Consider the following 69,461-nt stretch of genomic DNA (forward strand, 5'->3'; position numbering starts at 1 on the left):
GTGGGAAGCGGTCACTCTCTCTGTGCGGGCAGTGGGAAGCGGTCACTCTCTCTGTGCGGGCAGTGGGAAGCGGTCACTCTCTCTGTGCGGGCAGTGGGAAACGGTCACTCTCTCTGTGCGGGCAGTGGGAAGTGGTCACTCTCTCTGTGCGGGCAGTGGGAAACGGTCACTCTCTCTGTGCGGCCAGTGGGAAGCAGTCACTCTCTCTGTGCGGCCAGTGGGAAGCGGTCACTCTCTCTGTGCGGCCAGTGGGAAGCGGTTACTCTCTCTGTGTGGGCCGTGGGAAGCGGTCACTCTCTCTGTGCGGGCAGTGGCAAACGGTCACTCTCTCTTTGCGGCCAGTGGGAAGCGGTCACTCTCTCTGTGCGGCCAGTGGGAAGCGGTCACTCTCTCTGTGCGGCCAGTGGGAAGCGGTCACTCTCTCTGTGCGGCCAGTGGGAAGCGGTCACTCTCTGTGCAGGCAGTGTTAAGCGGTCACTCTCTGTGCGGGCAGTGTGAAACGGTCACTCTCTGTGCGGGTAGTGGGAAGCGGTCACTCTCTGTGCGGGCAGTGGGAAGCGGTCACTCTCTCTGTGCGGGCAGTGGGAAGCGGTCACTCTCTCTGTGCGGGCAGTGGGAAGCGGTCACTCTCTCTGTGCGGGCAGTGGGAAACGGTCACTCTCTCTGTGCGGGCAGTGGGAAGTGGTCACTCTCTCTGTGCGGGCAGTGGGAAACGGTCACTCTCTCTGTGCGGCCAGTGGGAAGCAGTCACTCTCTCTGTGCGGCCAGTGGGAAGCGGTCACTCTCTCTGTGCGGCCAGTGGGAAGCGGTTACTCTCTCTGTGTGGGCCGTGGGAAGCGGTCACTCTCTCTGTGCGGGCAGTGGCAAACGGTCACTCTCTCTGTGCGGGCAGTGGCAAGCGGTCACTCTCTCTGTGCGGGCAGTGGCAAGCGGTCACTCTCTCTGTGCGGGCAGTGGCAAGCGGTCACTCTCTCTGTGCGGCCAGTGGGAAGCGGTCACTCTCTCTGTGCGGCCAGTGGGAAGCGGTCACTCTCTCTGTGCGGCCAGTGGGAAACGGTCACTCTCTCTGTGCGGCCAGTGGGAAGCGGTCACTCTCTCTGTGCGGCCAGTGGGAAGCGGTCACTCTCTCTGTGCGGCCAGTGGGAAGCGGTCACTCTCTCTGTGTGGGCCGTGGGAAGCGGTCACTCTCTCTGTGCGGCCAGTGGGAAGCGGTCACTCTCTCTGTGCGGGCAGTGGGAAGCGGTCACTCTCTCTGTGCGGCCAGTGGGAAACGGTCACTCTCTCTGTGCGGCCAGTGGGAAGCGTTCACTCTCTCTGTGCGGCCAGTGGGAAGCGGTCACTCTCTCTGTGCGGGCAGTGGGAAGCGGTCACTCTCTCTGTGCGGGCAGTGGGAAACGGTCACTCTCTCTGTGCGGGCAGTGGGAAGCGGTCACTCTCTCTGTGCGGCCAGTGGGAAGCGGTCACTCTCTCTGTGCGGGCAGTGGGAAACGGTCACTCTCTCTGTGCGGCCAGTGGGAAGCGGTCACTCTCTCTGTGCGGCCAGTGGGAAGCGGTCACTCTCTCTGTGCGGCCAGTGGGAAGCGGTCACTCTCTCTGTGCGGGCCGTGGGAACCGGTCACTCTCTCTGTGCGGCCAGTGGGAAGCGGTCACTCTCTCTGTGCGGGCAGTGGCAAACGGTCACTCTCTCTGTGCGGGCAGTGGCAAGCGGTCACTCTCTCTGTGCGGCCAGTGGCAAGCGGTCACTCTCTCTGTGCGGCCAGTGGGAAGCGGTCACTCTCTCTGTGCGGCCAGTGGGAAGCGGTCACTCTCTCTGTGCGGCCAGTGGGAAGCGGTCACTCTCTGTGCGGGCAGTGTGAAGCGGTCACTCTCTGTGCGGGCAGTGTGAAGCGGTCACTCTCTGTGCGGGTAGTGGGAAGCGGTCACTCTCTGTGCGGGCAGTGGGAAGCGGTCACTCTCTCTGTGCGGGCAGTGGGAAGTGGTCACTCTCTCTGTGCGGGCAGTGGGAAGCGGTCACTCTCTCTGTGCGGGCAGTGGAAAGCGGTCACTCTCTCTGTGCGGCCAGTGGGAAACGGTCACTCTCTCTGTGCGGCCAGTGGGAAGCGTTCACTCTCTCTGTAAGGCCAGTGGGAAGCGGTCACTCTCTCTGTGCGGCCAGTGGGAAGCGGTCACTCTCTCTGTGTGGGCCGTGGAAGCGGTCACTCTCTCTGTGCGGCCAGTGGGAAGCGGTCACTCTCTCTGTGCGGGCAGTGCCAAGCGGTCACTCTCTCTGTGCGGGCAGTGGCAAGCGGTCACTCTCTCTGTGCTGGCAGTGCCAAGCGGTCACTCTCTATGTGCGGCCAGTGGCAAGCGGTCACTCTCTCTGTGCGGCCAGTGGCAAGCGGTCACTCTCTCTGTGCGGCCAGTGGGAAGCGGTCACTCTCTCTGTGCGGCCAGTGGGAAGCGGTCACTCTCTCTGTGCGGCCAGTGGGAAGCGGTCACTCTCTCTGTGCGGCCAGTGGGAAGCGGTCACTCTCTCTGTGCGGCCAGTGGGAAGGGGTCACTCTCTCTGTGCGGCCAGTGGGAAGCGGTCACTCTCTCTGTGCGGGCAGTGGGAAGCGGTCACTCTCTCTGTGCGGGCAGTGGGAAGCGGTCACTCTCTCTGTGCGGGCCGTGGGAAGCGGTCACTCTCTGTGCGGGCAGTGGGAAGCGGTCACTCTCTCTGTGCGGGCCGTGGGAAGCGGTCACTCTCTCTGTGCGGCCAGTGGGAAGCGGTCACTCTCTCTGTGCGGCCAGTGGGAAGCGGTCACTCTCTCTGTGCGGCCAGTGGGAAGCGGTCTCTCTGTGTGGGTCGTGGGAAGCGGTCACTCTCTCTGTGCGGGCAGTGGCAAGCGGTCACTCTCTCTGTGCGGGCAGTGGCAAGCGGTCACTCTCTCTGTGCGGCCAGTGGGAAACGGTCACTCTCTCTGTGCGGCCAGTGGGAAGCGGTCACTCTCTCTGTGCGGCCAGTGGGAAGCGGTCACTCTCTCTTTGCGGCCAGTGGGAAGCGGTCACTCTCTCTGTGCGGCCAGTGGGAAGCGGTCACTCTCTGTGCGGCCAGTGGGAAGCGGTCACTCTCTCTGTGCGGCCAGTGGGAAGCGGTCACTCTCTCTGTGCGGCCAGTGGGAAGCGGTCACTCTCTGTGCAGGCAGTGTTAAGCGGTCACTCTCTGTGCGGGCAGTGTGAAACGGTCACTCTCTGTGCGGGTAGTGGGAAGCGGTCACTCTCTGTGCGGGCAGTGGGAAGCGGTCACTCTCTCTGTGCGGGCAGTGGGAAGCGGTCACTCTCTCTGTGCGGGCAGTGGGAAGCGGTCACTCTCTCTGTGCGGGCAGTGGGAAATGGTCACTCTCTCTGTGCGGGCAGTGGGAAGTGGTCACTCTCTCTGTGCGGGCAGTGGGAAGCGGTCACTCTCTCTGTGCGGGCAGTGGGAAGCGGTCACTCTCTCTGTGCGGGCAGTGGGAAACGGTCACTCTCTCTGTGCGGCCAGTGGGAAGCGGTCACTCTCTCTGTGCGGCCAGTGGGAAGCGGTCACTCTCTCTGTGCGGCCAGTGGGAAGCGGTCACTCTCTCTGTGTGGGCCGTGGGAAGCGGTCACTCTCTCTGTGCGGCCAGTGGGAAGCGGTCACTCTCTCTGTGCGGGCAGTGGCAAACGGTCACTCTCTCTGTGCGGGCAGTGGCAAGCGGTCACTCTCTCTGTGCGGGCAGTGGCAAGCGGTCACTCTCTCTGTGCGGCCAGTGGGAAGCGGTCACTCTCTCTGTGCGGCCAGTGGGAAGCGGTCACTCTCTCTGTGCGGCCAGTGGGAAGCGGTCACTCTCTGTGCGGGCAGTGTGAAGCGGTCACTCTCTGTGCGGGCAGTGTGAAGCGGTCACTCTCTGTGCGGGCAGTGGGAAGCGGTCACTCTCTCTGTGCGGGCAGTGGGAAGCGGTCACTCTCTCTGTGCGGCCAGTGGGAAGCGGTCACTCTCTCTGTGCGGCCAGTGGGAAGCGGTCACTCTCTCTGTGCGGCCAGTGGGAAGCGGTCACTCTCTCTGTGCGGCCAGTGGGAAACGGTCACTCTCTCTGTGCGGCCAGTGGGAAGCGTTCACTCTCTCTGTGCGGCCAGTGGGAAGCGGTCACTCTCTCTGTGCGGGCAGTGGGAAGCGGTCACTCTCTCTGTGCGGGCAGTGGGAAACGGTCACTCTCTCTGTGCGGGCAGTGGGAAGCGGTCACTCTCTCTGTGCGGCCAGTGGGAAGCGGTCACTCTCTCTGTGCGGGCAGTGGGAAACGGTCACTCTCTCTGTGCGGCCAGTGGGAAGCGGTCACTCTCTCTGTGCGGCCAGTGGGAAGCGGTCACTCTCTCTGTGCGGCCAGTGGGAAGCGGTCACTCTCTCTGTGCGGGCCGTGGGAACCGGTCACTCTCTCTGTGCGGCCAGTGGGAAGCGGTCACTCTCTCTGTGCGGGCAGTGGCAAACGGTCACTCTCTCTGTGCGGGCAGTGGCAAGCGGTCACTCTCTCTGTGCGGCCAGTGGCAAGCGGTCACTCTCTCTGTGCGGCCAGTGGGAAGCGGTCACTCTCTCTGTGCGGCCAGTGGGAAGCGGTCACTCTCTCTGTGCGGCCAGTGGGAAGCGGTCACTCTCTGTGCGGGCAGTGTGAAGCGGTCACTCTCTGTGCGGGCAGTGTGAAGCGGTCACTCTCTGTGCGGGTAGTGGGAAGCGGTCACTCTCTGTGCGGGCAGTGGGAAGCGGTCACTCTCTCTGTGCGGGCAGTGGGAAGTGGTCACTCTCTCTGTGCGGGCAGTGGGAAGCGGTCACTCTCTCTGTGCGGGCAGTGGAAAGCGGTCACTCTCTCTGTGCGGCCAGTGGGAAACGGTCACTCTCTCTGTGCGGCCAGTGGGAAGCGTTCACTCTCTCTGTGCGGCCAGTGGGAAGCGGTCACTCTCTCTGTGTGGCCAGTGGGAAGCGGTCACTCTCTCTGTGTGGGCCGTGGAAGCGGTCACTCTCTCTGTGCGGCCAGTGGGAAGCGGTCACTCTCTCTGTGCGGGCAGTGCCAAGCGGTCACTCTCTCTGTGCGGGCAGTGGCAAGCGGTCACTCTCTCTGTGCGGCCAGTGGCAAGCGGTCACTCTCTCTGTGCGGCCAGTGGCAAGCGGTCACTCTCTCTGTGCGGCCAGTGGGAAGCGGTCACTCTCTCTGTGCGGCCAGTGGGAAGCGGTCACTCTCTCTGTGCGGCCAGTGGGAAGCGGTCACTCTCTCTGTGCGGCCAGTGGGAAGCGGTCACTCTCTCTGTGCGGCCAGTGGGAAGCGGTCACTCTCTCTGTGCGGCCAGTGGGAAGCGGTCACTCTCTCTGTGGGGCCAGTGGGAAGCGGTCACTCTCTGTGCAGGCAGTGTTAAGCGGTCACTCTCTGTGCGGGCAGTGTGAAACGGTCACTCTCTGTGCGGGCAGTGTGAAACGGTCACTCTCTCTGTGCGGGCAGTGGCAAGCGGTCACTCTCTCTGTGCGGGCAGTGGCAAGCGGTCAGTCTTTGTGTGCGGCCAGTGGGAAGCGGTCACTCTCTCTGTGCGGCCAGTGGGAAGCGGTCACTCTCTCTGTGCGGCCAGTGGGAAGCGGTCACTCTCTGTGCGGGCAGTGTGAAGCTGTCACTCTCTGTGCGGGCAGTGTGAAGCGGTCACTCTCTGTGCGGGTAGTGGGAAGCGGTCACTCTCTGTGCGGGCAGTGGGAAGCGGTCACTCTCTCTGTGCGGGCAGTGGAAAGCGGTCACTCTCTCTGTGCGGCCAGTGGGAAACGGTCACTCTCTCTGTGCGGCCAGTGGGAAGCGTTCACTCTCTCTGTGCGGCCAGTGGGAAGCGGTCACTCTCTCTGTGCGGCCAGTGGGAAGCGGTCACTCTCTCTGTGTGGGCCGTGGAAGCGGTCACTCTCTCTGTGCGGCCAGTGGGAAGCGGTCACTCTCTCTGTGCGGGCAGTGCCAAGCGGTCACTCTCTCTGTGCGGGCAGTGGCAAGCGGTCACTCTCTCTGTGCGGGCAGTGCCAAGCGGTCACTCTCTATGTGCGGCCAGTGGCAAGCGGTCACTCTCTCTGTGCGGCCAGTGGCAAGCGGTCACTCTCTCTGTGCGGCCAGTGGGAAGCGGTCACTCTCTCTGTGCGGCCAGTGGGAAGCGGTCACTCTCTCTGTGCGGCCAGTGGGAAGCGGTCACTCTCTCTGTGCGGCCAGTGGGAAGCGGTCACTCTCTCTGTGCGGCCAGTGGGAAGCGGTCACTCTCTCTGTGCGGCCAGTGGGAAGCGGTCACTCTCTCTGTGTGGGCCGTGGGAAGCGGTCACTCTCTCTGTGCGGCCAGTGGGAAGCGGTCACTCTCTCTGTGCGGGCAGTGGCAAACGGTCACTCTCTCTGTGCGGGCAGTGGCAAGCGGTCACTCTCTCTGTGCGGGCAGTGGCAAGCGGTCACTCTTTGTGTGCGGCCAGTGGGAAGCGGTCACTCTCTCTGTGCGGCCAGTGGGAAGCGGTCACTCTCTGTGCGGGCAGTGTGAAGCTTTCACTCTCTGTGCGGGCAGTGTGAAGCGGTCACTCTCTGTGCGGGTAGTGGGAAGCGGTCACTCTCTGTGCGGGCAGTGGGAAGCGGTCACTCTCTCTGTGCGGGCAGTGGGAAGCGGTCACTCTCTCTGTGCGGCCAGTGGGAAGCGGTCACTCTCTCTGTGCGGCCAGTGGGAAGCGGTCACTCTCTCTGTGTGGGCCGTGGGAAGCGGTCACTCTCTCTGTGCGGCCAGTGGGAAGCGGTCACTCTCTCTGTGCGGGCAGTGGCAAACGGTCACTCTCTCTGTGCGGGCAGTGGCAAGCGGTCACTCTCTCTGTGCGGGCAGTGGCAAGCGGTCACTCTCTCTGTGCGGCCAGTGGGAAGCGGTCACTCTCTCTGTGCGGCCAGTGGGAAGCGGTCACTCTCTCTGTGCGGCCAGTGGGAAGCGGTCACTCTCTGTGCGGGCAGTGTGAAGCGGTCACTCTCTGTGCGGGCAGTGTGAAGCGGTCACTCTCTGTGCGGGTAGTGGGAAGCGGTCACTCTCTGTGCGGGCAGTGGGAAGCGGTCACTCTCTCTGTGCGGGCAGTGGGAAGTGGTCACTCTCTCTGTGCGGGCAGTGGGAAGCGGTCACTCTCTCTGTGCGGGCAGTGGAAAGCGGTCACTCTCTCTGTGCGGCCAGTGGGAAACGGTCACTCTCTCTGTGCGGCCAGTGGGAAGCGTTCACTCTCTCTGTGCGGCCAGTGGGAAGCGGTCACTCTCTCTGTGCGGCCAGTGGGAAGCGGTCACTCTCTCTGTGTGGGCCGTGGAAGCGGTCACTCTCTCTGTGCGGCCAGTGGGAAGCGGTCACTCTCTCTGTGCGGGCAGTGCCAAGCGGTCACTCTCTCTGTGCGGGCAGTGGCAAGCGGTCACTCTCTCTGTGCGGGCAGTGCCAAGCGGTCACTCTCTATGTGCGGCCAGTGGCAAGCGGTCACTCTCTTTGTGCGGCCAGTGGCAAGCGGTCACTCTCTCTGTGCGGCCAGTGGGAAGCGGTCACTCTCTCTGTGCGGCCAGTGGGAAGCGGTCACTCTCTCTGTGCGGCCAGTGGGAAGCGATCACTCTCTCTGTGCGGCCAGTGGGAAGCGGTCACTCTCTCTGTGCGGCCAGTGGGAAGCGGTCACTCTCTCTGTGCGGCCAGTGGGAAGCGGTCACTCTCTCTGTGCGGCCAGTGGGAAGCGGTCACTCTCTCTGTGGGGCCAGTGGGAAGCGGTCACTCTCTGTGCAGGCAGTGTTAAGTGGTCACTCTCTGTGCGGGCAGTGTGAAACGGTCACTCTCTGTGCGGGTAGTGGGAAGCGGTCACTCTCTGTGCGGGCAGTGGGAAGCTGTCACTCTCTCTGTGCGGGCAGTGGGAAGCGGTCACTCTCTCTGTGCGGGCAGTGGGAAACGGTCACTCTCTCTGTGCGGGCAGTGGGAAGTGGTCACTCTCTCTGTGCGGGCAGTGGGAAGCGGTCACTCTCTCTGTGCGGGCAGTGGGAAGCGGTCACTCTCTCTGTGCGGGCAGTGGGAAACGGTCACTCTCTCTGTGCGGCCAGTGGGAAGCGGTCACTCTCTCTGTGCGGCCAGTGGGAAGCGGTCACTCTCTCTGTGCGGCCAGTGGGAAGCGGTCACTCTCTCTGTGTGGGCCGTGGGAAGCGGTCACTCTCTCTGTGCGGCCAGTGGGAAGCGGTCACTCTCTCTGTGCGGGCAGTGGCAAACGGTCACTCTCTCTGTGCGGGCAGTGGCAAGCGGTCACTCTCTCTGTGCGGGCAGTGGCAAGCGATCACTCTTTGTGTGCGGCCAGTGGGAAGCGGTCACTCTCTCTGTGCGGCCAGTGGGAAGCGGTCACTCTCTCTGTGCGGCCAGTGGGAAGCGGTCACTCTCTGTGCGGGCAGTGTGAAGCTGTCACTCTCTGTGCGGGCAGTGTGAAGCGGTCACTCTCTGTGCGGGTAGTGGGAAGCGGTCACTCTCTGTGCGGGCAGTGGGAAGCGGTCACTCTCTCTGTGCGGGCAGTGGGAAGCGGTCACTCTCTCTGTGCGGCCAGTGGGAAGCGGTCACTCTCTCTGTGCGGCCAGTGGGAAGCGGTCACTCTCTCTGTGTGGGCCGTGGGAAGCGGTCACTCTCTCTGTGCGGCCAGTGGGAAGCGGTCACTCTCTCTGTGCGGGCAGTGGCAAACGGTCACTCTCTCTGTGCGGGCAGTGGCAAGCGGTCACTCTCTCTGTGCGGCAGTGGCAAGCGGTCACTCTCTCTGTGCGGCCAGTGGGAAGCGGTCACTCTCTCTGTGCGGCCAGTGGGAAGCGGTCACTCTCTGTGCGGGCAGTGTGAAGCGGTCACTCTCTGTGCGGGTAGTGGGAAGCGGTCACTCTCTGTGCGGGCAGTGGGAAGCGGTCACTCTCTCTGTGCGGGCAGTGGGAAGCGGTCACTCTCTCTGTGCGGCCAGTGGGAAGCGGTCACTCTCTCTGTGCGGCCAGTGGGAAGCGGTCACTCTCTCTGTGCGGGCAGTGGGAAGCGGTCACTCTCTCTGTGCGGCCAGTGGGAAACGGTCACTCTCTCTGTGCGGCCAGTGGGAAGCGTTCACTCTCTCTGTGCGGCCAGTGGGAAGCGGTCACTCTCTCTGTGCGGGCAGTGGGAAGCGGTCACTCTCTCTGTGCGGGCAGTGGGAAACGGTCACTCTCTCTGTGCGGGCAGTGGGAAGCGGTCACTCTCTCTGTGCGGCCAGTGGGAAGCGGTCACTCTCTCTGTGCGGGCAGTGGGAAACGGTCACTATCTCTGTGCGGCCAGTGGGAAGCGGTCACTCTCTCTGTGCGGCCAGTGGGAAGCGGTCACTCTCTCTGTGCGGCCAGTGGGAAGCGGTCACTCTCTCTGTGCGGGCCGTGGGAACCGGTCACTCTCTCTGTGCGGCCAGTGGGAAGCGGTCACTCTCTCTGTGCGGGCAGTGGCAAACGGTCACTCTCTCTGTGCGGGCAGTGGCAAGCGGTCACTCTCTCTGTGCGGCCAGTGGCAAGCGGTCACTCTCTCTGTGCGGCCAGTGGGAAGCGGTCACTCTCTCTGTGCGGCCAGTGGGAAGCGGTCACTCTCTCTGTGCGGCCAGTGGGAAGCGGTCACTCTCTGTGCGGGCAGTGTGAAGCGGTCACTCTCTGTGCGGGCAGTGTGAAGCGGTCACTCTCTGTGCGGGTAGTGGGAAGCGGTCACTCTCTGTGCGGGCAGTGGGAAGCGGTCACTCTCTCTGTGCGGGCAGTGGGAAGTGGTCACTCTCTCTGTGCGGGCAGTGGGAAGCGGTCACTCTCTCTGTGCGGGCAGTGGAAAGCGGTCACTCTCTCTGTGCGGCCAGTGGGAAACGGTCACTCTCTCTGTGCGGCCAGTGGGAAGCGTTCACTCTCTCTGTGCGGCCAGTGGGAAGCGGTCACTCTCTCTGTGCGGCCAGTGGGAAGCGGTCACTCTCTCTGTGTGGGCCGTGGAAGCGGTCACTCTCTCTGTGCGGCCAGTGGGAAGCGGTCACTCTCTCTGTGCGGGCAGTGCCAAGCGGTCACTCTCTCTGTGCGGGCAGTGGCAAGCGGTCACTCTCTCTGTGCGGGCAGTGCCAAGCGGTCACTCTCTATGTGCGGCCAGTGGCAAGCGGTCACTCTCTCTGTGCGGCCAGTGGCAAGCGGTCACTCTCTCTGTGCGGCCAGTGGGAAGCGGTCACTCTCTCTGTGCGGCCAGTGGAAAGCGGTCACTCTCTCTGTGCGGCCAGTGGGAAGCGGTCACTCTCTCTGTGCGGCCAGTGGGAAGCGGTCACTCTCTCTGTGCGGCCAGTGGGAAGCGGTCACTCTCTCTGTGCGGCCAGTGGGAAGCGGTCACTCTCTCTGTGTGGGCCGTGGGAAGCGGTCACTCTCTCTGTGCGGCCAGTGGGAAGCGGTCACTCTCTCTGTGCGGGCAGTGGGAAGCGGTCACTCTCTCTGTGCGGGCCGTGGGAAGCGGTCACTCTCTGTGCGGGCAGTGGGAAGCGGTCACTCTCTCTGTGCGGGCCGTGGGAAGCGGTCACTCTCTCTGTGCGGGCAGTGGAAAGCGGTCACTCTCTCTGTGCGGCCAGTGGGAAACGGTCACTCTCTCTGTGCGGCCAGTGGGAAGCGTTCACTCTCTCTGTGCGGCCAGTGGGAAGCGGTCACTCTCTCTGTGCGGCCAGTGGGAAGCGGTCACTCTCTCTGTGTGGGCCGTGGAAGCGGTCACTCTCTCTGTGCGGCCAGTGGGAAGCGGTCACTCTCTCTGTGCGGGCAGTGCCAAGCGGTCACTCTCTCTGTGCGGGCAGTGGCAAGCGGTCACTCTCTCTGTGCGGGCAGTGCCAAGCGGTCACTCTCTATGTGCGGCCAGTGGCAAGCGGTCACTCTCTCTGTGCGGCCAGTGGCAAGCGGTCACTCTCTCTGTGCGGCCAGTGGGAAGCGGTCACTCTCTCTGTGCGGCCAGTGGGAAGCGGTCACTCTCTCTGTGCGGCCAGTGGGAAGCGGTCACTCTCTCTGTGCGGCCAGTGGGAAGCGGTCACTCTCTCTGTGCGGCCAGTGGGAAGCGGTCACTCTCTCTGTGCGGCCAGTGGGAAGCGGTCACTCTCTCTGTGTGGGCCGTGGGAAGCGGTCACTCTCTCTGTGCGGCCAGTGGGAAGCGGTCACTCTCTCTGTGCGGGCAGTGGCAAACGGTCACTCTCTCTGTGCGGGCAGTGGCAAGCGGTCACTCTCTCTGTGCGGGCAGTGGCAAGCGGTCACTCTTTGTGTGCGGCCAGTGGGAAGCGGTCACTCTCTCTGTGCGGCCAGTGGGAAGCGGTCACTCTCTGTGCGGGCAGTGTGAAGCTTTCACTCTCTGTGCGGGCAGTGTGAAGCGGTCACTCTCTGTGCGGGTAGTGGGAAGCGGTCACTCTCTGTGCGGGCAGTGGGAAGCGGTCACTCTCTCTGTGCGGGCAGTGGGAAGCGGTCACTCTCTCTGTGCGGCCAGTGGGAAGCGGTCACTCTCTCTGTGCGGCCAGTGGGAAGCGGTCACTCTCTCTGTGTGGGCCGTGGGAAGCGGTCACTCTCTCTGTGCGGCCAGTGGGAAGCGGTCACTCTCTCTGTGCGGGCAGTGGCAAACGGTCACTCTCTCTGTGCGGGCAGTGGCAAGCGGTCACTCTCTCTGTGCGGGCAGTGGCAAGCGGTCACTCTCTCTGTGCGGCCAGTGGGAAGCGGTCACTCTCTCTGTGCGGCCAGTGGGAAGCGGTCACTCTCTCTGTGCGGCCAGTGGGAAGCGGTCACTCTCTGTGCGGGCAGTGTGAAGCGGTCACTCTCTGTGCGGGCAGTGTGAAGCGGTCACTCTCTGTGCGGGTAGTGGGAAGCGGTCACTCTCTGTGCGGGCAGTGGGAAGCGGTCACTCTCTCTGTGCGGGCAGTGGGAAGTGGTCACTCTCTCTGTGCGGGCAGTGGGAAGCGGTCACTCTCTCTGTGCGGGCAGTGGAAAGCGGTCACTCTCTCTGTGCGGCCAGTGGGAAACGGTCACTCTCTCTGTGCGGCCAGTGGGAAGCGTTCACTCTCTCTGTGCGGCCAGTGGGAAGCGGTCACTCTCTCTGTGCGGCCAGTGGGAAGCGGTCACTCTCTCTGTGTGGGCCGTGGAAGCGGTCACTCTCTCTGTGCGGCCAGTGGGAAGCGGTCACTCTCTCTGTGCGGGCAGTGCCAAGCGGTCACTCTCTCTGTGCGGGCAGTGGCAAGCGGTCACTCTCTCTGTGCGGGCAGTGCCAAGCGGTCACTCTCTATGTGCGGCCAGTGGCAAGCGGTCACTCTCTTTGTGCGGCCAGTGGCAAGCGGTCACTCTCTCTGTGCGGCCAGTGGGAAGCGGTCACTCTCTCTGTGCGGCCAGTGGGAAGCGGTCACTCTCTCTGTGCGGCCAGTGGGAAGCGATCACTCTCTCTGTGCGGCCAGTGGGAAGCGGTCACTCTCTCTGTGCGGCCAGTGGGAAGCGGTCACTCTCTCTGTGCGGCCAGTGGGAAGCGGTCACTCTCTCTGTGCGGCCAGTGGGAAGCGGTCACTCTCTCTGTGGGGCCAGTGGGAAGCGGTCACTCTCTGTGCAGGCAGTGTTAAGTGGTCACTCTCTGTGCGGGCAGTGTGAAACGGTCACTCTCTGTGCGGGTAGTGGGAAGCGGTCACTCTCTGTGCGGGCAGTGGGAAGCTGTCACTCTCTCTGTGCGGGCAGTGGGAAGCGGTCACTCTCTCTGTGCGGGCAGTGGGAAACGGTCACTCTCTCTGTGCGGGCAGTGGGAAGTGGTCACTCTCTCTGTGCGGGCAGTGGGAAGCGGTCACTCTCTCTGTGCGGGCAGTGGGAAGCGGTCACTCTCTCTGTGCGGGCAGTGGGAAACGGTCACTCTCTCTGTGCGGCCAGTGGGAAGCGGTCACTCTCTCTGTGCGGCCAGTGGGAAGCGGTCACTCTCTCTGTGCGGCCAGTGGGAAGCGGTCACTCTCTCTGTGTGGGCCGTGGGAAGCGGTCACTCTCTCTGTGCGGCCAGTGGGAAGCGGTCACTCTCTCTGTGCGGGCAGTGGCAAACGGTCACTCTCTCTGTGCGGGCAGTGGCAAGCGGTCACTCTCTCTGTGCGGGCAGTGGCAAGCGATCACTCTTTGTGTGCGGCCAGTGGGAAGCGGTCACTCTCTCTGTGCGGCCAGTGGGAAGCGGTCACTCTCTCTGTGCGGCCAGTGGGAAGCGGTCACTCTCTGTGCGGGCAGTGTGAAGCTGTCACTCTCTGTGCGGGCAGTGTGAAGCGGTCACTCTCTGTGCGGGTAGTGGGAAGCGGTCACTCTCTGTGCGGGCAGTGGGAAGCGGTCACTCTCTCTGTGCGGGCAGTGGGAAGCGGTCACTCTCTCTGTGCGGCCAGTGGGAAGCGGTCACTCTCTCTGTGCGGCCAGTGGGAAGCGGTCACTCTCTCTGTGTGGGCCGTGGGAAGCGGTCACTCTCTCTGTGCGGCCAGTGGGAAGCGGTCACTCTCTCTGTGCGGGCAGTGGCAAACGGTCACTCTCTCTGTGCGGGCAGTGGCAAGCGGTCACTCTCTCTGTGCGGGCAGTGGCAAGCGGTCACTCTCTCTGTGCGGCCAGTGGGAAGCGGTCACTCTCTCTGTGCGGCCAGTGGGAAGCGGTCACTCTCTGTGCGGGCAGTGTGAAGCGGTCACTCTCTGTGCGGGTAGTGGGAAGCGGTCACTCTCTGTGCGGGCAGTGGGAAGCGGTCACTCTCTCTGTGCGGGCAGTGGGAAGCGGTCACTCTCTCTGTGCGGCCAGTGGGAAGCGGTCACTCTCTCTGTGCGGCCAGTGGGAAGCGGTCACTCTCTCTGTGCGGGCAGTGGGAAGCGGTCACTCTCTCTGTGCGGCCAGTGGGAAACGGTCACTCTCTCTGTGCGGCCAGTGGGAAGCGTTCACTCTCTCTGTGCGGCCAGTGGGAAGCGGTCACTCTCTCTGTGCGGGCAGTGGGAAGCGGTCACTCTCTCTGTGCGGGCAGTGGGAAACGGTCACTCTCTCTGTGCGGGCAGTGGGAAGCGGTCACTCTCTCTGTGCGGCCAGTGGGAAGCGGTCACTCTCTCTGTGCGGGCAGTGGGAAACGGTCACTATCTCTGTGCGGCCAGTGGGAAGCGGTCACTCTCTCTGTGCGGCCAGTGGGAAGCGGTCACTCTCTCTGTGCGGCCAGTGGGAAGCGGTCACTCTCTCTGTGCGGGCCGTGGGAACCGGTCACTCTCTCTGTGCGGCCAGTGGGAAGCGGTCACTCTCTCTGTGCGGGCAGTGGCAAACGGTCACTCTCTCTGTGCGGGCAGTGGCAAGCGGTCACTCTCTCTGTGCGGCCAGTGGCAAGCGGTCACTCTCTCTGTGCGGCCAGTGGGAAGCGGTCACTCTCTCTGTGCGGCCAGTGGGAAGCGGTCACTCTCTCTGTGCGGCCAGTGGGAAGCGGTCACTCTCTGTGCGGGCAGTGTGAAGCGGTCACTCTCTGTGCGGGCAGTGTGAAGCGGTCACTCTCTGTGCGGGTAGTGGGAAGCGGTCACTCTCTGTGCGGGCAGTGGGAAGCGGTCACTCTCTCTGTGCGGGCAGTGGGAAGTGGTCACTCTCTCTGTGCGGGCAGTGGGAAGCGGTCACTCTCTCTGTGCGGGCAGTGGAAAGCGGTCACTCTCTCTGTGCGGCCAGTGGGAAACGGTCACTCTCTCTGTGCGGCCAGTGGGAAGCGTTCACTCTCTCTGTGCGGCCAGTGGGAAGCGGTCACTCTCTCTGTGCGGCCAGTGGGAAGCGGTCACTCTCTCTGTGTGGGCCGTGGAAGCGGTCACTCTCTCTGTGCGGCCAGTGGGAAGCGGTCACTCTCTCTGTGCGGGCAGTGCCAAGCGGTCACTCTCTCTGTGCGGGCAGTGGCAAGCGGTCACTCTCTCTGTGCGGGCAGTGCCAAGCGGTCACTCTCTATGTGCGGCCAGTGGCAAGCGGTCACTCTCTCTGTGCGGCCAGTGGCAAGCGGTCACTCTCTCTGTGCGGCCAGTGGGAAGCGGTCACTCTCTCTGTGCGGCCAGTGGAAAGCGGTCACTCTCTCTGTGCGGCCAGTGGGAAGCGGTCACTCTCTCTGTGCGGCCAGTGGGAAGCGGTCACTCTCTCTGTGCGGCCAGTGGGAAGCGGTCACTCTCTCTGTGCGGCCAGTGGGAAGCGGTCACTCTCTCTGTGTGGGCCGTGGGAAGCGGTCACTCTCTCTGTGCGGCCAGTGGGAAGCGGTCACTCTCTCTGTGCGGGCAGTGGGAAGCGGTCACTCTCTCTGTGCGGGCCGTGGGAAGCGGTCACTCTCTGTGCGGGCAGTGGGAAGCGGTCACTCTCTCTGTGCGGGCCGTGGGAAGCGGTCACTCTCTCTGTGCGGCCAGTGGGAAGCGGTCACTCTCTCTGTGCGGCCAGTGGGAAGCGGTCACTCTCTCTGTGCGGCCAGTGGGAAGCGGTCTCTCTGTGTGGGTCGTGGGAAGCGGTCACTCTCTCTGTGCGGGCAGTGGCAAGCGGTCACTCTCTCTGTGCGGGCAGTGGCAAGCGGTCACTCTCTCTGTGCGGCCAGTGGGAAACGGTCACTCTCTCTGTGCGGCCAGTGGGAAGCGGTCACTCTCTCTGTGCGGCCAGTGGGAAGCGGTCACTCTCTCTTTGCGGCCAGTGGGAAGCGGTCACTCTCTCTGTGCGGCCAGTGGGAAGCGGTCACTCTCTGTGCGGCCAGTGGGAAGCGGTCACTCTCTCTGTGCGGCCAGTGGGAAGCGGTCACTCTCTCTGTGCGGCCAGTGGGAAGCGGTCACTCTCTGTGCAGGCAGTGTGAAACGGTCACTCTCTGTGCGGGCAGTGTGAAACGGTCACTCTCTGTGTGGGTAGTGGGAAGCGGTCACTCTCTGTGCGGGCAGTGGGAAGCGGTCACTCTCTCTGTGCGGGCAGTGGGAAGCGGTCACTCTCTCTGTGCGGGCAGTGGGAAGCGGTCACTCTCTCTGTGCGGGCAGTGGGAAACGGTCACTCTCTCTGTGCGGGCAGTGGGAAGTGGTCACTCTCTCTGTGCGGGCAGTGGGAAGCGGTCACTCTCTCTGTGCGGGCAGTGGGAAGCGGTCACTCTCTCTGTGCGGGCAGTGGGAAACGGTCACTCTCTCTGTGCGGCCAGTGGGAAGCGGTCACTCTCTCTGTGCGGCCAGTGGGAAGCGGTCACTCTCTCGGTGCGGCCAGTGGGAAGCGGTCACTCTCTCTGTGTGGGCCGTGGGAAGCGGTCACTCTCTCTGTGCGGCCAGTGGGAAGCGGTCACCCTCTCTGTGCGGGCAGTGGCAAACGATCACTCTCTCTGTGCGGGCAGTGGCAAGCGGTCACTCTCTCTGTGCGGGCAGTGGCAAGCGGTCACTCTCTCTGTGCGGCCAGTGGGAAGCGGTCACTCTCTCTGTGCGGCCAGTGGGAAGCGGTCACTCTCTCTGTGCGGCCAGTGGGAAGCGGTCACTCTCTGTGCGGGCAGTGTGAAGCGGTCACTCTCTGTGCGGGCAGTGTGAAGCGGTCACTCTCTGTGCGGGCAGTGGGAAGCGGTCACTCTCTCTGTGCGGGCAGTGGGAAGCGGTCACTCTCTCTGTGCGGCCAGTGGGAAGCGGTCACTCTCTCTGTGCGGCCAGTGGGAAGCGGTCACTCTCTCTGTGCGGGCAGTGGGAAGCGGTCACTCTCTCTGTGCGGCCAGTGGGAAACGGTCACTCTCTCTGTGCGGCCAGTGGGAAGCGTTCACTCTCTCTGTGAGGCCAGTGGGAAGCGGTCACTCTCTCTGTGCGGGCAGTGGGAAGCGGTCACTCTCTCTGTGCGGGCAGTGGGAAACGGTCACTCTCTCTGTGCGGGCAGTGGGAAGCGGTCACTCTCTCTGTGCGGCCAGTGGGAAGCGGTCACTCTCTCTGTGCGGGCAGTGGGAAACGGTCACTCTCTCTGTGCGGCCAGTGGGAAGCGGTCACTCTCTCTGTGCGGCCAGTGGGAAGCGGTCACTCTCTCTGTGCGGCCAGTGGGAAGCGGTCACTCTCTCTGTGCGGGCTGTGGGAACCGGTCACTCTCTCTGTGCGGCCAGTGGGAAGCGGTCACTCTCTCTGTGCGGGCAGTGGCAAACGGTCACTCTCTCTGTGCGGGCAGTGGCAAGCGGTCACTCTCTCTGTGCGGCCAGTGGCAAGCGGTCACTCTCTCTGTGCGGCCAGTGGGAAGCGGTCACTCTCTCTGTGCGGCCAGTGGGAAGCGGTCACTCTCTCTGTGTGGCCAGTGGGAAGCGGTCACTCTCTGTGCGGGCAGTGTGAAGCGGTCACTCTCTGTGCGGGCAGTGTGAAGCGGTCACTCTCTGTGCGGGTAGTGGGAAGCGGTCACTCTCTGTGCGGGCAGTGGGAAGCGGTCACTCTCTCTGTGCGGGCAGTGGGAAGTGGTCACTCTCTCTGTGCGGGCAGTGGGAAGCGGTCACTCTCTCTGTGCGGGCAGTGGAAAGCGGTCACTCTCTCTGTGCGGCCAGTGGGAAACGGTCACTCTCTCTGTGCGGCCAGTGGGAAGCGTTCACTCTCTCTGTGCGGCCAGTGGGAAGCGGTCACTCTCTCTGTGCGGCCAGTGGGAAGCGGTCACTCTCTCTGTGTGGGCCGTGGAAGCGGTCACTCTCTCTGTGCGGCCAGTGGGAAGCGGTCACTCTCTCTGTGCGGGCAGTGCCAAGCGGTCACTCTCTCTGTGCGGGCAGTGCCAAGCGGTCACTCTCTCTGTGCGGGCAGTGCCAAGCGGTCACTCTCTATGTGCGGCCAGTGGCAAGCGGTCACTCTCTCTGTGCGGCCAGTGGCAAGCGGTCACTCTCTCTGTGCGGCCAGTGGGAAGCGGTCACTCTCTCTGTGCGGCCAGTGGGAAGCGGTCACTCTCTCTGTGCGGCCAGTGGGAAGCGGTCACTCTCTCTGTGCGGCCAGTGGGAAGCGGTCACTCTCTCTGTGCGGCCAGTGGGAAGCGGTCACTCTCTCTGTGGGGCCAGTGGGAAGCGGTCACTCTCTGTGCAGGCAGTGTTAAGCGGTCACTCTCTGTGCGGGCAGTGTGAAACGGTCACTCTCTGTGCGGGTAGTGGGAAGCGGTCACTCTCTGTGCGGGCAGTGGGAAGCTGTCACTCTCTCTGTGCGGGCAGTGGGAAGCGGTCACTCTCTCTGTGCGGGCAGTGGGAAACGGTCACTCTCTCTGTGCGGGCAGTGGGAAGCGGTCACTCTCTCTGTGCGGGCAGTGGGAAGCGGTCACTCTCTCTGTGCGGGCAGTGGGAAACGGTCACTCTCTCTGTGCGGCCAGTGGGAAGCGGTCACTCTCTCTGTGCGGCCAGTGGGAAGCGGTCACTCTCTCTGTGCGGCCAGTGGGAAGCGGTCACTCTCTCTGTGTGGGCCGTGGGAAGCGGTCACTCTCTCTGTGCGGCCAGTGGGAAGCGGTCACTCTCTCTGTGCGGGCAGTGGCAAACGGTCACTCTCTCTGTGCGGGCAGTGGCAAGCGGTCACTCTCTCTGTGCGGGCAGTGGCAAGCGGTCACTCTTTGTGTGCGGCCAGTGGGAAGCGGTCACTCTCTCTGTGCGGCCAGTGGGAAGCGGTCACTCTCTCTGTGCGGCCAGTGGGAAGCGGTCACTCTCTGTGCGGGCAGTGTGAAGCTGTCACTCTCTGTGCGGGCAGTGTGAAGCGGTCACTCTCTGTGCGGGTAGTGGGAAGCGGTCACTCTCTGTGCGGGCAGTGGGAAGCGGTCACTCTCTCTGTGCGGGCAGTGGGAAGCGGTCACTCTCTCTGTGCGGCCAGTGGGAAGCGGTCACTCTCTCTGTGCGGCCAGTGGGAAGCGGTCACTCTCTCTGTGTGGGCCGTGGGAAGCGGTCACTCTCTCTGTGCGGCCAGTGGGAAGCGGTCACTCTCTCTGTGCGGGCAGTGGCAAACGGTCACTCTCTCTGTGCGGGCAGTGGCAAGCAGTCACTCTCTCTGTGCGGGCAGTGGCAAGCGGTCACTCTCTCTGTGCGGCCAGTGGGAAGCGGTCACTCTCTCTGTGCGGCCAGTGGGAAGCGGTCACTCTCTCTGTGCGGCCAGTGGGAAGCGGTCACTCTCTGTGCGGGCAGTGGGAAGCGGTCACTCTCTGTGCGGGCAGTGTGAAGCGGTTACTCTCTGTGCGGGCAGTGGGAAGCGGTCACTCTCTGTGCGGGCAGTGGGAAGCGGTCACTCTCTCTGTGCGGGCAGTGGGAAGTGGTCACTCTCTCTGTGCGGGCAGTGGGAAGCGGTCACTCTCTCTGTGCGGGCAGTGGAAAGCGGTCACTCTCTCTGTGCGGCCAGTGGGAAACGGTCACTATCTCTGTGCGGCCAGTGGGAAGCGTTCACTCTCTCTGTGCGGCCAGTGGGAAGCGGTCACTCTCTCTGTGCGGCCAGTGGGAAGCGGTCACTCTCTCTGTGTGGGCCGTGGAAGCGGTCACTCTCTCTGTGCGGCCAGTGGGAAGCGGTCACTCTCTCTGTGCGGGCAGTGCCAAGCGGTCACTCTCTCTGTGCGGGCAGTGGCAAGCGGTCACTCTCTCTGTGCGGGCAGTGCCAAGCGGTCACTCTCTATGTGCGGCCAGTGGCAAGCGGTCACTCTCTCTGTGCGGCCAGTGGCAAGCGGTCACTCTCTCTGTGCGGCCAGTGGGAAGCGGTCACTCTCTCTGTGCGGCCAGTGGGAAGCGGTCACTCTCTCTGTGCGGCCAGTGGGAAGCGGTCACTCTCTCTGTGCGGCCAGTGGGAAGCGGTCACTCTCTCTGTGCGGCCAGTGGGAAGCGGTCACTCTCTCTGTGCGGCCAGTGGGAAGCGGTCACTCTCTCTGTGCGGCCAGTGGGAAGCGGTCACTCTCTCTGTGCGGCCAGTGGGAAGCGGTCACTCTCTCTGTGGGGCCAGTGGGAAGCGGTCACTCTCTGTGCAGGCAGTGTTAAGCGGTCACTCTCTGTGCGGGCAGTGTGAAACGGTCACTCTCTGTGCGGGTAGTGGGAAGCGGTCACTCTCTGTGCGGGCAGTGGGAAGCTGTCACCCTCTCTGTGCGGGCAGTGGGAAGCGGTCACTCTCTCTGTGCGGGCAGTGGGAAACGGTCACTCTCTCTGTGCGGGCAGTGGGAAGCGGTCACTCTCTCTGTGCGGGCAGTGGGAAACGGTCACTCTCTCTGTGCGGCCAGTGGGAAGCGGTCACTCTCTCTGTGCGGCCAGTGGGAAGCGGTCACTCTCTCTGTGCGGCCAGTGGGAAGCGGTCACTCTCTCTGTGTGGGCCGTGGGAAGCGGTCACTCTCTCTGTGCGGCCAGTGGGAAGCGGTCACTCTCTCTGTGCGGGCAGTGGCAAACGGTCACTCTCTCTGTGCGGGCAGTGGCAAGCGGTCACTCTCTCTGTGCGGGCAGTGGCAAGCGGTCACTCTTTGTGTGCGGCTAGTGGGAAGCGGTCACTCTCTCTGTGCGGCCAGTGGGAAGCGGTCACTCTCTCTGTGCGGCCAGTGGGAAGCGGTCACTCTCTGTGCGGGCAGTGTGAAGCTGTCACTCTCTGTGCGGGCAGTGTGAAGCGGTCACTCTCTGTGCGGGTAGTGGGAAGCGGTCACTCTCTGTGCGGGCAGTGGGAAGCGGTCACTCTCTCTGTGCGGGCATTGGGAAGCAGTCACTCTCTCTGTGCGGCCAGTGGGAAGCGGTCACTCTCTCTGTGCGGCCAGTGGGAAGCGGTCACTCTCTCTGTGCGGCCAGTGGGAAGCGGTCACTCTCTCTGTGCGGCCAGTGGGAAGCGGTCACTCTCTCTGTGCGGGCAGTGGGAAGCGGTCACTCTCTCTGTGCGGCCAGTGGGAAACGGTCACTCTCTCTGTGCGGCCAGTGGGAAGCGTTCACTCTCTCTGTGCGGCCAGTGGGAAGCGGTCACTCTCTCTGTGCGGGCAGTGGGAAGCGGTCACTCTCTCTGTGCGGGCAGTGGGAAACGGTCACTCTCTCTGTGCGGGCAGTGGGAAGCGGTCACTCTCTCTGTGCGGCCAGTGGGAAGCGGTCACTCTCTCAGTGCGGGCAGTGGGAAACGGTCACTCTCTCTGTGCGGCCAGTGGGAAGCGGTCACTCTCTCTGTGCGGGCAGTGGAAAGCGGTCACTCTCTCTGTGCGGCCAGTGGGAAACGGTCACTCTCTCTGTGCGGCCAGTGGGAAGCGTTCACTCTCTCTGTGCGGCCAGTGGGAAGCGGTCACTCTCTCTGTGCGGCCAGTGGGAAGCGGTCACTCTCTCTGTGTGGGCCGTGGAAGCGGTCACTCTCTCTGTGCGGCCAGTGGGAAGCGGTCACTCTCTCTGTGCGGGCAGTGCCAAGCGGTCACTCTCTCTGTGCGGGCAGTGGCAAGCGGTCACTCTCTCTGTGCGGGCAGTGCCAAGCGGTCACTCTCTATGTGCGGCCAGTGGCAAGCGGTCACTCTCTCTGTGCGGCCAGTGGCAAGCGGTCACTCTCTCTGTGCGGCCAGTGGGAAGCGGTCACTCTCTCTGTGCGGCCAGTGGGAAGCGGTCACTCTCTCTGTGCGGCCAGTGGGAAGCGGTCACTCTCTCTGTGCGGCCAGTGGGAAGCGGTCACTCTCTCTGTGCGGCCAGTGGGAAGCGGTCACTCTCTCTGTGCGGCCAGTGGGAAGCGGTCACTCTCTCTGTGCGGCCAGTGGGAAGCGGTCACTCTCTCTGTGGGGCCAGTGGGAAGCGGTCACTCTCTGTGCAGGCAGTGTTAAGCGGTCACTCTCTGTGCGGGCAGTGTGAAACGGTCACTCTCTGTGCGGGTAGTGGGAAGCGGTCACTCTCTGTGCGGGCAGTGGGAAGCTGTCACTCTCTCTGTGCGGGCAGTGGGAAGCGGTCACTCTCTCTGTGCGGGCAGTGGTAAACGGTCACTCTCTCTGTGCGGGCAGTGGGAAGTGGTCACTCTCTCTGTGCGGGCAGTGGGAAGCGGTCACTCTCTCTGTGCGGGCAGTGGGAAGCGGTCACTCTCTCTGTGCGGGCAGTGGGAAACGGTCACTCTCTCTGTGCGGCCAGTGGGAAGCGGTCACTCTCTCTGTGCGGCCAGTGGGAAGCGGTCACTCTCTCTGTGCGGCCAGTGGGAAGCGGTCACTCTCTCTGTGTGGGCCGTGGGAAGCGGTCACTCTCTCTGTGCGGCCAGTGGGAAGCGGTCACTCTCTCTGTGCGGGCAGTGGCAAACGGTCACTCTCTCTGTGCGGGCAGTGGCAAGCGGTCACTCTCTCTGTGCGGGCAGTGGCAAGCGGTCACTCTTTGTGTGCGGCCAGTGGGAAGCGGTCACTCTCTCTGTGCGGCCAGTGGGAAGCGGTCACTCTCTCTGTGCGGCCAGTGGGAAGCGGTCACTCTCTGTGCGGGCAGTGTGAAGCTGTCACTCTCTGTGCGGGCAGTGTGAAGCGGTCACTCTCTGTGCGGGTAGTGGGAAGCGGTCACTCTCTGTGCGGGCAGTGGGAAGCGGTCACTCTCTCTGTGCGGGCAGTGGGAAGCGGTCACTCTCTCTGTGCGGCCAGTGGGAAGCGGTCACTCTCTCTGTGCGGCCAGTGGGAAGCGGTCACTCTCTCTGTGTGGGCCGTGGGAAGCGGTCACTCTCTCTGTGCGGCCAGTGGGAAGCGGTCACTCTCTCTGTGCGGGCAGTGGCAAACGGTCACTCTCTCTGTGCGGGCAGTGGCAAGCAGTCACTCTCTCTGTGCGGGCAGTGGCAAGCGGTCACTCTCTCTGTGCGGCCAGTGGGAAGCGGTCACTCTCTCTGTGCGGCCAGTGGGAAGCGGTCACTCTCTCTGTGCGGCCAGTGGGAAGCGGTCACTCTCTGTGCGGGCAGTGGGAAGCGGTCACTCTCTGTGCGGGCAGTGTGAAGCGGTTACTCTCTGTGCGGGTAGTGGGAAGCGGTCACTCTCTGTGCGGGCAGTGGGAAGCGGTCACTCTCTCTGTGCGGGCAGTGGGAAGTGGTCACTCTCTCTGTGCGGGCAGTGGGAAGCGGTCACTCTCTCTGTGCGGGCAGTGGAAAGCGGTCACTCTCTCTGTGCGGCCAGTGGGAAACGGTCACTATCTCTGTGCGGCCAGTGGGAAGCGTTCACTCTCTCTGTGCGGCCAGTGGGAAGCGGTCACTCTCTCTGTGCGGCCAGTGGGAAGCGGTCACTCTCTCTGTGTGGGCCGTGGAAGCGGTCACTCTCTCTGTGCGGCCAGTGGGAAGCGGTCACTCTCTCTGTGCGGGCAGTGCCAAGCGGTCACTCTCTCTGTGCGGGCAGTGGCAAGCGGTCACTCTCTCTGTGCGGGCAGTGCCAAGCGGTCACTCTCTATGTGCGGCCAGTGGCAAGCGGTCACTCTCTCTGTGCGGCCAGTGGCAAGCGGTCACTCTCTCTGTGCGGCCAGTGGGAAGCGGTCACTCTCTCTATGCGGCCAGTGGGAAGCGGTCACTCTCTCTGTGCGGCCAGTGGGAAGCGGTCACTCTCTCTGTGCGGCCAGTGGGAAGCGGTCACTCTCTCTGTGCGGCCAGTGGGAAGCGGTCACTCTCTCTGTGCGGCCAGTGGGAAGCGGTCACTCTCTCTGTGCGGCCAGTGGGAAGCGGTCACTCTCTCTGTGCGGCCAGTGGGAAGCGGTCACTCTCTCTGTGGGGCCAGTGGGAAGCGGTCACTCTCTGTGCAGGCAGTGTTAAGCGGTCACTCTCTGTGCGGGCAGTGTGAAACGGTCACTCTCTGTGCGGGTAGTAGGAAGCGGTCACTCTCTGTGCGGGCAGTGGGAAGCTGTCACCCTCTCTGTGCGGGCAGTGGGAAACGGTCACTCTCTCTGTGCGGGCAGTGGGAAGCGGTCACTCTCTCTGTGCGGGCAGTGGGAAGCGGTCACTCTCTCTGTGCGGGCAGTGGGAAACGGTCACTCTCTCTGTGCGGCCAGTGGGAAGCGGTCACTCTCTCTGTGCGGCCAGTGGGAAGCGGTCACTCTCTCTGTGCGGCCAGTGGGAAGCGGTCACTCTCTCTGTGTGGGCCGTGGGAAGCGGTCACTCTCTCTGTGCGGCCAGTGGGAAGCGGTCACTCTCTCTGTGCGGGCAGTGGCAAACGGTCACTCTCTCTGTGCGGGCAGTGGCAAGCGGTCACTCTCTCTGTGCGGGCAGTGGCAAGCGGTCACTCTTTGTGTGCGGCTAGTGGGAAGCGGTCACTCTCTCTGTGCGGCCAGTGGGAAGCGGTCACTCTCTCTGTGCGGCCAGTGGGAAGCGGTCACTCTCTGTGCGGGCAGTGTGAAGCTGTCACTCTCTGTGCGGGCAGTGTGAAGCGGTCACTCTCTGTGCGGGTAGTGGGAAGCGGTCACTCTCTGTGCGGGCAGTGGGAAGCGGTCACTCTCTCTGTGCGGGCAGTGGGAAGCGGTCACTCTCTCTGTGCGGCCAGTGGGAAGCGGTCACTCTCTCTGTGCGGCCAGTGGGAAGCGGTCACTCTCTCTGTGTGGGCCGTGGGAAGCGGTCACTCTCTCTGTGCGGCCAGTGGGAAGCGGTCACTCTCTCTGTGCGGGCAGTGGCAAACGGTCACTCTCTCTGTGCGGGCAGTGGCAAGCGGTCACTCTCTCTGTGCGGGCAGTGGCAAGCGGTCACTCTCTCTGTGCGGCCAGTGGGAAGCGGTCACTCTCTCTGTGCGGGCAGTGGGAAGCGGTCACTCTCTCTGTGCGGCCAGTGGGAAGCGGTCACTCTCTGTGCGGGCAGTGTGAAGCGGTCACTCTCTGTGCGGGCAGTGTGAAGCGGTCACTCTCTGTGCGGGTAGTGGGAAGCGGTCACTCTCTCTGTGCGGGCAGTGGGAAGCGGTCACTCTCTCTGTGCGGGCAGTGGGAAGCGGTCACTCTCTCTGTGCGGCCAGTGGGAAGCGGTCACTCTCTCTGTGCGGGCAGTGGGAAGCGGTCACTCTCTCTGTGCGGCCAGTGGGAAGCGGTCACTCTCTCTGTGCGGGCAGTGGGAAGCGGTCACTCTCTCTGTGCGGCCAGTGGGAAACGGTCACTCTCTCTGTGCGGCCAGTGGGAAGCGGTCACTCTCTCTGTGCGGGCAGTGGGAAGCGGTCACTCTCTCTGTGCGGGCAGTGGGAAACGGTCACTCTCTCTGTGCGGGCAGTGGGAAGCGGTCACTCTCTCTGTGCGGCCAGTGGGAAGCGGTCAGTCTCTCTGTGCGGGCAGTGGGAAACGGTCACTATCTCTGTGCGGCCAGTGGGAAGCGGTCACTCTCTCTGTGCGGCCAGTGGGAAGCGTTCACTCTCTCTGTGCGGCCAGTGGGAAGCGGTCACTCTCTCTGTGCGGGCCGTGGGAACCGGTCACTCTCTCTGTGCGGCCAGTGGGAAGCGGTCACTCTCTCTGTGCGGGCAGTGGCAAACGGTCACTCTCTCTGTGCGGGCAGTGGCAAGCGGTCACTCTCTCTGTGCGGCCAGTGGCAAGCGGTCACTCTCTCTGTGCGGCCAGTGGGAAGCGGTCACTCTCTCTGTGCGGCCAGTGGGAAGCGGTCACTCTCTCTGTGCGGCCAGTGGGAAGCGGTCACTCTCTGTGCGGGCAGTGTGAAGCGGTCACTCTCTGTGCGGGCAGTGTGAAGCGGTCACTCTCTGTGCGGGTAGTGGGAAGCGGTCACTCTCTGTGCGGGCAGTGGGAAGCGGTCACTCTCTCTGTGCGGGCAGTGGGAAGTGGTCACTCTCTCTGTGCGGGCAGTGGGAAGCGGTCACTCTCTCTGTGCGGGCAGTGGAAAGCGGTCACTCTCTCTGTGCGGCCAGTGGGAAACGGTCACTCTCTCTGTGCGGCCAGTGGGAAGCGTTCACTCTCTCTGTGCGGCCAGTGGGAAGCGGTCACTCTGTGCGGCCAGTGGGAAGCAGTCACTCTCTCTGTGTGGGCCGTGGAAGCGGTCACTCTCTCTGTGCGGCCAGTGGGAAGCGGTCACTCTCTCTGTGCGGGCAGTGCCAAGCGGTCACTCTCTCTGTGCGGGCAGTGGCAAGCGGTCACTCTCTCTGTGCGGGCAGTGCCAAGCGGTCACTCTCTATGTGCGGCCAGTGGCAAGCGGTCACTCTCTCTGTGCGGCCAGTGGCAAGCGGTCACTCTCTCTGTGCGGCCAGTGGGAAGCGGTCACTCTCTCTGTGCGGCCAGTGGCAAGCGGTCACTCTCTCTGTGCGGCCAGTGGGAAGCGGTCACTCTCTCTGTGCGGCCAGTGGGAAGCGGTCACTCTCTCTGTGCGGCCAGTGGGAAGCGGTCACTCTCTCTGTGCGGCCAGTGGGAAGCGGTCACTCTCTCTGTGTGGGCCGTGGGAAGCGGTCACTCTCTCTGTGCGGCCAGTGGGAAGCGGTCACTCTCTCTGTGCGGGCAGTGGCAAACGGTCACTCTCTCTGTGCGGGCAGTGGCAAGCGGTCACTCTCTCTGTGCGGGCAGTGGCAAGCGGTCACTCTCTCTGTGCGGCCAGTGGGAAGCGGTCACTCTCTCTGTGCGGCCAGTGGGAAGCGGTCACTCTCTGTGCGGGCAGTGTGAAGCGGTCACTCTCTGTGCGGGCAGTGTGAAGCGGTCACTCTCTGTGCGGGTAGTGGGAAGCGGTCACTCTCTGTGCGGGCAGTGGGAAGCGGTCACTCTCTCTGTGCGGGCAGTGGGAAGTGGTCACTCTCTCTGTGCGGGCAGTGGGAAGCGGTCACTCTCTCTGTGCGGGCAGTGGAAAGCGGTCACTCTCTCTGTGCGGCCAGTGGGAAACGGTCACTCCCTCTGTGCGGCCAGTGGGAAGCGTTCACTCTCTCTGTGCGGCCAGTGGGAAGCGGTCACTCTCTCTGTGCGGCCAGTGGGAAGCGGTCACTCTCTCTGTGTGGGCCGTGGAAGCGGTCACTCTCTCTGTGCGGCCAGTGGGAAGCGGTCACTCTCTCTGTGCGGGCAGTGCCAAGCGGTCACTCTCTCTGTGCGGGCAGTGGCAAGCGGTCACTCTCTCTGTGCGGGCAGTGCCAAGCGGTCACTCTCTATGTGCGGCCAGTGGCAAGCGGTCACTCTCTCTGTGCGGCCAGTGGCAAGCGGTCACTCTCTCTGTGCGGCCAGTGGGAAGCGGTCACTCTCTCTGTGCGGCCAGTGGGAAGCGGTCACTCTCTCTGTGCGGCCAGTGGGAAGCGGTCACTCTCTCTGTGCGGCCAGTGGGAAGCGGTCACTCTCTCTGTGCGGCCAGTGGGAAGCGGTCACTCTCTCTGTACGGCCAGTGGGAAGCGGTCACTCTCTCTGTGTGGGCCGTGGGAAGCGGTCACTCTCTCTGTGCGGCCAGTGGGAAGCGGTCACTCTCTCTGTGCGGGCAGTGGCAAACGGTCACTCTCTCTGTGCGGGCAGTGGCAAGCGGTCACTCTCTCTGTGCGGGCAGTGGCAAGCGGTCACTCTCTCTGTGCGGCCAGTGGGAAGCGGTCACTCTCTCTATGCGGCCAGTGGGAAGCGGTCACTCTCTCTGTGCGGCCAGTGGGAAGCGGTCACTCTCTCTGTGCGGCCAGTGGGAAGCGGTCACTCTCTCTGTGCGGCCAGTGGGAAGCGGTCACTCTCTCTGTGCGGCCAGTGGGAAGCGGTCACTCTCTCTGTGCGGCCAGTGGGAAGCGGTCACTCTCTCTGTGCGGCCAGTGGGAAGCGGTCACTCTCTCTGTGGGGCCAGTGGGAAGCGGTCACTCTCTGTGCAGGCAGTGTTAAGCGGTCACTCTCTGTGCGGGCAGTGTGAAACGGTCACTCTCTGTGCGGGTAGTGGGAAGCGGTCACTCTCTGTGCGGGCAGTGGGAAGCTGTCACCCTCTCTGTGCGGGCAGTGGGAAGCGGTCACTCTCTCTGTGCGGGCAGTGGGAAACGGTCACTCTCTCTGTGCGGGCAGTGGGAAGCGGTCACTCTCTCTGTGCGGGCAGTGGGAAACGGTCACTCTCTCTGTGCGGCCAGTGGGAAGCGGTCACTCTCTCTGTGCGGCCAGTGGGAAGCGGTCACTCTCTCTGTGCGGCCAGTGGGAAGCGGTCACTCTCTCTGTGTGGGCCGTGGGAAGCGGTCACTCTCTCTGTGCGGCCAGTGGGAAGCGGTCACTCTCTCTGTGCGGGCAGTGGCAAACGGTCACTCTCTCTGTGCGGGCAGTGGCAAGCGGTCACTCTCTCTGTGCGGGCAGTGGCAAGCGGTCACTCTTTGTGTGCGGCTAGTGGGAAGCGGTCACTCTCTCTGTGCGGCCAGTGGGAAGCGGTCACTCTCTCTGTGCGGCCAGTGGGAAGCGGTCACTCTCTGTGCGGGCAGTGGGAAGCGGTCACTCTCTCTGTGCGGCCAGTGGGAAGCGGTCACTCTCTCTGTGGGGCCAGTGGGAAGCGGTCACTCTCTGTGCAGGCAGTGTTAAGCGGTCACTCTCTGTGCGGGCAGTGTGAAACGGTCACTCTCTGTGCGGGTAGTGGGAAGCGGTCACTCTCTGTGCGGGCAGTGGGAAGCTGTCACCCTCTCTGTGCGGGCAGTGGGAAGCGGTCACTCTCTCTGTGCGGGCAGTGGGAAACGGTCACTCTCTCTGTGCGGGCAGTGGGAAGCGGTCACTCTCTCTGTGCGGGCAGTGGGAAACGGTCACTCTCTCTGTGCGGCCAGTGGGAAGCGGTCACTCTCTCTGTGCGGCCAGTGGGAAGCGGTCACTCTCTCTGTGCGGCCAGTGGGAAGCGGTCACTCTCTCTGTGTGGGCCGTGGGAAGCGGTCACTCTCTCTGTGCGGCCAGTGGGAAGCGGTCACTCTCTCTGTGCGGGCAGTGGCAAACGGTCACTCTCTCTGTGCGGGCAGTGGCAAGCGGTCACTCTCTCTGTGCGGGCAGTGGCAAGCGGTCACTCTTTGTGTGCGGCTAGTGGGAAGCGGTCACTCTCTCTGTGCGGCCAGTGGGAAGCGGTCACTCTCTCTGTGCGGCCAGTGGGAAGCGGTCACTCTCTGTGCGGGCAGTGTGAAGCTGTCACTCTCTGTGCGGGCAGTGTGAAGCGGTCACTCTCTGTGCGGGTAGTGGGAAGCGGTCACTCTCTGTGCGGGCAGTGGGAAGCGGTCACTCTCTCTGTGCGGGCAGTGGGAAGCGGTCACTCTCTCTGTGCGGCCAGTGGGAAGCGGTCACTCTCTCTGTGCGGCCAGTGGGAAGCGGTCACTCTCTCTGTGTGGGCCGTGGGAAGCGGTCACTCTCTCTGTGCGGCCAGTGGGAAGCGGTCACTCTCTCTGTGCGGGCAGTGGCAAACGGTCACTCTCTCTGTGCGGGCAGTGGCAAGCGGTCACTCTCTCTGTGCGGGCAGTGGCAAGCGGTCACTCTCTCTGTGCGGCCAGTGGGAAGCGGTCACTCTCTCTGTGCGGGCAGTGGGAAGCGGTCACTCTCTCTGTGCGGCCAGTGGGAAGCGGTCACTCTCTGTGCGGGCAGTGTGAAGCGGTCACTCTCTGTGCGGGCAGTGTGAAGCGGTCACTCTCTGTGCGGGTAGTGGGAAGCGGTCACTCTCTGTGCGGGCAGTGGGAAGCGGTCACTCTCTCTGTGCGGGCAGTGGGAAGCGGTCACTCTCTCTGTGCGGCCAGTGGGAAGCGGTCACTCTCTCTGTGCGGGCAGTGGGAAGCGGTCACTCTCTCTGTGCGGCCAGTGGGAAGCGGTCACTCTCTCTGTGCGGGCAGTGGGAAGCGGTCACTCTCTCTGTGCGGCCAGTGGGAAACGGTCACTCTCTCTGTGCGGCCAGTGGGAAGCGGTCACTCTCTCTGTGCGGGCAGTGGGAAGCGGTCACTCTCTCTGTGCGGGCAGTGGGAAACGGTCACTCTCTCTGTGCGGGCAGTGGGAAGCGGTCACTCTCTCTGTGCGGCCAGTGGGAAGCGGTCAGTCTCTCTGTGCGGGCAGTGGGAAACGGTCACTATCTCTGTGCGGCCAGTGGGAAGCGGTCACTCTCTCTGTGCGGCCAGTGGGAAGCGTTCACTCTCTCTGTGCGGCCAGTGGGAAGCGGTCACTCTCTCTGTGCGGGCCGTGGGAACCGGTCACTCTCTCTGTGCGGCCAGTGGGAAGCGGTCACTCTCTCTGTGCGGGCAGTGGCAAACGGTCACTCTCTCTGTGCGGGCAGTGGCAAGCGGTCACTCTCTCTGTGCGGCCAGTGGCAAGCGGTCACTCTCTCTGTGCGGCCAGTGGGAAGCGGTCACTCTCTCTGTGCGGCCAGTGGGAAGCGGTCACTCTCTCTGTGCGGCCAGTGGGAAGCGGTCACTCTCTGTGCGGGCAGTGTGAAGCGGTCACTCTCTGTGCGGGCAGTGTGAAGCGGTCACTCTCTGTGCGGGTAGTGGGAAGCGGTCACTCTCTGTGCGGGCAGTGGGAAGCGGTCACTCTCTCTGTGCGGGCAGTGGGAAGTGGTCACTCTCTCTGTGCGGGCAGTGGGAAGCGGTCACTCTCTCTGTGCGGGCAGTGGAAAGCGGTCACTCTCTCTGTGCGGCCAGTGGGAAACGGTCACTCTCTCTGTGCGGCCAGTGGGAAGCGTTCACTCTCTCTGTGCGGCCAGTGGGAAGCGGTCACTCTGTGCGGCCAGTGGGAAGCAGTCACTCTCTCTGTGTGGGCCGTGGAAGCGGTCACTCTCTCTGTGCGGCCAGTGGGAAGCGGTCACTCTCTCTGTGCGGGCAGTGCCAAGCGGTCACTCTCTCTGTGCGGGCAGTGGCAAGCGGTCACTCTCTCTGTGCGGGCAGTGCCAAGCGGTCACTCTCTATGTGCGGCCAGTGGCAAGCGGTCACTCTCTCTGTGCGGCCAGTGGCAAGCGGTCACTCTCTCTGTGCGGCCAGTGGGAAGCGGTCACTCTCTCTGTGCGGCCAGTGGGAAGCGGTCACTCTCTCTGTGCGGCCAGTGGGAAGCGGTCACTCTCTCTGTGCGGCCAGTGGGAAGCGGTCACTCTCTCTGTGCGGCCAGTGGGAAGCGGTCACTCTCTCTGTGCGGCCAGTGGGAAGCGGTCACTCTCTCTGTGTGGGCCGTGGGAAGCGGTCACTCTCTCTGTGCGGCCAGTGGGAAGCGGTCACTCTCTCTGTGCGGGCAGTGGCAAACGGTCACTCTCTCTGTGCGGGCAGTGGCAAGCGGTCACTCTCTCTGTGCGGGCAGTGGCAAGCGGTCACTCTCTCTGTGCGGCCAGTGGGAAGCGGTCACTCTCTCTGTGCGGCCAGTGGGAAGCGGTCACTCTCTGTGCGGGCAGTGTGAAGCGGTCACTCTCTGTGCGGGCAGTGTGAAGCGGTCACTCTCTGTGCGGGTAGTGGGAAGCGGTCACTCTCTGTGCGGGCAGTGGGAAGCGGTCACTCTCTCTGTGCGGGCAGTGGGAAGTGGTCACTCTCTCTGTGCGGGCAGTGGGAAGCGGTCACTCTCTCTGTGCGGGCAGTGGAAAGCGGTCACTCTCTCTGTGCGGCCAGTGGGAAACGGTCACTCTCTCTGTGCGGCCAGTGGGAAGCGTTCACTCTCTCTGTGCGGCCAGTGGGAAGCGGTCACTCTCTCTGTGCGGCCAGTGGGAAGCGGTCACTCTCTCTGTGTGGGCCGTGGAAGCGGTCACTCTCTCTGTGCGGCCAGTGGGAAGCGGTCACTCTCTCTGTGCGGGCAGTGCCAAGCGGTCACTCTCTCTGTGCGGGCAGTGGCAAGCGGTCACTCTCTCTGTGCGGGCAGTGCCAAGCGGTCACTCTCTATGTGCGGCCAGTGGCAAGCGGTCACTCTCTCTGTGCGGCCAGTGGCAAGCGGTCACTCTCTCTGTGCGGCCAGTGGGAAGCGGTCACTCTCTCTGTGCGGCCAGTGGGAAGCGGTCACTCTCTCTGTGCGGCCAGTGGGAAGCGGTCACTCTCTCTGTGCGGCCAGTGGGAAACGGTCACTCTCTCTGTGCGGCCAGTGGGAAGCGGTCACTCTCTCTGTACGGCCAGTGGGAAGCGGTCACTCTCTCTGTGTGGGCCGTGGGAAGCGGTCACTCTCTCTGTGCGGCCAGTGGGAAGCGGTCACTCTCTCTGTGCGGGCAGTGGCAAACGGTCACTCTCTCTGTGCGGGCAGTGGCAAGCGGTCACTCTCTCTGTGCGGGCAGTGGCAAGCGGTCACTCTCTCTGTGCGGCCAGTGGGAAGCGGTCACTCTCTCTGTGCGGCCAGTGGGAAGCGGTCACTCTCTGTGCGGGCAGTGTGAAGCGGTCACTCTCTGTGCGGGCAGTGTGAAGCGGTCACTCTCTGTGCGGGTAGTGGGAAGCGGTCACTCTCTGTGCGGGCAGTGGGAAGCGGTCACTCTCTCTGTGCGGGCAGTGGGAAGTGGTCACTCTCTCTGTGCGGGCAGTGGGAAGCGGTCACTCTCTCTGTGCGGGCAGTGGCAAGCGGTCACTCTCTCTGTGCGGGCAGTGGCAAGCGGTCACTCTTTGTGTGCGGCTAGTGGGAAGCGGTCACTCTCTCTGTGCGGCCAGTGGGAAGCGGTCACTCTCTCTGTGCGGCCAGTGGGAAGCGGTCACTCTCTGTGCGGGCAGTGTGAAGCTGTCACTCTCTGTGCGGGCAGTGTGAAGCGGTCACTCTCTGTGCGGGTAGTGGGAAGCGGTCACTCTCTCTGTGCGGGCAGTGGGAAGCGGTCACTCTCTCTGTGCGGGCAGTGGGAAGCGGTCACTCTCTCTGTGCGGCCAGTGGGAAGCGGTCACTCTCTCTGTGCGGCCAGTGGGAAGCGGTCACTCTCTCTGTGTGGGCCGTGGGAAGCGGTCACTCTCTCTGTGCGGCCAGTGGGAAGCGGTCACTCTCTCTGTGCGGGCAGTGGCAAACGGTCACTCTCTCTGTGCGGGCAGTGGCAAGCGGTCACTCTCTCTGTGCGGGCAGTGGCAAGCGGTCACTCTCTCTGTGCGGCCAGTGGGAAGCGGTCACTCTCTCTGTGCGGGCAGTGGGAAGCGGTCACTCTCTCTGTGCGGCCAGTGGGAAGCGGTCACTCTCTGTGCGGGCAGTGTGAAGCGGTCACTCTCTGTGCGGGCAGTGTGAAGCGGTCACTCTCTGTGCGGGTAGTGGGAAGCGGTCACTCTCTGTGCGGGCAGTGGGAAGCGGTCACTCTCTCTGTGCGGGCAGTGGGAAGCGGTCACTCTCTCTGTGCGGCCAGTGGGAAGCGGTCACTCTCTCTGTGCGGGCAGTGGGAAGCGGTCACTCTCTCTGTGCGGCCAGTGGGAAGCGGTCACTCTCTCTGTGCGGGCAGTGGGAAGCGGTCACTCTCTCTGTGCGGCCAGTGGGAAACGGTCACTCTCTCTGTGCGGCCAGTGGGAAGCGGTCACTCTCTCTGTGCGGGCAGTGGGAAGCGGTCACTCTCTCTGTGCGGGCAGTGGGAAACGGTCACTCTCTCTGTGCGGGCAGTGGGAAGCGGTCACTCTCTCTGTGCGGCCAGTGGGAAGCGGTCAGTCTCTCTGTGCGGGCAGTGGGAAACGGTCACTATCTCTGTGCGGCCAGTGGGAAGCGGTCACTCTCTCTGTGCGGCCAGTGGGAAGCGTTCACTCTCTCTGTGCGGCCAGTGGGAAGCGGTCACTCTCTCTGTGCGGGCCGTGGGAACCGGTCACTCTCTCTGTGCGGCCAGTGGGAAGCGGTCACTCTCTCTGTGCGGGCAGTGGCAAACGGTCACTCTCTCTGTGCGGGCAGTGGCAAGCGGTCACTCTCTCTGTGCGGCCAGTGGCAAGCGGTCACTCTCTCTGTGCGGCCAGTGGGAAGCGGTCACTCTCTCTGTGCGGCCAGTGGGAAGCGGTCACTCTCTCTGTGCGGCCAGTGGGAAGCGGTCACTCTCTGTGCGGGCAGTGTGAAGCGGTCACTCTCTGTGCGGGCAGTGTGAAGCGGTCACTCTCTGTGCGGGTAGTGGGAAGCGGTCACTCTCTGTGCGGGCAGTGGGAAGCGGTCACTCTCTCTGTGCGGGCAGTGGGAAGTGGTCACTCTCTCTGTGCGGGCAGTGGGAAGCGGTCACTCTCTCTGTGCGGGCAGTGGAAAGCGGTCACTCTCTCTGTGCGGCCAGTGGGAAACGGTCACTCTCTCTGTGCGGCCAGTGGGAAGCGTTCACTCTCTCTGTGCGGCCAGTGGGAAGCGGTCACTCTGTGCGGCCAGTGGGAAGCAGTCACTCTCTCTGTGTGGGCCGTGGAAGCGGTCACTCTCTCTGTGCGGCCAGTGGGAAGCGGTCACTCTCTCTGTGCGGGCAGTGCCAAGCGGTCACTCTCTCTGTGCGGGCAGTGGCAAGCGGTCACTCTCTCTGTGCGGGCAGTGCCAAGCGGTCACTCTCTATGTGCGGCCAGTGGCAAGCGGTCACTCTCTCTGTGCGGCCAGTGGGAAGCGGTCACTCTCTCTGTGCGGCCAGTGGGAAGCGGTCACTCTCTCTGTGCGGCCAGTGGGAAGCGGTCACTCTCTCTGTGCGGCCAGTGGGAAGCGGTCACTCTCTCTGTGCGGCCAGTGGGAAGCGGTCACTCTCTCTGTGCGGCCAGTGGGAAGCGGTCACTCTCTCTGTGTGGGCCGTGGGAAGCGGTCACTCTCTCTGTGTGGGCCGTGGGAAGCGGTCACTCTCTCTGTGCGGCCAGTGGGAAGCGGTCACTCTCTCTGTGCGGGCAGTGGCAAACGGTCACTCTCTCTGTGCGGGCAGTGGCAAGCGGTCACTCTCTCTGTGCGGGCAGTGGCAAGCGGTCACTCTCTCTGTGCGGCCAGTGGGAAGCGGTCACTCTCTCTGTGCGGCCAGTGGGAAGCGGTCACTCTCTGTGCGGGCAGTGTGAAGCGGTCACTCTCTGTGCGGGCAGTGTGAAGCGGTCACTCTCTGTGCGGGTAGTGGGAAGCGGTCACTCTCTGTGCGGGCAGTGGGAAGCGGTCACTCTCTCTGTGCGGGCAGTGGGAAGTGGTCACTCTCTCTGTGCGGGCAGTGGGAAGCGGTCACTCTCTCTGTGCGGGCAGTGGAAAGCGGTCACTCTCTCTGTGCGGCCAGTGGGAAACGGTCACTCTCTCTGTGCGGCCAGTGGGAAGCGTTCACTCTCTCTGTGCGGCCAGTGGGAAGCGGTCACTCTCTCTGTGCGGCCAGTGGGAAGCGGTCACTCTCTCTGTGTGGGCCGTGGAAGCGGTCACTCTCTCTGTGCGGCCAGTGGGAAGCGGTCACTCTCTCTGTGCGGGCAGTGCCAAGCGGTCACTCTCTCTGTGCGGGCAGTGGCAAGCGGTCACTCTCTCTGTGCGGGCAGTGCCAAGCGGTCACTCTCTATGTGCGGCCAGTGGCAAGCGGTCACTCTCTCTGTGCGGCCAGTGGCAAGCGGTCACTCTCTCTGTGCGGCCAGTGGGAAGCGGTCACTCTCTCTGTGCGGCCAGTGGGAAGCGGTCACTCTCTCTGTGCGGCCAGTGGGAAGCGGTCACTCTCTCTGTGCGGCCAGTGGGAAGCGGTCACTCTCTCTGTGCGGCCAGTGGGAAGCGGTCACTCTCTCTGTACGGCCAGTGGGAAGCGGTCACTCTCTCTGTGTGGGCCGTGGGAAGCGGTCACTCTCTCTGTGCGGCCAGTGGGAAGCGGTCACTCTCTCTGTGCGGGCAGTGGCAAACGGTCACTCTCTCTGTGCGGGCAGTGGCAAGCGGTCACTCTCTCTGTGCGGGCAGTGGCAAGCGGTCACTCTCTCTGTGCGGCCAGTGGGAAGCGGTCACTCTCTCTGTGCGGCCAGTGGGAAGCGGTCACTCTCTGTGCGGGCAGTGTGAAGCGGTCACTCTCTGTGCGGGCAGTGTGAAGCGGTCACTCTCTGTGCGGGTAGTGGGAAGCGGTCACTCTCTGTGCGGGCAGTGGGAAGCGGTCACTCTCTCTGTGCGGGCAGTGGGAAGTGGTCACTCTCTCTGTGCGGGCAGTGGGAAGCGGTCACTCTCTCTGTGCGGGCAGTGGAAAGCGGTCACTCTCTCTGTGCGGCCAGTGGGAAGCGGTCACTCTCTCTGTGCGGGCAGTGGGAAACGGTCACTCTCTCTGTGCGGCCAGTGGGAAGCGGTCACTCTCTCTGTGCGGCCAGTGGGAAGCGGTCACTCTCTCTGTGCGGCCAGTGGGAAGCGGTCACTCTCTCTGTGTGGGCCGTGGGAAGCGGTCACTCTCTCTGTGCGGCCAGTGGGAAGCGGTCACTCTCTCTGTGCGGGCAGTGGCAAGCGGTCACTCTCTCTGTGCGGGCAGTGGCAAGCGGTCACTCTCTCTGTGCGGGCAGTGGCAAGCGGTCACTCTCTCTGTGCGGCCAGTGGGAAGCGGTCACTCTCTCTGTGCGGCCAGTGGGAAGCGGTCACTCTCTCTGTGCGGCCAGTGGGAAGCGGTCACTCTCTGTGCGGGCAGTGTGAAGCGGTCACTCTCTGTGCGGGCAGTGTGAAGCGGTCACTCTCTGTGCGGGTAGTGGGAAGCGGTCACTCTCTGTGCGGGCAGTGGGAAGCGGTCACTCTCTCTGTGCGGGCAGTGGGAAGCGGTCACTCTCTCTGTGCGGCCAGTGGGAAGCGGTCACTCTCTCTGTGCGGGCAGTGGGAAGCGGTCACTCTCTCTGTGCGGCCAGTGGGAAACGGTCACTCTCTCTGTGCGGCCAGTGGGAAGCGTTCACTCTCTCTGTGCGGCCAGTGGGAAGCGGTCACTCTCTCTGTGCGGGCAGTGGGAAGCGGTCACTCTCTCTGTGCGGGCAGTGGGAAACGGTCACTCTCTCTGTGCGGGCAGTGGGAAGCGGTCACTCTCTCTGTGCGGGCAGTGGGAAGCGGTCACTCTCTCTGTGCGGGCAGTGGGAAACGGTCACTCTCTCTGTGCGGCCAGTGGGAAGCGGTCACTCTCTCTGTGCGGCCAGTGGGAAGCGGTCACTCTCTCTGTGCGGGCCGTGGGAACCGGTCACTCTCTCTGTGCGGCCAGTGGGAAGCGGTCACTCTCTCTGTGCGGGCAGTGGCAAACGGTCACTCTCTCTGTGCGGGCAGTGGCAAGCGGTCACTCTCTCTGTGCGGGCAGTGGCAAGCGGTCACTCTCTCTGTGCGGCCAGTGGGAAGCGGTCACTCTCTCTGTGCGGCCAGTGGGAAGCGGTCACTCTCTCTGTGCGGGCAGTGGAAAGCGGTCACTCTCTCTGTGCGGCCAGTGGGAAGCGGTCACTCTCTCTGTGCGGGCAGTGGGAAACGGTCACTCTCTCTGTGCGGGCAGTGGGAAACGGTCACTCTCTCTGTGCGGCCAGTGGGAAGCGGTCACTCTCTCTGTGCGGCCAGTGGGAAGCGGTCACTCTCTCTGTGTGGGCCGTGGGAAGCGGTCACTCTCTCTGTGCGGCCAGTGGGAAGCGGTCACTCTCTCTGTGCGGGCAGTGGCAAGCGGTCACTCTCTCTGTGCGGGCAGTGGCAAGCGGTCACTCTCTCTGTGCGGGCAGTGGCAAGCGGTCACTCTCTCTGTGCGGCCAGTGGGAAGCGGTCACTCTCTCTGTGCGGCCAGTGGGAAGCGGTCACTCTCTCTGTGCGGCCAGTGGGAAGCGGTCACTCTCTGTGCGGGCAGTGTGAAGCGGTCACTCTCTGTGCGGGCAGTGTGAAGCGGTCACTCTCTGTGCGGGTAGTGGGAAGCGGTCACTCTCTGTGCGGGCAGTGGGAAGCGGTCACTCTCTCTGTGCGGGCAGTGGGAAGCGGTCACTCTCTCTGTGCGGCCAGTGGGAAGCGGTCACTCTCTCTGTGCGGGCAGTGGGAAGCGGTCACTCTCTCTGTGCGGCCAGTGGGAAACGGTCACTCTCTCTGTGCGGCCAGTGGGAAGCGTTCACTCTCTCTGTGCGGCCAGTGGGAAGCGGTCACTCTCTCTGTGCGGGCAGTGGGAAGCGGTCACTCTCTCTGTGCGGGCAGTGGGAAACGGTCACTCTCTCTGTGCGGGCAGTGGGAAGCGGTCACTCTCTCTGTGCGGGCAGTGGGAAGCGGTCACTCTCTCTGTGCGGGCAGTGGGAAACGGTCACTCTCTCTGTGCGGCCAGTGGGAAGCGGTCACTCTCTCTGTGCGGCCAGTGGGAAGCGGTCACTCTCTCTGTGCGGGCCGTGGGAACCGGTCACTCTCTCTGTGCGGCCAGTGGGAAGCGGTCACTCTCTCTGTGCGGGCAGTGGCAAACGGTCACTCTCTCTGTGCGGGCAGTGGCAAGCGGTCACTCTCTCTGTGCGGGCAGTGGCAAGCGGTCACTCTCTCTGTGCGGCCAGTGGGAAGCGGTCACTCTCTCTGTGCGGCCAGTGGGAAGCGGTCACTCTCTCTGTGCGGCCAGTGGGAAGCGTTCACTCTCTGTGCGGGCAGTGTGAAGCGGTCACTCTCTGTGCGGGCAGTGTGAAGCGGTCACTCTCTGTGCGGGCAGTGGGAAGCGGTCACTCTCTCTGTGCGGGCAGTGGGAAGCGGTCACTCTCTCTGTGCAGGCAGTGGGAAACGGTCACTCTCTCTGTGCGGGCAGTGGGAAGTGGTCACTCTCTCTGTGCGGGCAGTGGGAAGCGGTCACTCTCTCTGTGCGGGCAGTGGGAAGCGGTCACTCTCTCTGTGCGGGCAGTGGGAAACGGTCACTCTCTCTGTGCGGCCAGTGGGAAGCGGTCACTCTCTCTGTGCGGCCAGTGGGAAGCGGTCACTCTCTCTGTGCGGCCAGTGGGAAGCGGTCACTCTCTCTGTGTGGGCCGTGGGAAGCGGTCACTCTCTCTGTGCGGCCAGTGGGAAGCGGTCACTCTCTCTGTGCGGGCAGTGGCAAACGGTCACTCTCTCTGTGCGGGCAGTGGCAAGCGGTCACTCTCTCTGTGCGGGCAGTGGCAAGCGGTCACTCTCTCTGTGCGGCCAGTGGGAAGCGGTCACTCTCTCTGTGCGGCCAGTGGGAAGCGGTCACTCTCTCTGTGCGGCCAGTGGGAAGCGGTCACTCTCTGTGCGGGCAGTGTGAAGCGGTCACTCTCTGTGCGGGCAGTGTGAAGCGGTCACTCTCTGTGCGGGTAGTGGGAAGCGGTCACTCTCTGTGCGGGCAGTGGGAAGCGGTCACTCTCTCTGTGCGGGCAGTGGGAAGCGGTCACTCTCTCTGTGCGGCCAGTGGGAAGCGGTCACTCTCTCTGTGCGGGCAGTGGGAAGCGGTCACTCTCTCTGTGCGGCCAGTGGGAAACGGTCACTCTCTCTGTGCGGCCAGTGGGAAGCGTTCACTCTCTCTGTGCGGCCAGTGGGAAGCGGTCACTCTCTCTGTGCGGGCAGTGGGAAGCGGTCACTCTCTCTGTGCGGGCAGTGGGAAACGGTCACTCTCTCTGTGCGGGCAGTGGGAAGCGGTCACTCTCTCTGTGCGGGCAGTGGGAAGCGGTCACTCTCTCTGTGCGGGCAGTGGGAAACGGTCACTCTCTCTGTGCGGCCAGTGGGAAGCGGTCACTCTCTCTGTGCGGCCAGTGGGAAGCGGTCACTCTCTCTGTGCGGGCCGTGGGAACCGGTCACTCTCTCTGTGCGGCCAGTGGGAAGCGGTCACTCTCTCTGTGCGGGCAGTGGCAAACGGTCACTCTCTCTGTGCGGGCAGTGGCAAGCGGTCACTCTCTCTGTGCGGGCAGTGGCAAGCGGTCACTCTCTCTGTGCGGCCAGTGGGAAGCGGTCACTCTCTCTGTGCGGCCAGTGGGAAGCGGTCACTCTCTCTGTGCGGCCAGTGGGAAGCGTTCACTCTCTGTGCGGGCAGTGTGAAGCGGTCACTCTCTGTGCGGGCAGTGTGAAGCGGTCACTCTCTGTGCGGGCAGTGGGAAGCGGTCACTCTCTCTGTGCGGGCAGTGGGAAGCGGTCACTCTCTCTGTGCAGGCAGTGGGAAACGGTCACTCTCTCTGTGCGGGCAGTGGGAAGTGGTCACTCTCTCTGTGCGGGCAGTGGGAAGCGGTCACTCTCTCTGTGCGGGCAGTGGGAAGCGGTCACTCTCTCTGTGCGGGCAGTGGGAAACGGTCACTCTCTCTGTGCGGCCAGTGGGAAGCGGTCACTCTCTCTGTGCGGCCAGTGGGAAGCGGTCACTCTCTCTGTGTGGGCCGTGGGAAGCGGTCACTCTCTCTGTGCGGCCAGTGGGAAGCGGTCACTCTCTGTGCGGGCAGTGTGAAGCGGTCACTCTCTCTGTGCGGGCAGTGGCAAGCGGTCACTCTCTCTGTGCGGGCAGTGGCAAGCGGTCACTCTCTCTGTGCGGGCAGTGGGAAGCGGTCACTCTCTCTGTGCGGGCAGTGGGAAGCGGTCACTCTCTCTGTGCGGCCAGTGGGAAGCGGTCACTCTCTGTGCGGGCAGTGTGAAGCGGTCACTCTCTGTGCGGGCAGTGTGAAGCGGTCACTCTCTGTGCGGGTAGTGGGAAGCGGTCACTCTCTGTGCGGGCAGTGGGAAGCGGTCACTCTCTCTGTGCGGGCAGTGGGAAGCGGTCACTCTCTCTGTGCGGCCAGTGGGAAGCGGTCACTCTCTCTGTGCGGGCAGTGGGAAGCGGTCACTCTCTCTGTGCGGCCAGTGGGAAACGGTCACTCTCTCTGTGCGGCCAGTGGGAAGCGGTCACTCTCTGCGCGGGCAGTGTGAAGCGGTCACTCTCTGTGCGGGCAGTGTGAAGCGGTCCCTCCCTGTGCAGGCAATAGAGAGAGACTGCATGATTGCCCCAGAGAGACTGAGAAAGAGAGCTTGCCCCTTCCCCACACCCAGTACAAAGACCAATAAGACTACAGGAAGATGAAGACTAAAGACTTTGCTGTCACTGCTGCCACACTAAGTGCTACCTGTGGAGTGTAGAGCTTCTCTGGTGAGTGAGCACCACACCACTCGGCAAGCCAAGCCAGCAGAGTAGCCGAGAGTCACTGCGATTTCAGCAGACTAAGCCCGCAAGTCCTGCTTTCTCCCCGGCATGACCACCAGATTCACCAGGGTGCAGACTCCTCCTGTGTCAATTGCGGGTAGTGAGAAAAGCACATGCAGGTGCACACCGGAGCACCAGTCAGATTAAGGGCATCGTGGGCCTGGTCATGCAGAGGAGCAGGTTTAGGAGTGGCAGGGATATGAGGCAAGTAATGTCATATCTCAGCTCTCCTCTTACTGGCCACCCTCCCATGTTTCCAGGAGCCTGTGCTAGCTTGTGCCCAGACTTGGTCGCAGTCACACAGGTGTAATGCTAGGGAAGCCCGGCACTTGATTTACTAAGCATCCATAAGAGCCGTGTGTGGGTGTGCGCTCTGAAATGAAAGTTTTCAAGCCATCAGAATATAGCTTAGCAGCCAGCAGTGATCGCAAAAGAATAAAGACACGCTGGTTGTATTGTCAGTTGATAGATCGAATTCTGTGCAACCAGTCTACACATAGATTGATTGAAATTTCTGCTGAACAGGCAGAATTTCAATCTGTCTTTACAGGCACTTTACATGCGTTTTAGTGCTAAAAATAGCGCCTGTAAACTGCCTCTCATGCCACCCCAATGTGAAAGCCCCCGAAAGCTCTCACAATGGGGTGGTGCACTTGCAGGGCATTCTGAAAAGTCCTGCAAGCAGCATTATTGGGGCGGTTTGGGAGATGTTCCCTGCCCACTGAAATGAGCAACACAGGCGGTTTTAACCCTTTCTTGAGCCGCTAGCGGAGGTTAAAAGTGCCCCGCTAGCGCCGCTAAAATGAGCAGCTCTTTAGCACTACTGCCCACACCGCCCCAGTGTGAAAGTATCCTTGGATATTAGATGTGCAAACAATAAGTTGAGAGCACATCTAGTGCCTACAGAGAGTAATGGAAATGAGTTCAAAGTGAACCGTATCTTTACCTGCAGGGATTGGCATTTAGAGGGTTAAAACAGGCAGGGATGGAATGTAATATCAACTCCTCACTGCCTGTCAAATGCCTCTGAAAAGTGACCTGAGCATGGATTACTTTTTAGAGGAGTGGCTGCTGCAAGTGAATACAAGCCTTTAGTGTGCTGCAGTTTGGCTGCAGTGCGGGTGTACTGGCAGCTTTCATAGTCCCCCAGACTTCCCTCACACTTTTTTTTAGGGTGCACATTTTTGCTGCATTTTCTGGAATTGCACCAAAGAAGCAGCATGCAGGATGTTTTGTGCACTTTCAGAACATGCAGTAAAAATGTGCAACCTCTATGGGACCGGGGGCAACATGCAGGAAGACTGCCAGGACACCAGCACTGCAGCCAAACCGCAGCATGCCAGTGTGAGCGCACATAATACCACCTAGGAGGCACTGCTCAGGCTGCTAGGAAAAAAAAAAACTCTTTGGCTGCAAAGAGGGGGAGGGAGGAGCTCACTTACTTGAATGCTCTCAGCCTCCCAGGAGCCTCACTGGATTCCAGCGGACTGCACAGATTGAACTTTCCCGCCCCACACATCCTCTTCACAGACAGCACACAGGCTGCCCCAGAGTGTGGGCGGGGAAAGAAGCAGGTCCAGCCTCTGCCAGCCAATGGTGTGGAGTAGGGAGGGGCTGGGCGGGGCTGTGCTGTGCCGTGTAACACAGTCTGTCAGCCCTGACAATGCTGGATCACAGTACTCAAGATCTGAGCATGTGTGCTCTTGACCTGACAGCACAGAAGCCTTTGCCACAGCATATCAGAGCAGATCAGAGTAGCCCAGGGGGCAATTGTATCCCTGCCACCCCCCCCCCCCCCCCCGGCCCAGCCCGCCCCTGCTGGATTGGCCAGCTCCCACAGACAAAAAAGGAGTGCAAAGGTTTATAGGATTTGCAAATTTCTATAGGAAGTTTATCAAGGGATTCCTTGCAATAATTTCCCCCATTACCCAATTGACAAGACAATCCCAACGATTCCAGTGGTCTTCCGAAGCACAATCTGCATTTGAGACTCTGAAAGGACTTTTTACAGCTGCACCTATACTCCGGGATCCAGACCCTGCTCTACCATTTGTCTTAGAGGTAGACAGCAGTGAGGGCAGTTCTGAAGCAACATCAAGGGGCCAAGGCCTTACTACATCCTGTAGCTTTCTTTTCCTGCAAGTTGTCACTGGCAGAGAAAAATTATGACGTGGGAAACCATGAGCTTCTAAAGATTAAGGCTGCTCTCGAAGAGTGGAGATATTTGCTGGAAGGGACAGCCCATCCAATCTTGATATATACTGACCACCATAACTTGGAGTATTTGCAAGCAGCAAGACGTCTGAAACCACGGCAGGCCAGGTGGGCACTATTCTTCACAAGAGGAAGGAGGAAGACTATAAGAAGTCTTTTGACAAAAAGAAATGGGGAGATCTGATCCTAGACCCTGGTGATCAGGTATGGTTAGCTACAACTAATCTAAAGTTAGCCTGCCCGTCTAAAAAATTGGGTCCTAAATTTGTTGGACCGTTCAGGGAGGATCAACAATGTGGCCTATGAGTTGGCACTTCCAGATTCTTTTAGAATTCTTTTTTCCCCCAAATTCTTTATTTATAAAACGGGAGGCAAAATATATATTTATACATCTCTTTCCATCCAGTACATACACGGTCTCTTTCAGCTCTTATTACATTTAGGCTACTTCAATATTCCACCTTTTACACCTGGATAAACACATTGATTTTTATCTTTCCTCATGAACCCCTCCTATCTTCAATTGGTCTCATACTTATTGCCCTAGTCTTCAAGCCTAGTCGACTCTCACTAGTACCTCTCTTCTTACCTCATAGACTCTCTACTCCTCCCCTTCCCTTATTATCCTTTTCTTCCCTTAATTAGATAATCAAAACCAAATCAAACAAAAAAAACAAAAAAAATCTCCCCCCCCCCCCCCCCCCCCCCAGAGAGGATGGAAAGCTTTTACAAGGCAAGCGCCCACCCTGCCGGGTAGGCCTTACTCCCCACTGAGACCTTCCATCATTCTCCTTCCTTCTTCTGAGTATATTAAACTGACCCCATGCTGACCATATTTTGTTATATTGCTCTTTTGTATTTTGGGCCGAAAGCACTAAGTCCTCCATTCCCCCGATGTTTCTAACCTTATTAAAGTGGTTGTAAACCCTTACAATCCACTTTGACCTACATGTAAGCCTAGATTAAGGTTTGATAACAAACAATGTAGCGCTATAATGTCAAAAAAATGTAACAACAACCTAGATCTAAATCACCAAATGATCTGGTAGTGAAAACTTCAAAGGCCAGCACATATATCACATGTTGTGCAGTCCAGTAAAGAATACAAAACAATTGTGCTAAAGTGAACTAACAGCATGAACATAAAAAAGTCCAACTATGACATAATAATGTGAAACGTGAGTCCAGATATTCCGTTGGTATAAACTATGTATAGCCTTCAGTTCACAGCCAGAAAATATTATAGAAAACGGTGGATACCCTTACCGAAAGTGATGGTCACACACGATTCGTATACATCAGGTCATGGATCACCATCCGAATAGTCGCTGCCACTTCAGGATCGATACACCTCAGATCTCCAGGGGTTCTCAACTCTCTCTCGAAGGTTCTGGTCAGCTAGAAGCTCGGAGCGGGTTCACCATAAACTAAAAGTAAGGACACAATGCCTCTCATAGTGAAATTCCACCATTGAAGGTTTTATTTGAAAAAAAATTCCAAATGACATATAAAAAATAACATAAAAAATATCCAAAAAAAATCACGTGATCCAATAAAAATGAACGGTAAAAAGAGCAATATGGGGAGCAGGAAACGGCTTAAAGCCCCGTACACACGAGAGGACTTATGTCCGACAGACTTCCGAAGGAGTTCCGTCGGAGTTCTGCTGGAATTCCGACGGAGTTCTGACAGACTTTTCGGCTGAGCGGACTTGGCCACACACGATCACACTAAACTCCGACGGATTCGAACGTGATGACGTACGACTGGATTCGAATAAGGAAGTTCATAGCCAGTAGCCAATAGCTGCCCTAGCGTCGGTTTTAGTCCGTCGGAGTAGCATACACACGAGCGAATTTTTCGAAGGGACCGGGTCCGGCGGAGTTCCTTCGGAAAAATTTGAAGCATGTTCCATATTCTAAAGTCCTTCAGATTTTGGCGAGTCAAAAGTCCGTTGCAGCCCACACACGATCGAATAGTCTGACGGACTCAGTCCGTCGGACTTTGGATGTTGAAAAGTCCGCTCGTGTGTACGCGGCATAATGAAGGACTTTAGAATATGGAACATGCTTCAAATTTTTCCGAAGGAACTCCGCCGGACCCAGTCCCTTCAAAAAATTCGCTTGTGTGTATGCTACTCCGAAGGTAGGGCTCTGCAGGGGAGGCAGAGAGTGAAAGGGGCCACTGTGATTACAGAGAAAAATGAGGGGGCATGACTGCAAGGGACATTGTAATGGAAGTCTGTGATTGGTAGGGGCACTATGATGAAAAGGGAACTGCACTGTAAAGGGGGATTGTAATCATTACAGTTTCATTTACAGTGCAGCCCCCTTTATATCACAGTGCCCCCATTACATTACAGTGCAGAGGACTGACTCCGTGATTATCCCGTCACCAACTGCCCTCACGAACGGGCGGCTGCTGGAAAAATGACTGCTCAGTCTAAATTGCCCGGGCCTATTTTTTGTCCCAGTCCGGCCCTGATGGGGGGTGTTGTCTGTCCACCCACCATCTTTGCTGGGCTCAATGCCGCACAGTTAGGGGGGCCGTCACCCACTTCTCCCTTCCATCTTTGTTTCCTGCCAGCGCTGGGGAAGGGCGCCCGCTTCTCTCCCTGGAACCCACGCTATGCACCATGGAGGGGATGCCCATGCGATTTCCGCTTCTCATGGGGGGGGGCACTCACCTGCCTGCTCACCTCCCGGTACTCACGTGGGGGGGGATCCCTGCACGTTTTCCGGGCACCCACCGTTTTAGTCACAAGTGTTTCATCATGGCGTTTCGGCCCCAGGTTTCTGTCTCTGTCTCTGCGTTCTTCTGTCATAACGTTCTGTCCAGCTTTTTCCGTCTTAGCGTTCTGTCCAGCATTTTTTCCGTCATATCGTTCTGTCCAGCTTTCTCCGTCATAGCGTTTCTGTCCAGCATTTCTGTCATAGCGTTCTGTCCAGCATTTCTGTCATATCATTTGGTCCAGCATTTCTGTCATAGCGTTCTGTCCAGCATTTCTGTCATAACGTTCTGTCCAGCATTTCTGTCGTAGCGTTCTGTCCAGCATTTCTGTCGTAGCGGTCTGTCCAGCATTTCTGTCGTAGCGTTCTGTCCAGCATTTCTGTCGTAGCGTTCTGTCCAGCATTTCTGTCATAGCGTTCTGCCCAGCATTTCTGTCATAGCGTTGTGTCCAGCATTTCTGCATAGCGTTGTGTCCAGCATTTCTGTCATAGCGTTCTGCCCAGCATGTCTGTCATAGTGTTTCTGCCCCTGGATTCCTGTCATAGTGTTCTGCCGTGGCATGTCTGTCATAACGTTCTGCCCCAGGACTTCTGTCATAGCGTTCTGCCCCAGGACTTCTGTCATAGCGTTCTGCCCCAGGACTTCTGTCATAGCGTTCTGCCCCAGGACTTCTGTCATAGTGTTCTGCCCCAGGACTTCTGTCATAGCTAGGTATGAGCTTCGTGTTCGAGTCGAACATCGGCTGTTCGCTCGTTCGGCGAATTCCGAACGTTATGTGGCGTTCGCGCCAAATTCGTGTGGCGCTCACGGCCCACAAAGCACTGCGGCATCGCAGTGCATTGCTGGCTCATGATTGGCCAAGCATGCACTGTGACCCCGCATGCTTGGCCAATCACAGCGCCAGCAGCGAGGAGAGCCATGATTGGCCACAGGCAGGATGCCTGTGGCCAATCATAGCTCAGGCTGTGTAGTACACGTCCCACACTATATAAGGCCGCCAGCGCGGCGGCCTAGTGTAGTGTGTTGGCGTCTGAAGCAGTTAGTGGGTGTTCTGTGTACCTTCAACACAGTACACACCGATCGTTTTCGGCCCATTTTCGATCTTGCTGTTGTGTAGTGGTTGTTGTCTGTGTGCCCTGACCGCAGTATACACCGCTATATTCACCTCACCTATATAGCTAGTGATCTATCTTTTATAATTAAGCTTGCAGTCAGTAGTGTTAGGAGCTTGTGCGTGCTGTGTGCGTGCTCTGTACCCAGTACACACCGCTATATCCACCTACATAGCTCTTCTCTATTTGAGCCCACTTGCCATCTGCAGGAGTTATTGGAAGTTGTGTGTGCCTCCAGCACAGCACAGTATACATCTGTATATACCCCTTTATCTCTGGTGTTCTATAAAAAAGGCATCTGCAGGAGATAGTGGTTTTTTTGTGCCTCCAGCACAATATACACCTGTATCTACCCTTTATTGCTGTTCTCTAATAGAGGCATCTGCAGGGCTTAGTGGGTGTTGTGTGACTCAATTACAGTATACCCCTTTATCTCTGGTGTTCTATAATAAAGGCATCTGCAGGAGTTAGTGGGTGTTGTGTGACTCCAGCACAATATACACCTGTATCTACCGTTTATTGCTGTTCTCTAATAGAACCATCTGCAGGGCTTAGTGGGTGTTGTGTGACTCCATTACACTGCTGTTTAACCCAACTCCCTTCAGGCCATTACCATGTCTGGAAGGCCAGCAAGGAGAGGCAGACAGGCGCGAGACAATAAAAGAGGGCAAGCAGGCTCTGTGTCTAGAGACAACAGTGCTGGTCGTGGACGCGGTGCATTGTCATCAGCACGTGGCCATGGGACACGCTTGTCCTTCTTTTCGGCAGCTGGACATGTCGAACCGCAACATGCCAACGACTTGGTAGAGTGGATGACCAAGCCCTCTTCACCCTCCTCATCCTCTCTCACCCAGTCTCAGGGTACTAGCAAAGCAGCTGCCAACGCATCGTCTTCCCTCCTCTCAATGTCATCATCAGTGACTCCTTCCCTAGACCCACCAAGTCCTCCTGAGGAGTCTCCTGAACTCTTTGAGCACAGTGTTGGGTACATGCTCCAGGAGGATGCCCAGTGTTTTGTGGGCTCTGATGATGACACTCAGCTAGAGGAAGGCAGTAGCGTGAGCGCAGAGAGAGGGGATACTCAAGAAGGACAGCAATCTGGCAGTCATGTTCCACAAGCTGCAGCATACTGCCAGGTTTGCTACAGCGATGAAGAGGGAGGGGATGATGAGGGCACTGACTCCACGTGGGTGCCTGGTAGGAGAGAGGAGGAGGAGGAGGCACATGTCCAACGAGGCAGGATGCCCTCCGGGGGCCAGCTTAGGGGCAGCACACCGACTGAATCACACCGCAGAGCTCCGCCTGTGCAGGGCGCTGCCTCTGCACGTTATTCTAAAAGTTCTTTGGTGTGGGCCTTTTTTGAGACAAGTGCATCAGATCGCACCGCTGCTATTTGCAACATATGTCTCAAGTGTATCTCGCGTGGCCAAAACATCAGCCGCTTGGGCACCACATGCTTGACCAGACATATGTTGACCTGCCATGCAGCTCGTTGGCAAGCGTACCTCAAAGACCCACACCAAAGAACAAAGCGGACCTCTCCTTGCTCCTCATCAGCTGGCATCTCCAACCCCACTAGACCTTAAGTCCTCTCTGAAACCTGCTCTGAGAGGAATGAAGGTGTAGAATTAGGTGTGTCACAGCCAAGTGCTTCCGGGAACTCTGCTAGCGGTACACCCACGTCCGATTATAGCAGGCAAATGTCCCTGCCCCAGCTGCTGGACCGGCGAAAAAAGTTCACTCCCAGCCATCCACATGCCCAGTGGTTGAATGCTAGCTTGGCTAAATTGCTAGCACTTCAACTGCTGCCTTTTCAGTTGGTAGACTCGGCCCCCTTCCGTGAGTTTGTACAATGTGCGGTTCCTCAGTGGCAGGTCCCCAAACGCCACTTTTTCTCACGGAAGGCGATTCCAGCTCTCTACCAGCATGTGGAAGGCAATGTCCTTGCCTCGCTGGACAGGGCGGTCAGCGGTAAGGTGCATATTACTGCTGACTCATGGTCCAGCAGGCATGGACAGGGACGTTACCTGTCTTTCACGGCCCATTGGGTCACTCTTCTGGCAGCTGGGAAGGATGCAGGACAAGGTGCAGTAGTGTTGGAGGTTGTTCCGCCACCACGCCTCCAAAATGCTACTATTGGTTGTGACACACCTCTCTCCTCCACCCCCTCCTCTTCTTCTTCCTCCATGACCTCTTCCAGTGCTCTGCCCTCAGAACCAGCGATGCTCCGTAGGCGTTCCAGGGGCTACGCAAGTACGCAGGCAAAACGATGCCATGCCGTGCTTGCGCTGGTTTGTTTGGGGGACAGGAGCCACACTGGGGCGGATGTTTTGTCACCTCTGCAGGGGCAGGCCGAGAGGTGGTTGACGCCACGCCAGCTTAAGCCAGGAATGGTGGTTTGTGACAATGGCACCAACCTCCTCTCCGTCCTCCGACAGGGACAACTGACCCATGTGCCCTGTGTAGCTCACGTCCTTAACCTGGTGGTGCAGCGGTTCTTGGGCAGGTACCCCGGCTTACAGGATGTACTGAAGCAGGTCAGGAAAGTCTGTGTGCATTTCCGCCGTTCATTTAATGCCTGTGCTCGGCTGGATGAGCTCCAAAAGGAGTTGAACCCGCCCAAGAACCGCCTTATATGTGACATGCCCACCAGGTGGAACTCAACGTTGGCCATGCTGCAGCGGCTGCACACGCAGCAGAGGGCCATCAATGAGTACCTGTGCGACTACGGCACCAGGACAGGGTCAGGGGAGCTCGGTTTTTTCTCACCACGCCAGTGGGGCATGATCAGGGATGCATGCACTGTCCTGTCTCCGTTTGAGGAGGCCACAATGATGGTGAGCAGTGACAGTGCATGCATCAGTGACACTGTACCTCTTGTCCACCTCTTGGAGCATACGCTGCGTGGAATAATGGACAGGGCACTTGAGGCAGAACAGAGGCAGGAAGAGGAGGACTTCCTTGCCTCTCAAGGCCCCCTTTATCCAGACAGTGTTCCTGCTGTGCCACCCATCACACAGGAAGAGGATGAGGAGGAGGAAGAGGAGGAGGAGGATGATTGTGTCAGCATGGAGGTGGAGGCTGGCACTCAACATCAGCAGCAGCAGTCTTGTAGGGATGATTTACAGTCCCAAGAAACACGTGGAATTGTACGTGGCTGGGAGGAGGTAGCTGCGGATCATGTTGCCCTTAGTGACCCAGAGGACTCCGGACTGAATGCCTCAGCTAACCTACGCTGCATGGCCTCCCTGATCCTGCAATGCCTGCGGAAGGATCCTCGTATTCTTCGGATCAAGGAGAGGGACCATTACTGGCTGGCCGCTCTCCTTGATCCACAGTACAAGGGTAAGGTTGCCGACCTTATCTTGCCATCGCAGAGGGAGCAGAGGATGAGACATCTCCGGGAGGCCTTGCAGAAAGGTCTGTGCAACGCGTTCCCAGAGACTGGGAGGTTACAAACTCCTGGTCCTGGACAACGTGTTGCTGAGGCATCGGTCAGAAGGAGCGGTGGAGAGGGTGGCCGTCTGACTGATGCTTTCAGACAATTTTTTAGTCCGCAGCCCCAAGGTATGATCGGTTCCAGCAACCATCGCCAGCGTCTGATTTACATGGTGCAGGAATACCTAGGGGCAAGGTCAGACTTGGACACCTTTCCCACCGAAAATCCTCTGGCTTACTGGGTCTTGAGGATGGATCACTGGCCAGAGCTTGCACAGTATGCAATTGAGCTACTGGCCTGTCCTGCATCCAGCGTTCTTTCGGAACGCACCTTCAGTGCTGCTGGTGGCTTTGTTACCGATCACAGGGTGCGCCTGTCCACCGAATCAGTTGATCGACTGACCTTCATCAAGATGAATCAGTCTTGGATCACCCACAGCTACCAAGCACCTGAAGCTGATGTAACCGAATAATTTTTTTTGAAATATCACATCCCTTCAAGACTGCCTATGCTGATGCTGAGTGACTGTCCTGTTATGTTGATTGTCTATCCTCTTCCTCCTCCGCTGATATGTTGGAAGAACATTTCTGGTTCTGGGTGATGCCATTAGCCCAATTTTTCTGCCCCTGTTTAACAGGGGCGTTTAAGTACAATTTTTGATGCAATGCTTTGCAGCAGGGCTAATTCCTGCAATAAAACTAGAGTATATGTGAGAGGTTGCAGTGTGGTGGCACCAGCACCAGTGCCTAAGGCCCAATTTTTCTGCCCCTGTTTAACAGGGGCGTTTAATTACAATTTTGATGTAATGCTTTGCAGCAGGGCTAATTCCTGCAATAAAACTAGAGTATATGGGAGAGGTTGCAGTGTTGTGGCAACAGCACCAGTGCCTAAGGCCCAATTTTTCTGCCCCTGTTTAACAGGGACATGTAATTACAATTATTGATATAATATTTCACAGGAGGGCCCGTTCCTGTGCCCACCCAGAGTAACTGTGAGGACTTATAGTGTTGTGGCACCAGCACCACAACCACCAAAGGTCAATTTTTCTACCACTGTTCAACAATGGCATGTAATTACAATTCTTGACATAATCGTTCACAGCAGGGCGCTCCAGCGCCCACCAAGAGGTCGGAGATTTCCACAACCAAATCCGTCGGATTTTGTCTGTCGGATTTTGTCCGTCGGATCTTGTCCGAAACTGTTGCATACACATGGCCGGGCCAAGTTGGCGAAAAATCCGATCTTTCAGAACGTGATGACATAATTTTGTTACGATGGGACTACATTCAGGCTAGTAGCCAATAGCTTTGATGTAGGAATTTGATCTGAGCATGCGTGGCACTTGGTCCGATGAAAATGCTCTACACATGATCGGATTAGGTCCGTCTGGCCCAGTTGGACGGGAAATATTTCCAACATGTTGGAAAATTGGGTCGGACGGAGATTCGGACGGAATCAGTCCAATGCATACCACACACAGTCGGATTATCCAACGACACGGTCCGATAAAACGCAATCCGACAGATTATCCGACCGTGTGTACAAGGGCTAATAGATATAAGTGCTTATCTTTCATTATCAGTTATCAACCTTAATCATACTCATTTAATCATAATTAAGATGTCTGCCAGCTTCTCCCTCCATGTGGAACGAAACTGCAAGGGTTAAAAAGAGCAAAGTTAAAAAGAAGATTGCGCCTGTTTTCGGAACCATGAGACTACACCCAAGAAGAAGGGGGCTGAAAACAAGACTCTATTTTAGCTACGATAGTCTGCTTTTACCTTTTTTAGACATAACCCAGCTAAAAAGCTTATACTCCGTCACAATAATGAATATGTATAATTTGTGGTTTGTACACGCTGTCTTTCATCTAATTTTTGATTTGATAGTAAGATGTCCGGCTCATTGTATATCAGCCGAAGTTCAGGAAATAAAAAGGAGAAGTATTTATGTACTGAACTACGTGTCAGTGTCTGACTTCAAGAGTGTGCACACTTTTATATTAAGGATTAATTTGGCCAGGGGGACAGAAACAAGGTACCAAGCTTTTCTAGTTCGGGTCCAAAACAAGGGTACACCACAGGGATCAAGTGGCTTGGTTAGATCAAAATGCCTATCGTTGTCCCAGCTGAGAAAGAGGGACACCCCTAAGGGCTAAAGTTGACGTGACACTTGATCATGGCCAAAAGGCTGAGAAGCGATAATGCTAGAATGAAAAAAGATGTTAGTAGGGTGGATGGCAGTCTCGGTCCATGTGGGGACTAAGTCTCTAACCCAATAGCAGCAAGTAGGTGAAGCCAAATTTAATTGACGATCCTACAAGGCCAAGCAGAGGGTACCCCACAGGGACCAAGTGGCTTGGGCAGATCAAAATGCCTATCAACATCCCAGCTGGGAATCAGGGACACCCCTAAGGGCTAAAGTCGATGTGACACTTGATCATGACCAAAAGGCCTAGATGCGTTAATGTTGGAATGTAAAAAGATGTTAGTAGGGTGGATCACAATCACGTTCCATGTGGGGACAAAGCCTCTAACACAATAGCAGCAAGTAGGTAAAGCCGAATTGAATTGGCGTTCCTACAAGGCCTATTTAGGTGTCCCCCGCAGTGTGCTCGTTGCTGTCCGATCTGCAGCTCCCAGTATCTTAGTACCCGTGATCTTGCTTGGAATTCCTGACCTCCTGTTTACCTGGCTTGCCCCTTGGATCGTCCTGCCTGCTGCCTGCCCTTGACCTCGGCCTGTCTGTGACCCCGAATCTTCCTGCTCCTCTGTACTGCGCTGCCCGCCTGTTGCCACCCTGCTTGTGACCTGGACTTTGAACTTGCCTTACCCTTTGCACTGCACCACCCGCCAGCTGCCAACCGTGCCTGTGACCGTACCTGCCTTACCAGCTCCTGCTCTGCATCTGCTGCCTGCATCCAGCTGTCTGGAGACTACCTACCCATCTGCACCAGGCCATTGAACCTCTTCTCCTGCATCCAACCCGCCAGGTTCTCATACCCGTCTGCGCTCCCATGCATCCTGTCCATACTACCAGGGGCCGCGAACCAGACCCATAAGGGAGACCTTCCCCTGCTATCTCGGGCTTACCTGTCAGGTACGCAAGTCTGACAGTATCGGACAGCCATGTCTAAGCCCAAGCAGGGAGCCTCCCCCATGGAGGAATTGTGCAGACACCTGGCGAGTCTCACACAAGCCGTGAAGAGCCTGCAAGAAGGCTACACCAGACTGGACGGTCAAATCCAGGTTCTGTCTTCTCCCACACATCAACCAGGTGTTTCTGCTGCTGGACCAGCATCAGCACCCTCTGTAGTAATGCTACCTCCTGAGCCCAGGGTTCCTACCCCCGAGAGGTTCTCTGGAGACCGCAGTAAGTTCTGGTCCTTCCGCAACGCTTGGGAACTTTACTTTGCTTTACAACCCTGCACCTTCTCCTTGGAAGTGACTAAAGTGGGCTTTGTAATTTTGCTTTTGTCCGGAGAACCTCAGACCTGGGCACACCGCCACTTGGAGCAGAAGTCGACCTCCCTTGATAACTTGGACACCTTCTTTGCCGCTATGTCCCAGCTCTATGAGGATCCCCAGTTAAGAGCAACTGCGGAGGCCGCCTTGCACGCCTTGCAGCAGGGGCGCAGGGTGGTAGAAGACTATGTGGTGGAGTTCAGACGTTGGAGTTCTGACACTGTATGAAATGACGCTGCCCTGCACTATCAGTTCCGCATGGGATTATCCGATTCGCTCAAGGACGAGCTGGCACGGGTTGGTATTCCTCAGTCCCTGGAGGAGCTCATAAATATCTCCATCCAGATTGATCAACGCCTCAGGGAACATCGTTCTGAGAAGTGCTCCAGCCAGTTTCGGCCCACTTGGGTCCTCGCCAAGGTCCCTAGTGCTTTCAGCTCTTTTTGGCCGACCGCTCTCACTCCTCCAGCTCCGGGACTTGACTCCCCTGAACCTATGCAGCTGGGTCTCATCCGTCCATCCCTCACTCCGGAAGAACGGCAACGCCGAAGAGCCAGTAACCTTTGCATGTACTGTGGTGAACCAGGTCACTACGTGAGATCTTGTCCCAATAAGACACGCAAGTCCTTTCCGATTCCTTCCGAGCATGCATCTACCTTGCCTAAGTCTACTTCTCCCCTTGCCCTCTCGGTCGTCCTACAGCTTCCCGACAAGGATATCCCAGTTCCCGTCATAATTGTCTCCGGTGCCTGTAGCTGTTTTATTGATCTGACATTTGCTGCCAACCACCGCATTCCCTTCCGACCGAAAACTCAAAGCCTGGTGGTGCACCTTGCTTATGGCTCCATCCTCAGTTCTGGTCCTGTCACTCAGGAAACCATCCCCTTACTGGCCACGATGGGTCCTAACCACCATGAACTCTTAAGCTTGGACGCCATTTCATCACCTCTTTTTCCCATTATCCTGGGAATGCCCTGGTTACAGTCCCACAACCCTAACATCGACTGGCCCACAGGGAGAATCGAGTTCCTTTCCGGATATTGTCAGCAGCACTGCTTGCATGAAGTCCCTTCCACATCTACTCAGCTCCTTTGCCTGGACACGACCCCGAGTTACTACATGCAATTCCTGCACCTTATCAGGATTTTATGGACGTATTTAGCAAGAAAGGGGCAGAAACTTTACCCCCGCATAGGTCCTACGACTGCCTGATAGAGCTTCTACCAGGAACCGAAGTTCCCTTCGGGGGAATCTTCCCATTAACTGAGCAAGAGCTGGAAACCCTAAAGGGTTATATTGACGAAAATCTCAAGAAAGGCTTTATTCGCCCGTCTACTTCTCCGGCTGGAGCTGGCATCTTTTTTGTCGAAAAGAAGGACCACCCTCTACGGCCCTGTATTGACTATCGGGAGCTAAATAAAATCACCATCAATAATCGTTACCTGTTGCCCCTAGTGCCCGAACTCTTCCAAAGATTGTCGTGTTCACCAAGTTTGACCTCCGTGGTGCCTACAACTTGATCCGCATTCGTGAGGGGGACGAATGGAAGACTGCCTTCCACACACGATTCGGGCAATTGAATATCTCATCATGCCCTTCGGTCTATGAAATGCACCTGCAACATTCCAACATTATATAAATGATATCTTCCGTGATCTTCTGGACTTGTACGTCATAGTATACCTGGATGACAGCCTAATCTTTTCCTCTTCAGTCACAGACCATCGCAGGCACGTCCGAAATGTGCTGACACACCTTAGGCAGCATAGACTCTACGCCAAGCTGGAAAAGTGTGAATTTGAGCTCCAGTGTATACAGTTTCTTGGCCTGGTTATCTCTGTTGACGGTATCAAAATGGATCGCCGGAAGGTGTCCGCTATCCTGGACTGGCCCACTCCTACCGATAAAAAAGGAGTCCAGCGTTTTATTGGCTTTGCCAATTTTTACCGTAAATTCATTAGGGGCTTCTCTGCAATAATTGCCCTCATCACTGAACTCACCAAGCAGCGGAACCGTTTCTGTTGGTCCCCTAAGGCCCAAGCCGCTTTAGAAAAACTGAAAGAGCTATTTACTTCCGCTACCATTCTGAAGCCCCCGAACCCTTTGTCCTTGAGGTGGACACTTCGGAAATTGCGGTGGGAGCAGTGCTTTCCCAGCGGCAAGGTGCCAAGGCCCTCCTCTACCATGTGGCCTTCTACTCACGCAAGCTCTCTGCAGCGGAGAAGAATTACGACGTGGGGGACCGGGAGCTACTGGCTATAAAGGCAGCTTTGGAGGAGTGTCGTTACTTGCTAGAGGGTGCTGCACATCCAATCCTGGTTTATACCGACCACAAAAACCTGGAGTATGTGAGAACGGCGAAAAGATTGAAACCACAGCAGCCGAGATGGGCCCTGTTCTTCTCCAGATTTCACTTTCACATCACGTACAGAACTGGTTCCAAAAATATCAAACCGGATGCTCTTTCCCGCATGTTTCATAATTCCAAAGATACTTTGCTCCCTGATACCATCCTTCCTGCTGGAAATTTCTTGTTACTCCAGGGGGACTTACTGTCCCGAATTAAACAAGCCTCTGTGGGTTGGACCCCATCGGTTGAAAATGATGTAAGGTCGCAAGATGGCATGTTCTGGTAAAAGGACAAAATTCTGGTTCAGGAGGATGCGAGGGTGGCAATTTTGGAGCTCTGCCACGACCACAGGATAGCCGTTCACTTTGGCACTCTGAAAACGGCGGAGTTGGAGCAGCGTGCATTCTGGTGGCTGCAGCTGACTAATGACTTCAAGAAGTATGTGGAGTCTTGCACCACCTGTGCAGAGAGCAAGACTAGCCGGGCAAGAACCTGGGGTTTGCTAAGGCCCTTGCCAATTCCAGAAAGACCTTGGAAGATGATTTCAATGGATTTCATCGTGGAGTTGCCCCAGGCAGAAGGCTTCTCTACTATTTTCGTGGTGGTCGACAGGCTGTCTAAAATGGCTCACTTCCTGCCTATGAAGGGCACACCTTCGGCCTTGGAAACTGCAAAGGTGTTCAAGCAGTGAGGTTGCATGGGGTCCCATCAAGCATTGTATACGACCGGGGTGTTCAATTCCCCTCCAGATTTTGGAAGGCTCTTTGCGGTTCCCTCGAAATTGAGTTAGCATTTTTGTCTGCTTATCACCCCCAGACGAAGGGGCAGATGGAGAGAACTAATCAAACTTTGGAACAATACCTCCGCTATTTCTTTGCCTTCTCACAAAATGACTGGGTCTCTCTCCTGCCTCTTGCCGAGTTTGTCTACAACAACTCGCTGCATTCTGCTATCAAACAGACGCCATTCTTCGCAAACTACGGTTACCATCCATACTTCCTGCCTGGTTCGGTACCTGAGTGTGCCATTCCTGCAGTGTCTGAAACAATGGACTTTTTCCTGACCAACAACAAATTGCTGCAAGAGACTATGGCCAAAACTCAGGAATACAACAAGAGGATGTTTGATAGGAAGAAGCATGGAGAACTCGTCCTAGTACCAGGCAATCAAGTTTGGCTTTCTGCGGCTAATCTAAAGATGGCTTGCCCCTCAAGAAAGCTGGGTCCTATGTCTTTGGGCCCCTTTGCGGTCAGGAGGAAAATTAATGATGTAACTTATGAGCTGGACTTACCCGGTTCGCTGTACATTCATCCAGTCTTTCACGTATCACTGCTGAAACCCGTAACCCCTAATCCTTTCACTGGCCGTAATACGGGCCCACCTAAACCCGTAATCATCAACAATGAAGAGGAATTTGAAGTGGAAGCGATACTGGACTGTAAAAAGAGGGGTAACCAAGTCCAGTATTTAATCAAGTGGAGGGGGTATGGACTGGAAGATGACTCCTGGGAACTAGAAAGCAATTTATATGCGGAAGAACTTCTCAGTGCCTTTAAGAGTACCCACGCGGATAGATTGGCCCAGATTGGCATCCAGAGGCTGCCCTTGAGGAGGGGGCACTGTCAGAGAAATGTCCGTAATGGACATGCCACTGGGCACCCCGCGGTGTGCCGGTGTGCGCGGGCGCACGCCTGTGCGTGCTGGTGTGCGGGCGTTTGTGTGTGTGCGCATCGGCGCGCGCGCATGACGCTTGGCGCCAAACTACCTATTTAGGTGCCCCCCGCAGTGTGCTCGGTGCTGTACAATCTGCAGCTCCCAGTATCTTAGTACCCGTGATCTTGCTTGGAATTCCTGACGTCCTGTTTACCCGGCTTGCTCTTTGGATTGTCCTGCCTGCTGCCTGCCCTTGACAACGGCCTGTCTGTGACCCCGAATCTGCCTGTTCCTCTGTACTGCGCTGCCCGCCTGTTGCCACCCTGCTTGTGACCTGGACTTTGAACTTGCCTTACCTTTTGCACTGCACCACCCGCCAACCGTGCCTGTGACCGGACCTGCCTTACCAACTCCTGCTCTGCATCTGCTGCCTGCATCCAGCTGTCTGGAGACTACCTACCCATCTGCACCAGGCCGTTGGACCTCTTCTCCTGCCTCCAACCCGCCAGGCTCTCATACCCGTCTGCGCTCCCTTGCCTCCTGTCCATACTACCAGGGGCCGCGAATCGGACCCATAAGGGAGACCTTCCCCTGCTATCTCGGGCTTACCTGCCAGGTACGCAAGTCTAACACCCATCTGGGAAACAGGGACACCCCTAAGGGCTAAAGTCGATGTAGTGATAATGCTGAAATGGAAAAAGATGTTAGTAGGGTGCATCGCAGTCGCGTTCCATGTGGGCACTAAGCCTTTAACCCAATAGCAGACAGTAGGTGAAGCCAAATTGAATTTAATCGACGATCCTATAAGGCCAAGCAGAGGGTACGCCACAGGGACCAAGTGGCTTGGGCAGATCAAAATGCCTATCAATGTCCCAACTGGGCAAAAGGGTCACCCCTAAGGGCTAAAGGCGATGCAACACTTGGTCATAGCCAAAAGGCTGAGAAGCGATAATGCAGGAATGAAAAAAGATGTTAGTAGGGTGGATTACAGTCTCGTTCCATGTGGGGACTAAGCCTCTAACCAAAAAGCAGCAAGTAGGTGAAGCCGAATTTAATTGACGATCCTACAAGGCCAAGCAGAGGGTACCCCACAGGGACCAAGTGGCTGGGGCAGATCAAAATGCCTATCAACATCGCAGCTGGGAAACAGGGACACCCCTAAGGGCTAAAGTCGACGTGACACTTGATAATGGCCAAAAGACTGAGAAGCGATAATGCTGGAATGGAAAAAGAGGTTAGTAGGGTGGATCGTAGTCTCGTTCAATACGGGGACTAAGCCTCTAACACAATAGCAGCAAGTAGGTGAAGCTGAATTTAAATCGAAGATCCTACAAGATCAAGCAGAGGGTACCCCACAGGGACCAAGTGGCTTGGGCAGATCAAAATGCCTATCAACATCGCAGCTGGGAAACAGGGACACCCCTAAGGGCTAAAGTCGACGTGACACTTGATAATGGCCAAAAGACTGAGAAGCGATAATGCTGGAATGGAAAAAGAGGTTAGTAGGGTGGATCGTAGTCTCGTTCAATACGGGGACTAAGCCTCTAACACAATAGCAGCAAGTAGGTGAAGCTGAATTTAAATCGAAGATCCTACAAGATCAAGCAGAGGGTACCCCACAGGGACCAAGTGGCTTGGGCAGATCAAAATACCTATCAACATCCCAGCTGGGAAACAGGGCCACCCTTAAGGACTAAAGTCGACGTGGCACTTGATCATGGCCAAAAGGCCGCAAAGCGATAATGATGGAATGGAAAAAGATGTTAGTAGGTTGGATCACAATCATGTTCCATTTGGGGACTAAGCCTCTAACACAACAGCAGCTAGTAGGTGAAGCTGAATTGAATTGACAATCCAACAAGGCCGAGCAGAGATTACCCCACAGGGATCAAGTGGCTTGGGCAGATCAAAATGCCCATCAATGTCCCACCTGGGAAACAGGGACACCCCTAAGAGCTAAAGTCGACGTGACACTTGATCATGGACAAAAGGCTGAGAAGCGATAATGCAGGAATGGAAAAATATGTTAGTAGGGTGGATCGCAGTCTCGTTCCATGTGGGGACTAAGCCTCTAAACCAATAGCAGCAAGTAGGTGAAGCCGAATTGAATCGACGATCCTACAAGGCCGAGCAGAGGGTACCCCACAGGGACCAAACTGCTTGGGCAGTTAAAAATGCCTAGGGTACCCCACTGGGACCAAGTGGCTTGGGCAGATCAAAATGCCTATCAACGTCCCAGCTGAGAAAGAGGGACACCCCTAAGGGCTTTGGTCGACGTGACACTTGATCATGGCCAAAAGGCTGAGAAGCGATAATGCTGGAATGAAAAAGATGTTAGTAGGGCGGATCACAGTCTCGTTCCATGTGGGGACTAAGCCTCTAACACAATAGCAGCAAGTAGGTGAAGCCCAATTGGCGATCCTTCAAGGCCAAGCAGAGGGTACCCCATGGGGATCAAGTGGCTTGGGCAGATCAAAATGCCTATCGATGTTCCAGCTGGGAAACAGGGACACCCCTAAGGGCTAAAGTCGATGTGACACTTGTGTCAGAAACCATGAAACAGACTGAGACAGAAGTACAATCAAATCACACTTGTTTATTAATAAAAACAAAAAGGTAAATAGGAAAAAGCGTAGTCAAGCATAGCCAGAGTCCAGTAGCCAGATCGGGTAGTCAGCCAGTCCAAAGTTCATTAACCAGATCGGGTAATCAGCCAGGCCAGATCCAAGGAGAGCAACCGCAAGCAGGATAAGAAGCCAGGAGGAATGTCAGCAAGCCAGTCTTTGAAACAAACAGCAGGAGATGGTTCCTTGTGATATGACTGACGCAAAGGCAAATGAAAAAGTGAGCTGGAAGGCTTTAAATAGGCAAGACAGACGAGCATCATCGGGAACAGCTGGTAACTGTAGAAAGAGAAGAGAGCTGGAAATTAGCCGACAGCGGAGCGGCCAGCCCAGAGGAGGAAGGGCTAAGCCAGCCCTGACAGTACCCCCCCCCCCCCAATGACCCCTCTCCCTCGGAGGGCCACCGGGCTTGAGGGGAAACCATCTATGGAACTCGGAGGAGGACAGGGGCATGTACGTCAGAGGATGAAACCCAGGAGTGTTCCTCCGGATCGTACCCCTTCCAATGCACCAGGTACTGTATGCGCCCACGGAACCTACGGGAGTCAACAATGGATTGTACCTCATACTCCTCATGGTTCTCAACCTGAATAGGGTGAGGACGTGGCACTGAGGTGGTAAATCGGTTACAGACCAACGATTTCAATAAGGAGACATGAAACACATTTGAGATGCGCATACTAGGAGGAAGGTCCAACGTGTGAGCTACTGGGTTAATTCTGCGAAGGATACGGAAAGGCCCAATAAACCGAGGTGCAAACTTCAGAGAGGGAACACGAAGCCGGAGGTTACGAGATGACAGCATGACCCTGTCCCCAACCTGGTAGGCAGGTGCAGGTAGGCGTCTGCGGTCAGCATGGAGTCTGTACCTATCATTAGCATGACGCAAAGCCTCCTGGACTTGTACCCAAGTGGAACGAAGACCACGGAGCTAATCCTCTAATGCAGGAATAGTCTGTGAAACAAATGAGTCAGGCAACATGGAAGGTTGGAAACCATAATTCGCCATAAATGGAGACAATCGGGAGGCAGAATTCAAGGCACTGTTGTGAGCAAACTCTGCCCAATGTAATAGGTCAGACCAGTTGTTATGATGGTCAGAAATATAGCAATGTAGGAATTGCTCCAAGAACTGATTGGCTCGTTCTGCGGCCCCATTAGACTGCGGGTGATACGCAGAAGAGAACACAAGCTGGATTCCCAACTGTGCACAAAAGGCTCGCCAGAACCAGGAGACAAACTGACTGCCCCTATCCGAGACAATCACCTTGGGTAGCCCATGTAAGCAAAAGATCTCCCGAGCAAAAATGGAAGCCAGTTCCTTAGAGGTGGGCAACTTCTTAAGTGGAATAGAAAGACACATCTTTGAGAACTGGTCAACCACCATAAGGATAACAGTGTTGCCTTGGGAGTTGGGCAATTCCACAATGAAATCCATAGATAAGTGAGTCCAGGGCCTCTCTCCATTGGGTATGGGTTGTAGGAGGCCCACTGGAAGGTGTCGTGGAGTCTTACTCTGAGCATACACAGGACAGGCAGCTACGAAGGCAGTAACATCAGACCGTAGACTAGGACACCAGAATTATTGGGAGATGGCCCAAATGAGTTGATTCTTCCCAGGATGGCCAGCTGCCTTGTGAGAATGGTAAGTCTGGAGCACTGCAGTACAGAGACTCTCTGGGACAAAGCAGCAGTCACAAGGTTTATCAGGAGGAGCATGGACCTGAGCAGCAAGAATTTTGTCACCCAAAGGAGAAGTAAGACTGGTGCGAACCGTAGCCAAGATACGATCAGGAGGAATCATAGGAACAGGAACCGACTCCGACTTGGAAGTGGAGGAAAATTGTCGTGACAAGGCATCAGCCCTTACATTCTTAGTACCGGGTAAGAATGAGACAATGTAATTAAAGCTCGACAAGAAAAGAGCCCATCGCGCCCTTTTGGCAGAGAGTCGCTTAGCCTCAGACAAGAATGTAAGATTCTTATGGTCAGTAAGAATAAGAACGGGCACAGTGGTACCTTCAAGGAGATGTCTCCATTCTTTCAGGGCTAAAATGATCGCCAACAGCTCTCTGTCACCAATCTCATAATTGCACTCAGCAGGTGACAATTTCTTGGAAAAGTAGCCACACGGATGCATAGCGCTCTCAGAGTTAGGACGCTGAGACAGAAGGGCGCCAACTCCAGTCTCAGAAGCAACCTCTAGGATAAAAGGCAACGTAGGATCAGGATGTGCCAACACAGGAGCAGAAACAAAGGCAGCCTTGAGAGTCTCAAAGGCCTTAATGGACTCCGGAGACCAACTCTGTGGGTTACCGTCAGTCAGAGTCAGTCAGAGGCTTGACCAGAGAGGAGAAGTAGTTGGTCCGATAGTAGTTGGCAAAGCCCAGGAAACGCTGCAGAGGATGTAAACCCATGGGTCGAGGCCACTGTAGGACTGCGACAGTTTCTCTGGGTCCATCGAAAAACCAGCAGTGGAAATGACATAGCCCAGGAATGTAACCTGCTCACAATGGAACTCGCACTTCTCCAGTTTACAATAGAGATTGTTCTCTCTTAGTTTCTGAAGTACACGACAGACATCTGAGTGGTGGCTCTCCAGGGACTTGGAAAATATGAGGATATCATCGAGATAAACCACCACACACAATTGCAACAAATCTCGGAGGACATCGTTAATAAATTCCTTGAAAACTGCCGGGGCGTTACAAAGGCCAAAAGGCATTACCAGGTATTCACAATGGCCTGTTCTGGTATTAAACGCAGTTTTCCACTCGTCGCCCTCCTTAATGCGCATGAGATTGTATGCCCCTCTCAGGTCAAGCTTTGTGAAAACTGTTGCTCCCTTGAGGCGGTCAAATAACTCTGTAATCAATGTAATCGGGTATGCATTCTTAATCGTGACACGATTGAGACCCCTATAATCTATACAAGGTCTCAGTTCACCGCTCTTCTTTTTCACAAAGAAGAAACCAGCACCAGCAGGAGACGAGGACTTGTGGATGAAAACATTGAGAAAGTGCGTCAGCAACATACTCCTCCACGGCCTTAGCGTACTGTCAAAAACCATGAAACAGACTGAGACAGAAGTACAATCAAATCACACTTGTTTATTAATAAAAATAAAAGGTAAATAGGAAAAAGCGTAGTCAAGCATAGCCAGAGTCCAGTAGCCAGATCGGGTAGTCAGCCAGTCCAAAGTTCATTAACCAGATCGGGTAATCAGCCAGGCCAGAAGTCAGGGATCCAAGAAGAGCAACCGCAAGCAGGATAAGAAGCCAGGAGGAATGTGAGCAAGCCAGTCTTTGAAACCAACAGCAGGAGATGGTTCCTTGTGATGTGACTGATGCTAAGCCAAAAGAAAAAGTGAGCTGGAAGGTTTTAAATAGGCAGGACAGAGGAGCATCATCGGGAACAGCTGGTAACTGTAGAAAGAGAAGAGAGCTGGAAATTAGCCGACAGCTGAGCGGCCAGCCCAGAGGAGGAAGGGCTAAGCCAGCCATGGCCGAGAAGCGATAATGCTGGAATGGAAAAAGATGTTAGTAGGGTGGATCGCAGTCTTGTTCCATGAGGGGACTAAGCCTCTAACCCAAGAGCAGCAAGTAAGTGAAGCCGAATTTAATTGACGATCATACAAAGCCGAGCAGAGGGTACCCCACATGGACCAAGTGGCTTGGGCAGATCAAAATGCCTATCAACAACCCAGCTGGGAAACAGGGACACCCCTAATGGCTAAAGTCGACATAAAACTTGATCATGGCCAAAAGGCAGAGAAGGAAAAATGCTGGAATGGAAAAAGATGTTAGTAGGGTGGATCACAATCACGTTCCATGTAGGGACTAAGCCTCTAACACAATAGCAGCAAGTAGGTAAAGCCGAATTGAATTGACAATCCTACAAGGCCGAGCAAAGTATACCCCACAGGAACCAAGTGACTTGAGCAGATGAAAATGCCTATCAACGTCCCAGCTGGGAAACTGGGACACCCCTAATGGCTAAGGTCGACATGACATTTGGTCATGGCCAAAAGGCCGAGAAGCGTTAATGTTGGAATGTAAAAAGAGGTTAGTAGGGTGGATCACAATCACGTTCCATGTAGGGACTAAGCCTCTAACACAATAGCAGCAAGTAGGTGAAGCCGAATTGAATCGACGATCCTATAAGGCCAAGTAGAGGGTACCCCACAGGGACCAAATGCCTTGGGCAGATCAAAATGATTATCAATGTCCCAACTGGGCAAAAGAGAAACCCCGAAGGGCTAATGTCGCTGCGACACTTGATCGTGACCAAAAGGCAGAGAAGTGATAATGCTGGAATGGAAAAAGATGTTAGTAGGGTGGATTGCAGTTTCTTTACATGTGGGGACTAAGCCTCTAACACAATAGCAGCAAGTAAGTGAAGCCAAATTTAATTGACGATCCTACAAGGCCAAGCAGAGGGTACCCCACAGGGATCAAGTGGCTTGGGAAGATCAAAATGCCTGTCAAAGTCCCAGCTGAGAAAGAGGGACACCCCTAAGGGCTAAAGTCGACATGACACTTGATCATGGCTAAGAGGCTGAGAAGCGATAATGCTGGAATGGAAAAAGATGTTAGTAGGGTGGATCACAATCACGTTCCATGTGGGGACTAAGCCTCTAACACAATAGCAGCAAGTGGGTATAGCCGAATTGAATTGACGATCCTACAAGGCCAAGCAGAGGGTACCCCATAGGGACCAAGTGGCTTGGGCAGATCAAAATGCCTATCAATGTTCCAGCTGGAAAACAGGGACACCCCTAAAGGGCTAAAGTCGACGTGACACTTGATCATGGCCAAACGGCTGAGAAGCGATAATGCTGGAATGGAAAAAGATGTTAGTAGGGTGGATTGCAGTCTCGTTCAATGTGGGGACTAAGCCTCTAACCCAATTGCAGCAAGTAGATGAAGCCGAATTTTATCGAAGATCCTACAAGACCAAGCAGAGGGTACCCCACAGGGACTAAGTGGCTTGGGTAGATCAAAATGCCTATCAACATCCCAGCTGGGAAACAGGGACACCAAGGGCTAAAGTCGACGTGACACTTGATCATGGCCAAAAGGCCGAGAAGCGATAATGTTAGAATGGAAATGGATGTTAGTAGATTGGATCACATTCCATGTGGGGACTAAGCCTCTAACACAATTGCAGCAAGTAGGTGAAGCCGAATCGAATCAACGATCCTACAAGGCCGAGCAGAGGGTACCCCACATGGACCAAGTGGCTTGGGCAGATCAAAATGTCTATCAACGTCCCAGCTGGGAAACAGTTACACCTCTAAGGGCTAAAGTTGACGTGACACTTGATCATGGCCAAAAGGATGAGAAGCGATAATGCTGGAATGGATAAAGATGTTAGTAGGGTGGATCGCAGTCTCGTTCCATGTGGGGACTAAGCCTCTAAACCAATAGCAGCAAGTAGGTGAAGCCGAATTTAATCGATGATCCTACAAGGCCGAACAGGGGGTACCTCACAGGCACCAAACGGCTTAGGGAGTTAAAAATACCTAGGGTACCCAACTGGGACCAAGTGGCTTGGGCAGATCAAAATGCCTATCAACATCCCAGCTGGGAAACAGGGACACCCCTAAGGGCTAAAGTCGACGTGACACTTGATCATGACCACAAGGCTGAGAAGCGATAATGCTGGAATGGAAAAAAGATGTTATTAAGGCGGATCGCAGTCTCGTTCCATGTGGGGACTAAGCCTCTAACACAATAGCAGCAAGTAGGTGAAGCCGAATTGAATCGACCATCCTACAAGGCCAAGAAGAGGGTACACCACAGGGATCAAGTGGCTTGGTCAGATCAAATTGCCTATCAACGTCCCAGTTGAGAAAGAGGGACACCCCTAAGGGCTAAAGTCGACGTGACACTTGATCATAGCCAAAAGGCTGATTAGCAATAATGCTGGAATGGAAAAATATGTTAGTAGGTTGAATCGCAGTCTCGTTCCATGTGGGGACTAAGTCTCTAACACAATAGCAGCAAGTAGGTGAAGCCGAATTTTAGCGACGATCCTACAAGGCCAAGAAGAGGTTACCCCACAGGAACCAAGTGGCTTGGGCAGATCAAAATGCCAATCAACATCCTAGCTGGGAAAAAGGGACACCCCTAAGGGCTAAAGTTGACGTGACACTTGATCATGACCAAAAGGCCGAGAATCGATAATGCTGGAATAGAAAAATATGTTAGTAGGGTGGATCACAATCACGTTCCATGTGGGGACTAAGCCTCTAACACAATAGCAGCAAGTAGGTAAAGCCGAATTTAATCAACGATACTACAATGCCAAGCAAAGGGTACCCCACAGGGACCATGTGGCTTGGGCAGATAAAAATGCCTATCAACATCCCAGCTGGGAAACAGGGACACCCCTAAGGGCTAAATTTGACGTGACACTTGATCATGGCCAAAAGGCCGAGAAGCGTTAATGCTGAAATGTAAAAAGATGTTAGTAGGGTGGATTGCAGTCTCGTTCCATGTGGGGACTAAGCCTCTAATCCAATAGCAGCAAGTAGGTGAAGCCGAATTGAATTGACGATTCTACAAGGCCGAGCAGAGGGTACCCCACAGGGACCAAGTGGCTTGGGAAGATCAAAATGCCTAACAACGTCCCAGCTGGGAAACAGGGACACCCCTAAGGGCTAAAGTTGACATGACACTTGATCATGGCCAAAAGGCCAAGAAGCGATTATGCTGGAATGGAAAAAGATGTTCGTAAGGTGGATCGCAGTCACGTTCCATGTGGGGACTAAGCCTCTAACCCAATAGCAGCAAGTAGGTGATGCCGAATTTAATCTACGATCCTACAAGGCCGAGCAGAAGGTACCCCACAGGGACCAAGTGGCTTTGGCAGATCAAATGCCTATCATCGCAGCATTCTTGCACCACCCCGAATCCCTCCAACATCTTGAGATTCTCCATCTGACACATCAACCTGAGACCACTCTACCACATACTCCCGCCTGGTCTGCCAAACGCCCATATGCCAAGCGTAAACTGCCAGGCCGATCATCGGTCCACAAAGGAACTCCATTGTGTATCTCTGAGGACGCCTTCTCCAGCCCCAAATCTCGTCCGCCACGTTGACAGCTCAATATCTCCCCTTTTGTTCTTATCTCCAGTCCCTGCAATGGGAATCTGATCGCAACCTATTACAAGCTGTTTGAACATTGGTTACAGCTTTAAGTTCTGTCTCACTCTGAGACTTGGTTTATTGCATCCCAGTACTTACCACCCTGATCCCTGCCAACCTAAAACCCCATCTAAGGGTTGAAATTGTTTGGTTGAACTATATAATCTGATGTATACCTGCCTTTAACATGTTAACATGCTCCACCTAACTCCCCCACAAAAAAAAAAAAAGTGATATGCTCATATGCACGAACGCTTCAAAAGTGGTATTTTTCATCCAATTTTCATATAGTGTGTATGAAGCTTAATCATTATTACATTAAAAAAACAATCCTCAATAAACATAAATACGGTAATTCTCTGAATAATCAGCATTCATTCAATTGTGCTTCCATGCAAATGTGAACATCACGTTCTGATCTTTATTGGGGAATTTTATTTTGTATATAGAGTGTTTATGTGGTGAGTTCACACTTTTCATTGAACAGAGTTTGGATAACACAGGGTTAAATGGAAAGGTCATAAATGAACTGCACATTATCTGGAACAAATGCTTGGGGAGATAGGGATGTGTTCCTGCTTAGGAGATGTATGTTAGCTTGGGGGGCTGCAAACTCTGCAGGGCTCCAACACACACTCGCTGCTATTCCAACCCTTCACATATTTCCACATAAACATCCCCCCTGGCATTAAACTTTGCCAGGTATTGTGCTCAGCTTACCACCCCAAACTGATGTTCCTCCCTCAACTCACCTCTCTCCCTGCATGTCCTGTGAGCAGAATAGCTGTGCTCCTCCTCTGGGTTCTCTCATCATATGGCACTGAAGATAGAGGAGGGGGGATTCAGCGGGACACACAGAGCATGTATGCAGGAGACTGGGGGGGGGGGGAGATGAGGAGACAGAAAATCAGGAGGGGCCGGCGGGGAGCAGCACATCCCGAGAGGTCTGACTAAATACAATCTCTTAGCAGAAGGGACCTGATCTACCCATCAGCTAGCTGTGATTGACAGGTAGATCGAAGCGGAAGCCCCCTACTGGCAATGCCTGAATGGTCAGGTGTGTGGCACTTACCATTGCGAGCTGTGTCAGCAGCTGCTGGTGTAGCACCTGCCACACAGCTCGCATACTTCAAAGTCTTGCAGGACACGGCTGCTAACGGGAACTGAGTTCCTGTTGTGGAAAAAGTACAGGAACTCCGTTCCCATGGGCTCCCGCAGGACTCGAGCCCTGCCTGTCCCCCTAAGTTTTCTTCTTCCCTCCCTTTCCCTCTTTTAATTTTTCCCCCCTCTTCCCCTTTCCCTCCCTTTATGTTAATATCTCCTACCCCCAATTTCCCCCCTTCTTTTCCTTCGCCCTTCCTCCCTCTTCCATACCCTCCCCTATTCCTCCTCTTCCTTTTTCCCCTCCACCTTTTAACCCATCCCCCCCCCCCCCAGATCCCCCTCTAAACTATTTGGAAAATTTGGACATTGTAAGTTGATGTTTGAAATGTTTGCTAGTTATCCTATCATTATTCGTTGAGTTTTTTATTGCCCTTAAAGGAATTGAAAGATCTATCTAGAGTTGTTGATTCCTTGTATCCTCCTGCTCGGCAGCGTGGAGCCGTCACTGCTCCCCCACTCTACAGTCCTCTCACCTAGCTTGATGATCGGGAAGCTGGTGCACTACCTAGTCGGGCATTTACGAATATCCCTGGTGGGCTTTCAGCCTTCAATGGTTTGCCCTACACACTACATGCTGAATCCTCTCTCTCTCCTTCTCCTCATCCTTACTATATTCTGCTTCTCTTTTTCCCTTTCTCAGTCGGTGGGCTAACAAGGTTCCTGTCTCTGGTCATAACTACCTTTCTCAACCCCACCCATGGCCCCCCTGAACATACTGACACTCAATGTCATGGGACTTAACTCCCCAAATAAAACAGTCAAAGCCTTCCAGACATTTGCTTCTCTGAAGGACAGTATTGTTATGCAGAGTACCACCCTAATAGAATACCAAACAAGTTAAGGGCCTAGGCCCGTTTGGTTATAGTTAACATAGATGTCTTTCTTCCTAAACGGTGTTCACTTTATCCACATCTGCCTTTAGTTCTGGATGAATATTCCTTTGT

Source organism: Lithobates pipiens, unplaced genomic scaffold (assembly GCF_037356315.1).
Source record: "Lithobates pipiens isolate NorthernLeopardFrog02 unplaced genomic scaffold, aLitPip1_a1.2 Scaffold_8, whole genome shotgun sequence".
Lineage (NCBI taxonomy): Eukaryota > Metazoa > Chordata > Amphibia > Anura > Ranidae > Lithobates > Lithobates pipiens.